The sequence below is a fragment of the Chenopodium album genome, chromosome 19, assembly GCF_948465745.1.
Source record: "Chenopodium album chromosome 19, dcCheAlbu1.1, whole genome shotgun sequence".
NCBI lineage: Eukaryota > Viridiplantae > Streptophyta > Magnoliopsida > Caryophyllales > Amaranthaceae > Chenopodium > Chenopodium album.
Window position 1 is genome coordinate 21,272,625 of NC_137852.1, and position 72,089 is coordinate 21,344,713.

Below are 72,089 nucleotides of genomic sequence, written 5' to 3' on the forward strand. Positions count from 1 at the left end.
AAGAAATTGTCGCCAACATAGATAACTTCAGGGACCCGTACGCCTGTACAGTTGGGGAGACAGCCCTGAAGTTTTTAAAGAAGGATTTTGAGAAATACAAGGAGTCCCTCCATTTGGGGGAGGGATTCGAAATTCAAGTGCCCAGGAAGGCCATTGTTGTGGCTACCTGGGATGAGGAAAAGCCGCGCAAATGGACGTTTTGCGTCTACAGGGCCGCCTTGGATGTGGGGCTCCGCTTCCCTCTTCACCCATTCGTCCGGACTGTCCTGGACGAGTATGACATCGACCTCTTCCAATTGACGCCGAATAGTTGGATGAACATCTTTGGGTACTTAGTGACGTGCATCGCCAAAAAGTTCACGCCAGACTTTGCGGTCTTCTGTGAGATGCACTCACTTACTCGGCTGGAAAAAGACGTGGATGGTTGGCTCATCTTGAGTGAAACTAGGGATTACATGGTCGTGGTCGACCGCGTCAGTAAATGGAGGGACTGGAAGCACCGCTTCTACCGCATCAAAACTCAGGACGCGGAGTTCAACCTCCGCATGAACAAGTGCCGTCCCGAGCCTGTCCAAATTGGACGCGGAGACCACAAGCCTGACAAGCCGCCCATCCACCCAAGCCACGAACACCAGCTCGAGTACTTCAAAGTAAATCGAGTCAAGCGGGGCAACAAAATTGAAGGGGTCCCTAGCCATTGGGTTCCTCTTGCCAATTGGCTTAGGGACCCTATCTTCATGTCTGCGTATGGCCTGTACCAGAACATGCCCCAAGGTGGACACTTAGAAATATAAAACTTCTTGTACGCACGTAGAGTTTTTTAGAAAAATATTCTAACACTTTTGCTTTTTTCTTTTTGCAGCGGAGGCGTACGCAATGCTTGACTCGGCCCAAAAAGGAGAGGTTGAGATGTCTGAGGTGGACTTGGCCATATATAAGGCTCGTTTCAAGATGTACGAGCAACTCAAGGAGGTAAACACTTAGTTTTTTTTTTGAATTTCTCATTCCTTATTGTGTCCGTTCTGCTATATTGGGAGGAACCTACTTCCTGAGTTTGCACGGACGCTTTACGTCCGTTCAGGCATGCTGGAAGGGAGCTCCATGACCAATTTGCGCGGACGCAAGTATTTACTATGATTTGGAAATTTTTTTACTTTGGTTGTATTTTTGCAGACCTCCTCTTCTACTCCGAAGGCCAGGCGGAAGCAGCCGGCCACGTCTACTCCTGATGCGAGCGCATCCAAAAGGAGGAAGACAGTTGCTTCCAAGCCGTCTTCAAAAGCAGCGGCCACGGCAAAGTCGCAGACTGCTACCACGCAGTCTAAAGGAGAACAACCTCGGCTGACACAAAGCGGGGCCTCCAAGCCCATTGGAACCTGTTGCTGATCAGGTCCATGATGAGTCCGTCCCTTCGGACGGTGGGGATAAGTCAACCCCAGAAAAAATGACCGGCCGCTGGATCGGGACGATCGCAGGGGTCGAAATTGTCAACAAATCTGACTGGCTAAATGCCAGTCAGTCGGCCAACGATGCTGATGCTGGTCGTCTAGAAAATGAGGGGGAGGCCCCTTTGCCGCCTCCTCCCACCAATCTTTCTCCTCCAAGCTTCTCCACTGGTTAGCCTTCTTCTTTCTTACTTTTTGTATATCTTTATTTACTTGTGAATTTTAGCTAACTCTTCTTACACGGTCGTCCGCAGATATATCAGAGGAGATGCAGTTGAGGTTGCCCGGCCAGTCACTGACTGGCGCGGACAAGAAGGCCATGCGCGAGGCCATGGTTCGCGCGGTCCCCCAAGCGCAGCGTGACAAGCTGCGGGGGATCAATGAGGGCTTCCTCGGCCCTATGTTAAATTGTAGCGCCGAGGTACATTTCTTTCTCCTTATGCTTTTTCTCGGACGTATTGTCTGTCCGCTTGAAGGTGAATTTGGACTTGGTCACATAGGGTTTCAACAGACCCTTGTCGGCCAACTTATCCAACAGCCTCTTCAAGTTAATACACTCATTCGTGTCATGACCCACATCCTTGTGGTAATGACAATACTTGTTCTTGTTTCTGTACTAGGCCGAGCCTCTCAAAGGCTGAGGCTTCTCAAACTCAAACTTGTCTTTTATCTCCATCAAAATGGAGTAACCATCCTTGTTGAACTCATACTGAGGCTCGTACGTCTTGCTTTTCTTTGAATTGGGTTGCTTGTCATCATTTCTTTTCTTTTTTCCTTCTTTCTTTCGACCGGCCAAGTCTTGCTGAGAAGATTGCTTCTTCTCAGCCCCCTTGGCTGGCTGTTCTGATTTGGTGAGCGAACAGAAGTCCGTGGCCTCAATATAGGCTTCGGCTTCCCGCAATACACCTGCGTATGACCGAATCTTTTTTCTTACCAAATCAAACTTAAAACTATTATGCCTTAATCCCCGGAGAAATTCTGAGTAAGCCATTTCGTCCGGAAGATTATGAACTTGGGCTTTTTCTTGGTTAAACCTTTGGACGTACGAGCGTAGTCCTTCATTCTTTCCTTGGACAATTGTAGCCAAGTTGAGACTTATCTTTCTTGGTGGGATGTTGTATGAGAAGTTTCCCACAAACAACAAAATGAGGGTGGTAAAACAATTGATGCATCCGGCTGGAAGGCTGTTAAACCAATCCTGGGCCACCCCTTTGAGAGTGGCCGGGAAGCATCTACACCATGTAGCATCATCTACACTTTGCAAGTACATCAAATTCCTGTACGAGGTAACATGCTCCTCTGGGTTGCCCGTACCATCATAGGCACCCACTAGTACACTCTTCACTTTTGTTGGTTGAGGGGACGCTAGTATGTCTTGCGAAAACGGAGGCGGCTTATCTCCTAAATTCAACAAACGCATTTGTCAATCAATAGGCTGAGGCTGAGCGGACGTTTCAGCCAAGTAGGGAGTCTGGCCGAACATCTGACCATACGGCCCATATTGCCCAAAGACTTGGGGAGTTGGTTGTATCAACCCATTGAGTACTTGAGGGGGCTAATATTGCAATGGCTGAATTGGACGGGGAGTAATAGTATGACTCTTGCTAGAAGCAGCCGTGTTGGTGTATTGGGAGAAAGATTGGTTGGAGGCCTCATCCGGCATGGTTGGGGTAGAGGCCGTGTCAGAGTATGCGGCCCTTTCCCTTTGCTTGTGCCGAATGTAGTCCCTTGCGTCCTTGAAACGTTGTGACGACTCAGTCTCAACTCTTTTTGGCTGTCTGCCCCTCCCCCAGCCGACTGTGTTTTCGCCAGCAGGCTAGAGAAGTTGGTCCGTGGGACTCGGGGAGACCTTTCGTGCGGACGACGGAATGGGGTGTTACCAGCATCAGTTGCATTGGTCTTGTTGTTGTCTTTCTTAGAGGTGCCTCCTCCCCCCTTTTGCTGGGTAGCCGCCAACTCCTTGCGGAGCTTAGTCAGCTCGACCATTAAAGTAGCTGGGGTAACAGGAGGTTGTTCGGCCTCTTCAAATGAGGCAGTGAAAGGATTGCTTGAGTGTATGGTAGTACGTATGTCTTCTACATATCCATCCTCGCCTGGACGAGGACCAGAATTAGGTGTTTGACCATCTATTGCCATAATGGACGAGTATCCCCACAGACGGCGCCAAATGTTTCGGGGTTTTTTGTGATTCCCTCGGATACTGGTCGCGCTCTGCTGACAATGAGACTCGGACACCTGCAAAATAACGAATATTCCGGTGATCGGAATATTCGCCTCCGACGCTCAAGTTAGTGAACGGAAACGGAAAAGGCTAGAGAGAGAAAGTAGAGAGAAGTTGGAGCTTAGCTTTTAGAGCTATGTATTAATGTCACATCAAAATCCACCCCTCCCATCATAAATGATTGGGGTATATATAGGGGTGGGAACATGTGCCCTCTAGGGTTTATGCCCTAAAATCTCGTGACATGATTAGCTGCGCAATCGGAGGTCGCCACGTGTCGTGGGGGGCGCCGTTTTACGGCTTTTAAGGATTTCTCGGGATTTGGGCCTGAGGTCATCAGGGCCTTTTTCTCTTTCTAATTGTTGCATTAGGGCATTTAGAGATGGCTGACAGGTGTCACCATGACAGATGGACACGTGTCTCACTCTCATAGGGCCACGTGTCGCCTCTTTATTGGGCCACGTGTCACTATGAGATTGGGCCACGTACCTGGGGTATTTTTACCCTAAACATTTGCCCCTCAGAGGGGGTGGCTCGTACACTTACTGGCCGCCTCCTCTGATCTTGCATTCTGGACGTCCTGGTACTCTGTTGGGTTTGCCTCCCATCTGCCCTGGACGTCCATATACTTTTGATTCAAGGCTCTTTTTGCTGCGTGGACGTCATATATTTTTCCTTGGACGTCCTCGTAGTCTGGAATGAGCTTGGCTTCTTGCTTATCTGGACGTCCATACTTTGTACTAGACATTCTCGTACTCTGAGAGAGGCTTAGTCTCTGAATTCATGTGGTCGTCCACTTACTCCGTAAACAATTATCTTTTTCTTCTACTCCGTATATTTTATACAAATGATAATATGAATTGAGGTTTCCACTCTCTATTAATTTATTAATTTATTAGATTTTTCTTAAATTATTTGTACTACGTACATATTACGCACAAATAAGCTAAAAAATATTGTTAAAATCGTGCACCGCTGTAGGGAATATTTCAAGCATTATGATAACCCCAAATTTGAACCCCACTGTGATCATACACTAAAGTACGGTGGCGTTCCAAAGGGAAAGACAAAGAGCAAAAAGAGTCGCCAACAAGTTTTAAGGAACTTGTACCCAAAAGACAATCCAAAAGGACCATCAACTACTCCATAAGGTCTTGAACCAAACAGGGTCCGGGGATGAGGGTACGAATCCAATCTACAAAAGAAAGGACCCGCCCTATAAAATAGGCCTCTACTTTGTTCTGCTCGTATTCATGCGCGCTTTTCGAATAACATACAAACATTATATTAAACCTACCCTGTTTATCTATGTTGGTTGAAATTAATGCACAAATAATACTATTATTGGCGATCACTTGAGTTAAAATCACATTAGCCTAAACCAAATTAATAATTATCTTATTAAGCGTGATTCCAAGTACAAATTCCCTTTAAACCTGCATAAAAGGCGTGATCAAGCAATAACAATAAAAATATATCAAGAAACATGACCATAAATAACAATAACGATGATAATAACATGATAAGGCATAATAAAGCTTGATAATAATAGCAAGATCCTAGGCATGATACTAACAATAAAGATCAAAACTTAACCCTAACATGGTACTAACATGCTATTAGAAAGAATAAGAGGCACCCTAAACATGATACTAGAAAGTAATAAAAACATCCTAACATGATACTAGAAAGCATTAAAAGCATCCTAACATGATACTAGAAAGCATTAAAAGCATCCTAACATGATACTAGGAATTAAAAATAATAAGCATGCAATCTACATTGTGAAAGAAATAGAGAGTAAGCTAATCTACTTACTTTGAAGCCTCGTACCTCTTTCTAATAACAAAATACACAAGTTAGTAAACTTCAATGAAAATAATAAACAACAAAGAATTAAATTGAAATCAAATTGAATAAAGTTTTGACTAGTTTTGGACCAAACCCTCAGAAATTATCAAACCTTTCACGTCTAGGGCGAAGGCAACTTCGAACTTGGCTAAGAGACTCCAAGTCTAATGAATGCGGAATATTGTGTTTGTAAAAAAAGGTAGTTTAGAAAGAGAAGGAAAGAAAATAATTAAGTAATTAAGAAAGAGAATAGAGAGAATTGAGAAAGAGTTGATGATTGTGAATGATTTCTGAAAACAGGAATTCGGACCCTATTTATAAGAAAAATAGTCCGGAAAAACATAGAATTTGATAAGGAATAAAACTCCACGCTGTCGCCAGGACTGGACTCTGTCGCGACGCGACAGTGTCTATCGCGAGGCGACAGGGTTTGTCGCGCGGCGACAGAGTCTGTCGCGCGGCGACAGAGTCTGTCGCGTGGCGACAGACTTGTCGTCTGGCGACAGCCTGTATAAGCGCGTTTTTATCTTTTTACAGAATCCGATCTTTAATCAACTTGATCTACGGAATCCGTACAAAAGATGAAATACATTTTTAGGATAATAAAATAATATTTTATTCAAAATAAAAAAAACCTTTAAAGATAATTAACTATTAATCCTATCAATATTAGAACTAAGAAGAACTTTCTAGAAACCATAATTAATCCTAATAGCTTTAGGAATAGTAATTATCATTGGGCCCTCCTCTAGATCATTGGGCCGCATTAAAATAGAACTCCGGGCCCAGCTTAGTATTTTGGCCATAACTTCCTCAATATTCATCGGAATCGGGCTTATAATATATCGTTGGAAAGGTCTTTTCAAGCCCCATCCAATTACACTATTATTGGACCCTAATCATGGACCAAAATAAACTGAAATGGACGTTTTCATAAAAAAGAGCCATTTTCAAAAATAGAGAGAAGAGAAATTAATTAAAACTAAACCGCGACACTTGACTTTCGAATCACTTTCACCTAATTCGATTATGTTTCGACGTACAAGGCATTCATCACTGGGTTTGGTTTTGGGGAGACACAAATGGGTGTCTACAGAAGCCCCCACTTTGACTGAGTTTGGAGAAACTTATGTTTCGAAAAACGAGAGTCAAAGTATCGATAGGGACGGAGAATGATTCAAAATGTTCTGCAAATCCAAATCATTCTTATAACGCCGATACCTGCAAACTAATCATTAGTTAAAACAGATAAAAGAGTTAAGAAACGCGTATCTTGCACCGTCGAGCACACGTCTCTGAGCGTAACCGTTTTGCTGTTGTATTTGCTGTTTGTGTCAACCTCCACCGTGCCTCGTGAACGCCATCCTTGAAGATAACTATATGTCGCCGTCTTCAATATTCTTGATCCTCCACAGTATTTCGGGAACATCATCGAAAATAACTGTATGTCGTCATCTTCTAGGTGTGGCCATACGTCGCCACAGCAGTATGTCGCCGCTATAGACAATCTCTTCTTTACCTTGAGGGATCGCCGAAGGTGACCTTACTTCGCCATCTCCACTTTTATGACATTACTTCGTCTCGACTGTACTTCGCCGCTAAACAATCTCCCTTTATGTTGAGACATTGCCAAAGAATCACTTTACTTATTGACCCTTAATATCATTATTTATCATTGCTTTTATATTTGTGCCGGTATTTCGGTGCTTTTGCCTTTGTGAACCATTACTTTGGTGCGTTTATTGAACCAATATTTCGGTGCCTTGAACCATTATTTCGGTGCCTTATTATGAGCCAATACTTAGGCGCTTTAAGCTAAAGTGAGACGATCTTTTATCAAGTCGATCACTCAGTGCATTTGATCAAGCTGACTGAATCATGTCAATTACTTAAAGGGGCTAACTGGCGTACCAAGGAACCCAAATTATTAAACTGGACCCAAAAAATCAAGGAAGAGCCCAAGCTTCTGTCGCCGCTCCAGCGCTGGCCAGAAGCACTTGTCGCCGGCATTTGGTTCTGTCGCCACGCGACAGAGTCTGTCGCCTCGCGACAATTCTGTCGTTTGGCGACAGAATCGGGGTTTTAAAACCCGATTCTTCTTCATTTCGCTGCTGCTCTGCTTCTTCATTTTTCGCAAAAAATTCAATTCGCTCGTTCTTGCTCATTTCTCAACCGAATTCGCTCAAATTTGTTGCAAATCGAAGCTTTTCTCACCTATTTTCCCGATCTATGTAAGTTTTGCTCAAACTCTACTCGGTTTTTTATGAATTGGCTGTTCTTGTTTGCGGTTTTTTTTCGAAAATTCGAAACTTATGTTGCTTAATTTGCTTTGTTTGTCGAATTTTATGCCTTGAATTTGTTTAATTATGTTTGTATATTACCTTGGGAGTATTTTGAGACTTGTTTGACTCAATTTGGTGAAGAAACGAGCAATTCACCATTGTTGGACCTCTTAAGGTCGTGAAGAACAATGTGAGTCGTTCTTGGTGTTTTAACTGCTTTTTCTTGTGCAATTTGTCACAAATATTCATTATATGTTTGCAAGAAATTGTTTGTTTGCTCAAAAGATGATTCCATGCTTGTTTGAAATTTTACTCTGTTTTAGTACTACGTACTCTTTTTGCTTGAACATAGTATCATGCGGCTTAGGCGAACTTAGATACTGTAGAAACTTAAGTTTAATTACTTTTACAAACTTTAGCATGGCTAGACGACGTGGTTCGAGTTCCCAGTCGAGGGACACGCGTCGAGAGGACGAGCCCACCAGCGAGGGCGAGGACGTTCCTTCTACTTCTGGGTTGGGCGACATGCCTGACTGGGATGAGCGTACTCTGTTTCACGCGCCCGTACATCACTTGTCGGAGAGGATCCGACGCGGTTTGGCGAGTGGGAGGACTCGTAGCCATGGTTCGGGTAACTCCACTATCGATTCCTTGTACGACAGCTTCATCAGCCGTGACGAGGAGCTTCGTCGTCTTTGGGAGTCATGTGGGTTGACTCCCTTGTTGCAGGCCACCCGGGCCATGTTTTCATACGATGGGGGCAACCTCGTCGTCCGAGCTTTGGTGGAGTTCTTTTGGGACACCACCAACACCTTCCACTTTCCCTGGGGTGAGATGACAGTCACTCCAGCTGACTTTAGCCTCATCACGGGGCTAGATTTCCAGTCCACTCCACTTCCCTTCGACGTTGGCGTTACTGTTTACTCGCCAGAGGTTTTGGAGTTGTTGGGGCCGATCGTCATTCGGGCCCAGGCTGAGGTTCAGTCGGGACAGCTGAGTTCCCGATGTATCCGCCGCTGCACATTGGCTGCAGCCTTTGAGGATGATGCGACCACCCGAGAGCAGCGGGTGCGCATCTTTGTGTTGATTCTGCTGTCAGGGACATTTTCCCCTGATCGAGGTAGTAGAGTCCTACTGTACTACCTGCCTGCCGTCCGCGACCTAGGATTGGTGGGGACGTATGATTGGGCCAGCATGGCCTACGCTGATTTCTTGTTGGGCTTACGGCGTTCTTGTCGCCACAAGGCCCTATCTGGAGAGGTCGCCCTGTCCAGCTTCTGGAGGGTCGTAGAGGTATGCCTCCGTTTTTACCACTTAGGTTTTGCCTTAGATGTTAGGAACATGTTTTCACTAATTTTTGCTTTTGTGTAGATTTGGTTCTACGAGTACTTTCCCTCTATCGCGCCAGCGAGGCCTTCTCCTCGCGTGCTCCCCATTGCTGTCAGTTGGGGAGGCCGCAGGGGTCCGCCGGAGGTGTTACGCCTTCGAGAGATGATCCTTTCGGTGAGATTTTATCTTAACTTTTACTTTGGTTTCATTACTTTTGGCATTAGTGTCTTACTTAGTGATATTTCAGGAGCCTAGTCCGGTGTATCAACCTTGGGCTGGTTTCCCCGTCTCTGCGCTAGCGGCACAATACACAGCTGAGCGTCGCTACTTTCTGGGGACGTACGATGCAGTGGTCTACCTAGGGGAGCGGGTAGCCATCCAGCATTCCTCGGACTCTTTCGTAGTACCAGCTCCTCCACCCAGGCACATGTTCCATGATGCCTCGCGGCGGGACCGTGCTGGTGGTCCTTCGCGAGGTACTCATTGGAGGACCCACATTCTCCTCGAGCAGAGTTATGAGGAGGATCTGCTACCGTTGCTGGCGCCGGCTCCTGTCCCTTCAGAGGAGGCAGCGGTATGTTTTCATTTGTTTAGCTTTATTTGCCTTAGGTAGCCCCCCAAGTATCCTTTTAACCTTCTGTTTTTAGCAGGCTGGTCCCAGGGAGTTCATTCCTCCTAGGATGTCCATACGTTACCAGGGTACGTATGGGCCGATCGAGGAGCTCATTCCGCCTGCTCCGGAGGGGGAGCAGTTTGTGGAGCGGTCTATCCCTCGTCACCAGACTCGAGTAAGTACTTAGACCATTTTATGTGGTCATTGCTCTGGTTTTATGTTTGCTATTCTGACTTGGTCGTTTTTGACAGTTTTCTCGCGAGGTGGTGACAGCTATGGCTAGGTGCATTGACGCCTTTCGCAGCCAGCTTGTGAGGTTGCGGAACCGTGCTACCTGTCGTAGCAACGACGTTGAGGAGGTATTATTTTACTTTCAGTGTTTTTTTTGGTTTTATTTTTGTTATGTTGGCTAACTTTGAGTTTATTTTTGCAGGGACAGCCTATTCCTTCTCCACGCACTCGGTCGAGGCCCGAGCCTAGGAGGGAGACTACTAGGTCCGACTCGAGGCGTCGCCGGACTACCTCTAGTGGACGAGGTGGTCGTTCTGAGGCCGCAGCTGTAGAGGATTTGGCGTCATCGCCGGAGGATGCTCCGATCGAGCCGACCGTTCGAGGTAGGATGGGTGGTGGGACGTACGAGTTTGGCTCGTCATCGCAGCAGCCCCAGCCTCTTTCTGTCGGGTTTCAGGGTGAGGTTAGGTGGCCTGGCCCTGAGCTGCAGTTTGCGCCATCCGGTGGTCCAGGGGATGATGATGGGCATACTCCGCGGAGTAGGGCATTTTTTGATACATTTGGTATCCCTCGCGATCTGCGACCTCCGGCACCGTAGTTGTACCTGTATTCATTTTATTTGACTTTTGTAGGACTTTGTCTTGTGTATTATGCGACTTATGTACTAGACACTTGTATATATGCATTTATTTCATTATTTATTAAACATTTTACTTAGTTTGCATGCATCGTGTGTGGCAAAGTATAATTTTTGCGCGAAATTTTTCCGTCATTTTTAATATTAGTGGAGGGTATACCGACTCTCTCCCCCAAAAAGAAAAAAGGAAAAAATGAGAGCAAGCTTAAAAAAAAAAAAAAAAAAAAAAAAAAAAAAAAAGGATAATGAGGGATAATAATAATAATGATAATAATAATAAGGGATAAAACAGTAAGTCAAGTCAAATTCGAAATCAGATACGTAAAAACACAGTTTCCTACGCGCAATAGGTGTCGCTTTTTAAGGAAAATACTGGCGTCGCGTCATCTAATCTGTCGCCACGCGACAGACTCTGTCGCCTGGCGACAGACTTGTTTTCCTGTTCCCTCAAGGAATGGAAGTCCGTCATACAGGAAAAGTTATAAATAGCCCCCAAGTAGTCCGTTTACTGCATAATTCGAACAGCTTATCAAATAGTTAAATTAATTAGTGATCATGTCTTTAGCTAAGAAAACTTTTTGTGGTTACATGGATGATTGGTGTCGTCGTTTAACTGCTAAAGATAAGAAATCGTTAGAGCTTTCTCATATGGGGGGTATATTTGGGGTTAGGGGAATGATTCTTGATACTGACTTTATTTATTCTGCTATAGATTATTGGAATATTGATACTCATTGTTTTAGATTTTTCCATGATGAAATATGTCCTTTACCGGAGGAATTTGGAGCCATTATAGGTTATTATTCCACTGACCTTGCGGTAATGCCTAGAGTTAATGAGTATTATTATAAAGATTTTGAGCACTTCTTTGATTTAAGGGGAACGGCTTTAAAGAACATAGTGCACGGGAATGTAGTTTATTTGACAGATTTTGCGCATTATTATCATGACAATCCTAATCCCGATTTTCGCACATATAAAAGAAGAGCCTTTCTTTATTGTTTGTTTAATCAACTATTCTTAGTTAGTGGAAAAGATAACGAAGGGCAATCAATAATCGTATCTGTCATAGAACAAGTTGAAAGTGGGAGGAATCCCATGCCATTAATTGTTGGAGAAACTATGCTATGGTTAGATGCATTGAGAAAGAATCCAAAAGCACCTTTTAGGGGTTCTCCAATCTTATTACAGGTATAAAACAATACTACTATTATTTAATCATTAAAGCATATTATTATTTTACACTTGTAACATTAATGTATACAAATATTTTGCAGATATGGCTCATGGAGAGGTTGAAGCTTATTAATCCTCCTGATGATATTCAAACTTATGCTCCGAATTGCATCATCCGTCGGAAGAAGCGATTCTTAAAGATCGGCCGCCGTGAATGGAGCAAGGTGTTTGCCGCTGGTGATTTTACCATAAAGTGGGTTGTTCCTTGGTGGAGGATCGACGCGATGATCGGTTGTAGTAACCAAGCATATTGTCGTCTCCCTAGCTTATCAAGACTAACTTTTTATTTCCCTTGTAGAGTCTTGAGGCAATATGGTCTTGCACAAACCATCCCTACAGGAGATCTTCGCCGTCCTTATGAATTTCCTGTGTCGCAAGAGATTGAGCGCTTTGATAGATACTGGAGTGGTAGGCCTTTGTGGGGGGTGATCGCCTATAAGGAACCGCCTTGTCTGTCAAACAAAGTAAAACAGTGGCTTGATGGAAGATTTTAAAATCCTCAAGAGACCAATGTGAAGGACCGACTGGGTGACAAGAAAATTCCTGCTAAAGAGCGTCTAGGGGCAAGAATTGAATTCAAAACTCCCATTATGCCTAGGAAAAAGAGTTCTAAGAAAAATAAAGGGAAAAGAAAGGTAGATTCTACCGAAAAGGAAGTTTGGGTGGAAAAGAAACACGGGGTCCTAGCAGAGGGAGAGACTATTGATACCAAAATAGAATGTAGATCTTCTAATGGTTGTCTCCTAGCGAAAGTAATGGATCAAGAGGAAGAGAAAGAAGAGACATGCTGGAAAAGGATGAAGAAAGAGAAGAAAGATTAGAACATTGCTTGTCTTTGATTTATTAGACAAATTATGCTTTGATTAATTTGTTTTCAGCTTTTATTTTATCAATAATGTACTTTTCTTTATTAATTAATAAAATTCCAGCTTTTATTATAATTAATTTTTTTTAGTAAAGCAATGAAAACAATTATAACACATATTTTTCGGAAAATAAATTCGAGTACGAGAGTCGAAAAAATTTCCAGAATACATGGAATTTGTCCAGATGTTTGCAGAAGAGTGGCGCCGCCGCCTGGGATACTGTCGCCGACGATTGGACTCTGTCGCCTGGCGACAGTCATTGTCGTCTGGCGACAGAAGCTATCTTCTGGCGCCAGTCTTGAAACTTGGCAGACGTTATTCTTTTGCTTCGGGGATACGGAATGTGAATAAATTAAAGGGGCCGCACCTGATTCAGGTTGCCTACGTATCCTTTATTTAAGGAATCAGGCCGAACGTAGATCTTTTGAGTGTTTACTCAAACATTTATGGGTAGTATTTCTTAAGTTGGTCAAGATTTGTCATATTTGAAAATTCATTTCCATCCGTGTCAGTTAATTTAGCCGCGCCTCCTGACAGGATTGTTTTGACAATGTATGGTCCGGACCAGTTAGGGCGGAATTTGCCCCTTGGGTCTAGAACATTTTTTCTTAAGGCTTTTAATACCAAGTCCCCTACCTTGATATTTCTTGTCTTGACTTTTTTGTTGAAGTGTCTAGCCATACGGGTTTGATAGCATTGCGTATGATGTAAAGCTTCTAGTCGTTTTTCATCGAGTAGGATTAACTCTTCATATCGTGCTCTGGTCCACTCAACCTCATCGAGTTTACTTTCTAACGCAATGCGTAAAGAAGGTATTTCTAATTCTACAGGCTGTACAGCATCCATCCCGTATACCAAATTGAATGGTGTATTTCCTGTTGATGTGCGGATTGACGTGCGATATCCCCACAATGCAAAATGGAGTTTGTCAGGCCAATCTTTATAATTTTCAGTCATTTTCTCGATGATTGTTTTTAAATTCTTATTAGCAGCCTCAACTGCCCCATTTGCTTGAGGTCTATATGGAGACGAATGGTGATGTTGAACGCCATATTTTTGTAGTAATTCTTCACATTCTCCTTGAAAGTGAGTTCCATTGTCACTTATCATCTCATGCGGGACTCCATATCGGCAAATTATGTTTCTTTCGATGAAGAGTGCTACATGTTTGGCGGTGAGTTTAGCATATGATTGTGCTTCCACCCACTTTGTGAAGTAATCTATAGCAACAAGGATGTATTCATGACCTCCTGTTCCTGGGGGTGTAATTTTTCCAATTATGTCTATTCCCCATGTAGAGAAAGGCCATGGTGAAGTATAGGTGTAGAGAAGAGATGGTGGAATATGTTGCAGGTTTGCATAAATTTGACATTTGGGGCATCTTTTTACATACTGATGGCAATCTTTATTCATGGTAGTCCAGTAATATCCTTCTCGCATTATCTTTTGGACTAGCATTTTACCGTTAATATGTGTTCCGCATATGCCTTCATGGATAACTCTCATAGCCCTTTGGGCATCCTTTTTACCTACACATAATAGAGCTCGTCCATTAGGTACCCTTTTGTGTAGCTCATTTCCTATGAGTACAAATTGGGAAGCTAAAAGCCTTAATGCTCTTTTTGCTCTTTTATCAGCATGAGGAGGGTATTCTCCCTTAGTGACATAATTCAATATATCTACGAACCAAGGTTCCTCCTCTGATTCTTCTTCTTGAATTATTTCATCATCCTCTATAGCTTGAATGTATGCAGGTTTGTGCCTTTTCTCTATGGTTAAAGGCATTTGTTCAATTTCTTTAGGTATTCTAACCATTGAGGCTAACCTTGCCAGAGCGTCGGCGAATTGATTTTCTTCTCTAGGTAGATAAGTGTATTCTACCTTTTCCAGTTGATCGGTGAGAGTTTCCCAAGTATGTCTGGTAAGGAGCTAAACTCTCGCTCCTAACTTTCCATCTTTTAGAAATTTGATTGATGATTAAGGATGAATCTCCAAATATCCGGAGCTTTTTTACGCCTAAGGCTAAAGCGGTTTCGAGGCCTACAACGCATGCTTCATATTCAGCTGCGTTGTTAGTGACGTCGAAATCTATCTTGATGGATATAGGAACATGTTCTTCCTTAGGTGATACTAACAAGACTCCTACACCGCACCCTTTTTGATTCGAAGCTCCATCAAAATATAGAGTCCATGTGTCATCTTCTGTCATCATTAAATCTTCGTCCGGGAATTCATTGTCTTCTAAGGGTGTTGAATCTTCTATCGGGAAATCTGCTAGAAAATCCGAAACTACTGACCCTTTGATTGCTTTTTGAGGCATAAATCTTATGTCAAATTGGGCTAAATTTACTATCCACCTTGAGATTCGTCCATTAAGTGTAGATCTTTCGAATAGATATTTTGAGGGATCCATTCGTGAGACTACATAGACTGTGTGCACGAGCATGTAATGTCTTACTTTAGTTGTGGCCCACACCAATGCGAGGCACAACTTCTCCAACGGTGTGTATCGTGTTTCATACTCGAGCATTTTCTTACTTAGATAGTAAATGGCATTTTCTTTGCTTTCTACCTCTTGTGCGAGCATAGCCCCCATTGTTTCCTTTGTGACCGTTAAGTATAGCCTTAAGGGTATTCCGGGGAGCGCTGGAGCTAATACGGGAGGATTTGCAAGATAGGCTTTAATCTTTTCGAAGGCCTTTTGACACTCATCGTCCCATATGACTGGTACATTCTTCTTAAGCTTCTTAAATATTGGTTCACATATTGTGGTCAGCTTAGATATGAACCTACTTATATAATGCAACCGGCCAATAAATCCTCGAATTTGTTTTTCGGTTTTGGGCGGTGGCATGGACATGATTGCTTTTATCTTTGTGGGATCTATTTCTATCCCTCGAGAACTTATGACATAGCCTAAAAGTTTTCCTGACGTAACCCCAAAAGCACATTTAGAAGGGTTTAGCCTCATGTTGTATTTTCTTAGTCTTTCGAAGAATTTTTTTAAGGCTATTGGATGTCCTTGACGGTCTTTTGACTTTACAATCATATCATCTACATAGACTTCCACCTCTTTATGCATCATGTCGTGGAGTAGGGCAGTTGCTGCTCGTTGGTAAGTAGCACCCGCGTTTTTAAGTCCGAATGGCATTACCGTATAGCAATAAGTACCCCACGGTGTTATGAATGTCGTCTTCTCCATATCTTCTTCGGCCATGAGGATTTGATTGTACCCTGCGTACCCATCCATAAACGAGAGAAGTGCATGATTTGCTGTATTATCTACCAAAATATCGATGTGTGGCAAAGGGAAGTCGTCCTTTGGACTTGCCTTGTTTAAATCTCGATAGTCGACACACATTCGAACTCTACCGTCTTTTTTCGGAACTGGGACCACATTAGCGACCCATTCGGGGTATTTGGATGCCTGGATAAAACCTGCAATTATTTGTTTTTGTACTTCTTCTTTTATTTTAAGGGCTACGTCGGGTTTCATTCGACGTAGCTTTTGTTTTACAGGTTTCATTCCTGGAATTAATGGTATAGTGTGTTGAGCTATTTCTCTATTAATGCCTGGCATATCTTCATATGACCAAGCAAATACATCGATAAATTCTTTTAGTAGATTAATTAAATCGGTTCTTTCTTCTTTGTCTAATGTTAATCCGATTTTAACTTCTCTTTTAATGGTTGGATCTTTTGAGATGTCAACCGTTTCTGTATCCTCAATTATTGGTGTTTTGTTTTCAAGTGTTTCCATTGCTTTAATAATTTCTTTGTCATTTTCGTCATTAGCCAAGCAATGTTCGTCATCTTTAGATAAAGAAAAACAAGAGAAATAAGGGGAAGAAGACATATTATTAAACTCGGAAATCATTACATCAAATAAAGAAATATCCGTCGGGATTTGATTGCTAACTATCCTAGGAGTAGGAGAAGAAGAGGAAGATGCTACAACTAAAGAGTTAGGAGACTCGATAGGGGGAGACTCTAATTCAGATTCTGACTCAGACGACTCTTCGAAAATCGGTCCTTGTCCCGTGGTTCCTGAAATTTCGCTTTCACTTGTAGTGATGATTCTCACCGTCTTGCGCCATCCACGCTCTTGATCTTCTACAGGAGTGATAAGCTTGGAAGGATCGAAATTCTCGCTTTGGAGTACTGCTTGGATAAGCGATGAATTATCTTCCATATATTTGGGTTCATTCTTTTCCCTTCCAAAGAGGAGTCCCATGACATTAAAGTCAAAACAAGGAGGTGCTTTTTCTTTATATGTTGGAACTGGGATCTCATCTAGGAAACAACAATCCAGGAAGATTTCGAATCCAGGCTGCCTTATACCATTTACTACAAAGGGTTCGGGAAATTCATGACAAGGATAATCCTCTCCTTCTCTTATAAATTGTCCATTTAAAGTGAGAGGATATTGGTCCATGGGTATTTCTCTTTTTTGTATGCGGGCGCCTCTTCGTGCCTTTAATCTTTTCTGAGCCCGTTTGAAGTTTTCACGAGTTGGTTCGAAACCAAGTCCGAAAGTATCCAATTTAGGAAGGCCAGGAAAAGACATGTATTCGGCTATTCCCTTTTTCTTTCCTAGAGTCATTCCAGGAAAGTGTCCTTGTTTTCTTAGGATAGCATTCGTCACCATGTTTGCGTGGAGGTCATAATGAAGAGGGGTCCTTTCATCTTCCTCTATTAAGGAGACCTCTTCACTAAAGCCCCACAGGTCTTCATCGTTTTCATCATGTTCCACATTAATTAGTGGATTTTCTATCGTTTTGATTCTCATAGATGAAGCATCAATTGTGATTGGAATACCTCCCACTATAGCCTTTACTTGTTGGTGAAGAGATGAAGGGACGGCCTTTAGATCATGAAGCCAAGGGCGTCCTAGTAGCAGGTTGAAGGAAGCTTTGATATCTACTACTTGAAACGTAGTGGCATGTTCAATTGCGCCTGCTGTTATATTCATGGTGATTGTCCCTAATGCCTGTCGTCGTGAATTGTCATAGGCTCTTATCCCTTGGGTTGATGGGGATAAATCCTCATCTCTTATTCCTAGCATCCTGGCGGTTCTAAGAGGGCATACATTAATTGCTGAACCATTATCAACAAGGGTCATAGGGACATTCATTCCCTCGCATATGACCGTGAGATTTAGAGCCTTGTTGTGTTTGTCACCTTCCGGGGGTAGATCTTTATCTGAAAAGGTGACTAAATTAATTGGGCTTGGGAGATCACTCGTGAGGAAGTTTGCGAGTCCCTCAGGAGTGGTGTCCGAGTCAATGCCTACTTTAGCCAAAGCATCCATGACTGCTATTCTATGTTCTCGAGATGTGGCTAAGAGCTTCCATACGTTCATTTCTACCTTAGTCTTTTTTAGCTGTTTGACAACATCGTTGTCTTCTATGATAGGTATGGGAATTTGCTGGATAGAAGGTATGGGTTGTGTTGAAATGGGAGGTTGTACTCTCCCGGATCTAGTGAGGACATCTATAGGTGAATCTTCCTCATCCCAAATGTCACTTACTGGATAAATTGTTGATAGAGGAGTTTCTTCAATGTCTTTAAGGTAAACATCCTCATCATCACTGTCCCATACTCCATTTATCGTGGCATCCTGTGGTAATTGAACTAGCTTTTTCTCGTCAATCAAGCGTTGAACCAAATCTTTAAATCTAAAGCATTGTTCGATTGTATGTCCCCCGGATTGATGATATGCGCAGTAGTACTTGTCTGTTCTCTTCAATGATTCAAATGATTTCGGCTCGAGGGGTTTGACTTTTCCGCTTTCGAAGAGCATTTTAAACACGTTGGTGTATGACATCCCAATTGGAGTGTATTTCTTAGTGCTTTTTTTAGGGGTGTCAATCACTTGGAAAGAAAAGGGTTTCTTTTTCTTAAGCAATTCGTTTTGCTCTTTTATGGCTTCGAAAGTTTGTGATATAAACCTTTTCAATTCCTCGAGTATTAATGTTAATGCCACTACTTCCTGTTTAGACGCGTATTCTTGAACGGAAAATTCGAGAGCGTCTTCGAAGATTTCCTCTTCAATAGTCTCGATAGGCTCTATGAGTCTAGAAGGATCCTCTTGGTTTTCTTCGTCAGAAATAGCTAAGGAATCTGATAATGGTGCAGTATTGATGCTTGGCTTCTTACTTGCAGGGGGTAATGGGAGCTTGTTGCTATCAATCAAGTCTTGAATGGCTTCCTTTAACCTCCAACAATTTTCTGTAGGATGACCTCTACCCTGGTGATATTTGCAATGTGCATTTGGATTCCAGTTAGCGGTTCTCCTTTCGGCGGGTGGATCTTCGAATGGTCCAATGGGAGTTATGAGACCTTTTGCATGTAGGCGGTCAAACGCGGTGTCATAACTCATACCGATAGGAGTATAGTTCTTCCTAAATGGTTTCTTTTGTCCTTGATTGTTGTTCATTGCTAGCACTTCATTAAGAGGAAAAGTGCTAACATTATTTGAGTGAGTAGATTTGGATGAAGAAGGATTGTCGTTCTTCTTATTTTTCCAGCCACTACTTGAGCTATTACTAGCAAGCTTTTGTTTAGTGAGGTCATCCTCAATGTTAATTCCGATGTCATATACCGCTTTGAATGTGTGTAGGTTGCTTTGGTATTTTAAATGTTTGGAATACTTCTCTTGGAGGTTCTTAATGAACATCCTAACAGATTCCTTTTCACTAGGCACTTCAACCATTTTTGCAGTGGTTTCCCTCCATTTATTGAAAAAGGAAGTAAAACCCTCATTTTCTTTTTGTTTCAGCATTTCTAATTCTCTGTGATCGGTTTCAACTTGTATATTGCATTTGTATCTTTCAATGAAAGCGGTCACAATAGATTCCCAACTAGAGGTCTTTTCTTTATCAAGGGAAAAGTACCATTGTTGGCATACAGCTTCTAAGGATAACGAGAATACAGAATGGAAAGCTTTCCTATCTATTCCCTTAATACCCATTACAGTTTCAAAAGCCCTTAAATGAAAGTAAGGATTATCCATAGCCTTAAACTTAGGGATGTCGTTAGGATTGAACTTTCGTGGAAGGAGATCCTTATCCACCGAGACCCCTTGAGAGCTAATCTCTTGAAATCTGAAATCATTGGATAGCTTGCCCAAACTTTCCTGGATTAGGTCCATTTGTTTCTGTTTCTCAAGATTGTTAATTTGCAGTGATAGGCTTTGCAGCATCTCAGCCAAGTTGGCTACCTGTCCCCTAACTTCATTAAGTTCTTCTTGACTAGCCATTGCCTTCTTAGCCTTTCTTTTCCTACCGATTGGTTTGTCGAAAAGTAAGATTTGAACAAAAGTGTTGTCTTTGATTAAACGCCCTTCCTTTCTTGACCACGCGCTGTAATTTAAACCATATTTGTTTTAATATTTGACTCTAATTGACTTGACTTTATGTTTTTTTAAAAAAATGATGGGGTATATATTATGTATAAATTAAGGGAAATTATATTGGAGGATTAATATCCGACTTACCCCCCCAAAAAAAAAATGACGGAAAATACGCATTCGAGACTCTCTAATCATGGTTATAACGTGACAAACATGTTATGTGTGTGCTTTATGTGAATGTGAGTGACATGCATTGACCACTAGTGTGTAACCATGAGACTTTTACATGCCTAAATTCAATTAAAGACTTGAACATGATTTAAATAACCAACAAATTGATTAATTCGATTAGCAGATCCATTAATTAGACTCAATGTGATGACTCGGGTAAGAAAACTGGACTGTCGTCAAAACAACAGAACTGTCGCCACTGTTTAGAGCCTGTCGCCAGACGACAAAGTTGTCGCCAGGCGACAGACACTAGACTGCAGCGCCACAGTCCAAACTTCTGCGCCATTGCTGGAACATCAATCTGGACTGTTTCCAGTAATTTTACTCTAAGTGGACATGCCTAAAGTCGTACTAAGTCGAATTGATTAAATTATTAGTCTTTAATTAATTCAAGATTAATTAATTAGTTAATTAGACAAAGTCCTTTTAGTCATTAGTCAATTTATTAGTTTTGAACACAAGTCAAACAAACGGTTAGCGCACATATAATATATACACGCAAAAAGTACACATAGTTCACATAGTCACAAGATGAGTTTGCAACCTAACCATGGCTCTAGTTCTCTAAAGTTCGAGGATATGGGTTAAGTCAAAAAGGTCCATGGTTAAGAATCCACATGCATTGCACACAAGCCTGCCAAGAGGGTTGGAGCGAATGGACAAGATTCCGCGAGTGCGATAGGAGATCGGACTCGACGCCATGGTTGGATGGATTCACAAAACTTACACGTCCCCAAATCTGAGCTTTGCACAAAATAGTGGAATACTCCATTGGGCAGGCGAAGCAGGAACCCCCAGAGGGTTATATCCATATGTAGAACACATATGGGTTTCAGAAAAGTGAGAAAACGACTCAATCAATAAGCAAAATCGAGCCAACAACACTAGAAAAGGTCAAAGCAAGAAGACAGAACCCTGGCTCGGTATTGGAAGAACTTGGCGCCAGACTACAGGGACTGTCGCCGCAAAAAAGTCCCTGTCGCCAGGCGACAGGAACTTTTTACGGGCGACGAGCCCTGCTTTCTAGACGCTAGTTCCTACATGCCTCGGCAAGTTCCTGTGTTCTTCGAATTTTCCAGTTTTCGTATTACCTTTTCGATTCTAGTCACGAAAGATATTTCCCAAATTTCCTACGTGTAAAATTCCTATGGATTGACTCATGGGGTGCTCCCATGAGGACCTTTTAATGCATATGACAATAATGTTAATCAAATCACGCACATGAAATACTTAGAATTTTTCGAGTCTCATCCGCTCATTCTAAATAATTGCCAAAATTAAATAAATTTCAGGAATATAAATAGAAATCCTCCTCAGTGGAGTCGCCAAAAACTGTAGGGAATATTTCAAGCATTATGATAACCCCAAACTTGAACCCCACTGTGATCATACACTAAAGTACGGTGGCGTTCCAAAGGGAAAGACAAAGAGCAAAAAGAGTCGCCAACAAGTTTTAAGGAACTTGTACCCAAAAGACAATCCAAAAGGACCATCAACTACTCCATAAGGTCTTGAACCAAACAGGGTCCGGGGATGAGGGTACGAATCCAATCTACAAAAGAAAGGACCCGCCCTATAAAATAGGCCTCTACTTTGTTCTGCTCGTATTCATGCGCGCTTTTCGAATAACATACAAACATTATATTAAACCTACCCTGTTTATCTATGTTGGTTGAAATTAATGCACAAATAATACTATTATTGGCGATCACTTGAGTTAAAATCACATTAGCCTAAACCAAATTAATAATTATCTTATTAAGCGTGATTCCAAGTACAAATTCCCTTTAAACCTGCATAAAAGGCGTGATCAAGCAATAACAATAAAAATATATCAAGCAACATGACCATAAATAACAATAACGATGATAATAACATGATAAGGCATAATAAAGCTTGATAATAATAGCAAGATCCTAGGCATGATACTAACAATAAAGATCAAAACTTTAACCCTAACATGGTACTAACATGCTATTAGAAAGAATAAGAGGCACCCTAAACATGATACTAGAAAGCAATAAAAACATCCTAACATGATACTAGAAAGCATTAAAAGCATCCTAACATGATACTAGAAAGCATTAAAAGCATCCTAACATGATACTAGGAATTAAAAATAATAAGCATGCAATCTACATTGTGAAAGAAATAGAGAGTAAGCTAATCTACTTACTTTGAAGCCTCGTACCTCTTTCTAATAACAAAATACACAAATTAGTAAACTTCAATGAAAATAATAAACAACAAAGAATTAAATTGAAATCAAATTGAATAAAGTTTTGACTAGTTTTGGACCAAACCCTCAGAAATTATCAAACCTTTCACGTCTAGGGCGAAGGCAACTTCGAACTTGGCTAAGAGACTCCAAGTCTAATGAATGCGGAATATTGTGTTTGTAAAAAAAGGTAGTTTAGAAAGAGAAGGAAAGAAAAGAATTAAGTAATTAAGAAAGAGAATAGAGAGAATTGAGAAAGAGTTGATGATTGTGAATGATTTCTGAAAACAGGAATTCGGACCCTATTTATAAGAAAAATAGTCCGGAAAAACATAGAATTTGATAAGGAATAAAACTCCACGCTGTCGCCAGGACTGGACTCTGTCGCGAGGCGACAGAGTCTGTCGCGTGGCGACAGACTTGTCGTCTGGCGACAGCCTGTATAAGCGCGTTTTTATCTTTTTACAGAATCCGATCTTTAATCAACTTGATCTACGGAATCCGTACAAAAGATGAAATACATTTTTAGGATAATAAAATAATATTTTATTCAAAATAAAAAAACCTTTAAAGATAATTAACTATTAATCCTATCAATATTAGAACTAAGAAGAACTTTCTAGAAACCATAATTAATCCTAATAGCTTTAGGAATAGTAATTATCGTTGGGCCCTCCTCTAGATCATTGGGCCGCATTAAAATAGAACTCCGGGCCCAGTTTAGTATTTTGGCCATAACTTCCTCAATATTCATCGGAATTGGGCTTATAATATATCGTTGGAAAGGTCTTTTCAAGCCCCATCCAATTACACTATTATTGGACCCTAATCATGGACCAAAATAAACTGAAATGGACGTTTTCATAAAAAAAGAGCCATTTTCAAAAACAGAGAGAAGAGAAATTAATTAAAACTAAACCGCGACACCTGACTTTCGAATCACTTTCACCTAATTCGATTATGTTTCGACGTACAAGGCATTCATCACTGGGTTTGGTTTTGGGGAGACAACCGCACAACTAGTTTTCCACGAAAAGCTACCCAACCACTACATTGCCAAACATTCTTATTTTTTTGTTAAGTAGTGGATTGATTTGATCAAATCACAAAAAACAACCTAAGAGCTACTTAAAAATACTGTCGAACACTCCCTAAGTAGTAAGTAATGGTTGAATAAGTCAAACCACTTAAAGCTAACTAAAAGCTACTAAAAAACTACTCCCTCCGTCCCTAAATTACATTCCTCTTTGGAAATTTACGCGGGAATTTAGGAGAGAAGAATAAGACAAATAACAATAATTAGATAATGCAATGGGAAGTACAAAGATAGAATAGTTATTACTCATGACATGTCATCAATCCTTTGCAAAAAAAAAAAAAGGACCAATCACATGCTCTTAATTGAAAATTTTTAACCAATCATATTTATTGTAATTTGACACAAGGATTATGAGTGAGATTAGGTAAGGATGAGTGAGAAAGCATTAAATATAAAACAAAAAAAGAGAGTTGATTTACTAAAAAAAACTTACCAAAAATAAAAAGGAGGAATGTAATTTTGAAATACCAAAAATAAAAAGGAAGAATGTAAGATGGAGGGAGTAGTTCTGTATGCAAAAAAGATTTAAAAAACATAATAAAATAATCTTATCGCAAATATTGAAATACCCCACTTCGTTTTCCCTAACTTACGTTTTGTTCTATACTTCCATTTCTTTGTCACATCTCACGTTATCCAAAACATTCATACACCACTACTAATATCATCAACAATTCAACAAACAACAACACAAAAATTTATTATTCTAGTACAAAATTAGTTGATCATCTCCACATATATATAGCATTAACTTACAATTTGCATCAATCACAAAATCACTCTTTAAACCTCTCACATCTTAATCAACCACTCACCTCCTTCCACATACCCCTTTTCCCACTTCATGAATATCTCCACCTTCACTCCTTTCATTCTCTTTTGATACACTCCAAATAAAGAAACAAAACAAAACCCTTCGTATCTTCTCAAATCTTCCCCACTCGCACTCCCCTTTCCCACCAACCACACCCCGCCACGTCACACTCTCCAGTGAGTTGTAAAAACCAAACCCGACTCGACCCGATTCAAAACTGACCCGAATTATATCTGATTTAAATTTTAACTCGTGAACACAATAATTTACGTAGTAATACTTTTCGTATAACTCAACTTTATAAATTTAACCTGACCGGACCTTGCGTGCCAAAGCCGACCCAAATAGGGTGAACACCCGAATTGACACCTCAACTGGTAATCAAGTAATCACAGAGCGTGTACGCTTAAAAAGCGCGTGAGTAACCCCTCTCTTGTAGCTCTTCCCCACTACTTTCTCTCTCCTCAAAACTTTCCGCCTCCCACGATATTCACAATTTCACTCACCAAACTTCCGCCCAACCTCCAAAATATCCTCCAATTTCCCAAAATACCCCTGCATTGTGGTTAAATTTTCACTTTCTACTTCTTTCTCAGTGAAGAAGAAAAACAGGAGAGAGAAAAATGGTGGAAATGGTTAGACTAGACTTACGTAACGATGACGCTTCTGACGAACGCTTGCTTAACGATGCTGGCGTCACTAGCTACGACAATGGCGGCGCAACTGGTGACCGGTCATGGCGGTTGAACTTTGATGATTATCAAGTGTCTACTGAGCATAAGGAAAAACCGCCTCGTAAACTTCATGATTGTCTTGGAGTTTCAGGTAATTTCACTGCTTAATTTTTGAAAATTTTGAAAAAGTTTGATTATTTCTGGTAATTTGTAAATTTACTTTTGTTTTTGAAATTGAATTTATAGTGTTTTTTGTTGAATTTAGTTAATTGGAGTGAGTTTTGGTGGAATTTGATGTTATGAATGATTCGTTTACTATTTTGGTTAAAATTCTTTATTTTGATTGTTTTTGAGTATTTTTTTGGGTGAGATTCTTGTATGTTTGGAGTTTCTAATAATGTTATTTAAGTATTGGAATAGATTCTGAGTGTATTATTAGCATGTGAAATTATCTTATATAGTTAGTGATTATGCTTTTTGGTGTCCTTTTGGTTAACAGTTTTGAGTATATTGTGTGCTTGTATATGTAGTATATTGATATAAGTGGTAATTGAATTATGGAATTTCGAGTGGTCGACAGGGAATTCGACTTTTCTGGTTCGATTCCGGTCATGTCTGATTCTGATAATTATATAGCAATATAGCCTTTGTAGGTTAATAATTAGACCTAGGAAGAGGTATTAGATGCTGTTTAATCAGTATAAAAGGTGTAGCATAAGACTGCTTTGTGGTACCTGTTGAAATATTTTGTAGTCTTGGTTTAGCTACTACGAGTATTACTTGTCTGATAACAATCGCGGGCAGCTCAGGTTGTGATGGAGAGGGTAGACTCAGCTCCGAATTATGATAATAGTAAGTTAATTCGGTTGATTATTAGTAATTTTAATTTATTTTTTCAGTGTTGTTGCTTCTTGCTTCTAGTTGGCTACTGTGTAGAGCTTTGTAGTTTATGGTTAAAGGAACTGCGTTTTGAAAGTCGTCAAGTTGAAGCTATACAATTTGATGATGGAAGCAATTCTTTTGCAAGGATAACTTCTTTGGTCATATGTTTTCTGGGTGTTTAATGTTTGTATACTAGAATTTAGCAGTTTGCTTCTCTTATTGGCTAGTATTTTAAAACTTCTTTGCGTTGAAAGTTTAGTAAGTGCCGAATGAGCGTTTTGGTATTTGTTTACCTTGAAGGTTGAATTGTTGTTGAGCTACTCTAGCTGAATTATTCTTATGTAATACGAAGTATGTATTTACTTATATATTACTTATTTCTATTTATGTTGATATTAAGGGCCAGAAGATGATATAGCCGAATACTATCAGCAGCAGGTAGAAATGCTGGAGGGTTTTAGTGAAATGGATGCCTTGGCTGAGCGTGGGTTTGTTCCTGGGATGTCACAGGTGTGTATGCCAACAGTTTGGCTGTCTCTACCTTGGCATGATTTATGCTAGTTTCTGCTCTTTTGAAGTGAAATGTCCTCCAGATTTGTGTCTAAGGTCACTGTTCCCCTACTGCAGGAAGAACGGGAAAGCTTGGCTAGAAGTGAAACATTTGCTATTAGGATATCAAATATCGCCAATATGATTCTTTTCATTGCAAAGGTTTATGCATCTGTTAAAAGTGGTTCTTTAGCAATCATTGCGTCCACGTTGGATTCACTTCTTGATCTTCTATCGGGTTTTATACTGTGGTTCACTGCATTTTCTATGTCAACACCTAATCCATATCAATACCCCATTGGAAAGAAACGTATGCAGCCATTGGTGAGTTCTTGATTTAAATTAATTATCTTATGTGCACCTTTTGTTATTTTTTGCATGTCAAAGTCCCTAGATCCATCTACGTTTAAGGATAGAGTGACTAAGTGAGTATAAAGGTAGTGGAAATGAGTTGCCAAACATTATCTGAAGCTTGATAGACATATCTTCGAGAGTGGAGTCTCTTCCTTCACAAAGGCATTATTAGGATGTTTTTGGCATACATTGGGGCATTTTGGACATTCCTAATTAAATAGGGTCTTAGGTGATAGGAATACTTACTCAATTGTAGAGTATCTTTGATAAGTAACTAAAGGTTTTTATTCCAAAAGCATTAGTTTGTGTTATTTTGTACCTAGTGGGTTAGTAAGGGCTGTGCTTAGAGTGGAAAGCTTTTGATTTACTTTTGACTCTTCCTAAACCCATGTAGGCTGTATAATCTCCTACTGCTGAATGGAGTAATGCAATTTCCCCATATCTTAAAGATTTGACAAGGAATCTTGAGCTTCCTCATGCATTTAAGATGATATTGATTGATAAATAAAGAAATTTCAATGAACAAGGACAGAGGGAGACCAGGGAGTAGTATGTAGTATATTTAAAATTTTGACTTCATTAATGGCCACCCAAAAGATGCTTACTTTTTCCGTCTTTGATTAACTTTGGTCTTAAAAGTTATTACTACAAACTGTAATGGACCCAAGAGCTTGTGGGAACATCAGATTGGTTCTATAACTATTTTGGACATTACTAATCCCAAACATTTTTTTCTTATTGTGGTTGATCAGCCTATAATGTTTTGTGTATTGATGAGATACAATATACTTTATGCTTAGTCTCACTTGGTTGATTAGTTAAGGTAGGAATTCAGGCCCTGATAAACTGAGGATTTAATATCCTCTCCATTGTCCTTGAATGCCCTTCAAAGAATTTTTTTTTTTAATCTTTGTATGCAGAACATGTATAGAAGGTTAGAAGCTGGTTCCTTAGTGTTACTCCATAAAACAATCGCAGTCTTCCTCATATTTTTCCCTTTCCAGTAAGGCCTCCCTCTTGTAATGGACCACCTCATTGAAATGACTTGGTGTATCAAGAATTTATGATACTGCACCTACTGGATGCACATTATGAAGCCTACGATTGTATATTATAATGTGAAACATTAAATTTGTTGGTTAGATTATTAGTGTGGTAATTGTTATGATTTTTTTATTGTTTACATATACTATGAAAAGGTCATGTTAATTTCTGTTGCTAGAAAACTATAAAGGCTAGGTTGAGTGATGTTCAATATGAATCTCTAACTATAAGGCAAAACCAAGTGGGGTTAGGTTTTTTTTTTTAAAAAAAAAAAAAATAAAATAAAATATAAAGATTTTTACATATTGATTACTGCTCATGGTACAGCAAAATAATAAAAATAAATTTGTTGTCCACTGATTTTCATCAAACAGCCATTAACACTTTGTATTTTTTTTTTTTCTCCTTCCAATAGCATCCATAATACACAGAAATGAGTGGATATGAAGTGAGAGATTGGATGTAATGGATAAAAGGTGTAGATATGGAAGGTTTGTAATAGAACCTTAGGAAAAAGGTAAAAAAAATTCTGATTTGATGAATTAATTATTACAGGGACACAGATTTTAGTGGAAAAATAGAGGTAAATTTGGAAAGGAAAAAAAAAGAAGACTAGATTTATGGTATAACTAGAATGATTCCAATTTTTTTTTTTTTTTTTTTTTTTTTTTGGAAGATGAATGATTCCAAATTTTAGCAAAGGGGATTACCCTAATCGGAATGCGTAACAAATTAAATGGACCAGGGGGAGCACCATGCAGTTCTATTGTATTGCCTTTGAAATCTACTTCTAGATAATTTAGCTGGAGATGCATATGAAATATAGTGGAATAAAAGGGGCATAATTATTCCTGCTTGTCCAACTTTGTTTAACAAGAAGCTTTTTTTTCTGTTCTCCAACTATCATAACTGTGTATAACTGTATACTTATCCAACACTAACGATGCTGACTTCATAGCATGCTGGTAATTACATTCGTGCCTGAACTATGGTAATAGTTTGAGCTGCCTGTACTGGCTCATTTTGTTTTCTTCTAATTTGGTAGACTCATTGTCAACTTCTGTGACAGAATCGCTAATATCCAGTATATTGGAAATGTTTTGGGCAGGGAATTCTTGTTTTTGCTTCTGTCATGGCTACGCTAGGATTGCAGATTATCTTGGAGTCTACTCGGCAGCTTTTATCTGATGTAAGTCATATTTTAAGAAGTATTTGACATAAAGTAGATATGTAGGCACTGGTTGGGTTTTTACACATCTGAATCATCATTGATTTTGTTTATTGAATTCTCACAGTTCAATCTGCTTTGGCAAATGATGTACTGTTAAATTGTTTGTTTCAGGAGACTGATTTTAGCTTGAATAAGGAACAAGAAAGCTGGCTTGTGGGCATCATGCTGTCAGTTACTGTTGTTAAACTTTTATTAGTCCTTTACTGCCGCTCTTTCACTAATGAGATAGTCAAAGCTTATGCCCAGGACCACTTCTTTGATGTTATTACAAACATAATTGGTCTTATTGCTGCTCTCCTGGCTAATTATGTTAGTGACTGGATGGATCCTGTTGGAGCTATCATTGTAAGTGCAATCAATAATTTCTTTCTTCCATATTTTGCTTTGCAGTAAGACAGTAATTTAATGCCATAACCAGGCTAGATTTGAGGTTTCTGGTGACTTTAGGCAATGCCACGCTTTGCTTTTTTATATCTCTTCTAAGTAGTTACTTATAGGAAAATCTCATGAAGAGCTGAAAGTGATTATAAAGGGTCAAAAGGTGCTTGCGACTTCATTAGTGCCTCAGTATACTTTGTATTGTTAGTAGTAGTTACTCCCCTTGTCTCACAACAGACACCCCCATTGTTTTGTTCAATACTAGTGAATAAAATACAAACTCCCCCTGTCTCACATCAAACACCCCCATCTCAACTGAAATTAACCGAATATCTGGATCCAATATTCGATTTAAAAATTTTGATACATAAACCAATACGGTTTTCATATTGAGAACCCAATTTTGCTATTAGATACTATTACGAATATTATTTTAATGTAACGGGTACTCGAATACTTGATAATTATTCGATAAGTATTTTCTTTCTTTTTTCTTTTTTTTTTTTTTTTTTTTTTTTTTTTTTATATATTTATGGTCGCATGGTATTTTCCTTGAAAACCATAACTCTCAAATTATCTACTTTTTACATTCTAATTTAAGTACATAGAGTTGTGTTAGTAATCTAGTTTAGATCATGTGGTGACGTTGGTAATAAAAGTTGGAATGATATTATAATAACTAAGGATCATCTAGTCGTCTGTGTTTTTTTTTTTTTTTTTTGAAATAAAATTTGTTATGAAGTAATAACTAATAAGTATTGGGATTAATGAAATTGTTTGTTTCATAACAATCTGTAAGTACTTTTGGTATATTTTCTACCTTCAAAATCAAGTTGTTGACTTACTCTCCCTATGTGTAGTAGTTCTCACACAACTACAAGAGCCTCTATATCCTACATCAAACCAAACAGGTTTTTAAACTAAACAAGGATGAAACTTTTCCTAAAGTGCCTATCATTTTAGAAAAGTAGCTAACCAAATGAACATATAATCTTTCCAACGCTTTAAATTAGTTTTATGGATTGATTCCTCCATTCTATATTGTAGACTGTTGTAGTGGGTTTGCAGTCTTGTTGGCTCAACTTTTGACCATTGTTTATCACTATTATGGCCTTGCTCTTTGATTCATTCCACCTTGAAAGATAGGTTCCAAGAAAGATAATTTTGCACAAGGCATAACCGTGCAAGGGTCAAACTTTAGAAGATAGGGGTCAGTCAGTTTAAACAAGGATCAATAAGATGTAAACTTATAAGGGCCAATGTGTTCAATTTAGAGCTAAAGAGGCAAATAAGTTCACATAATGGGATATAAGGTGGAAAGACAGCCATATATATATATATATTAGCTATGTTTATAAGCTACACTCGTATCAAATCGCCCTTTTTTTTTTCCTGATTATTCTTACAATATCTTGGCAGTGTAATTATACGTGTACATTAATATAGTAGGAGTCAACTTCATAACCTTTATTATCTAAAATATACTGTGAAACAAGTATGTAATATGATAAAACTGCTCGACTTCTCGTCACTTTCTAATGTTGAATACAAACTTTTATGTAAACTATATGCTATACTTCATCTATTACTTTGTTTTCAACTAGTGTTAGGTCTTGGATGGTAGAATGGTCTATATGAATGAAAATTATAGAGATCCTCTTATCATTTTGTTCAAATTAAGGAGTGTGGTTTGCCCAGCTAATGTTTGAGAAGCTGGCATGCCAATGTTTGACAGAGTTGTAAGGATTCTTGTGTGTTGGAATGTTTGCACGACCCCTTGAACATGTATTAGGGCCTTAGGGGTCTCTTGGAGTTTATATATCCTTGGCATTGTGAATATGATGTAGCCATAGGTGAACATGTTCAAAAATCGCATGATACTTGATCTTGGTATTGGGGTTAGGGTGTTTGTTTCTTCGGACATAAACTCAAACTTCCTTTTTCTTATTAACCATAAATGATTAGTATTACTGTCAGCAAGCTCATGTTACATTGTTACCTAGTTCTTTGTCAAAAAGATTCCATTTTGGTATTAAGTTGTTACAACTCTCTTAATTTAGAGCTTAATTCAGTATATTTTGCAATTTTGATAATGAATACATTCTTATTTTCCTCCCCCTAAAGTCCTAAACTCATTATTTCTTATTGAATATTCTTGAATGCTCATGGACATTTTCTCTTCTTGTAGCTTGCTCTGTACACAATACGTACTTGGTCAATGACAGTGTTGGAAAATGTCAACTCATTGGTTGGAAAATCTGCTACACCAGACTTCCTGCAGAAATTAACATACCTGTGTTGGAACCACCACAAGGCAATCCGGCACATTGATACAGTTCGAGCATACACGTTTGGATCCCACTACTTTGTCGAGGTTGACATAGTACTGCCTGCAAGCATGCCTCTGCAAGAAGCGCATGACATTGGGGAAACTTTGCAAGAGAAACTTGAACTCTTACCTGAGATTGAACGTGCTTTTGTTCACCTGGATTATGAATACACTCACAAACCTGAGCATGCTCAAGCTCATCTATGAACGTCCACAGGTAAAGGAATCATTTCCTGCTGGATTCTTTCTTTATTTATGCTGGATATGCTTGATGACGGAAGTCCAAATGTGATATTTGGATAGTAATTTGTCTGACTATTGAAAGGAAGAATTGACTGAAGAGAGCCGTATATGATATTTTGAAATGGGAATCGGGTGTTATGCGTTCCACAATACCAGAACCATTATGATACGATCTTTATTCTATCATCATCTGAACTTCGGAAGTAATGAGTAGACTGAGTTGAACTCTAAGCTGTGAAGCTGTGGAATTTCTAAATGCATAGGGAGTCAAGGTTGATATTTATAGGGAAGTATATGCTCTGTAACCCTTCAAAATTGTTGTATTGAGCTTCTTATCCGGCTATGATCATTTTGGTTCGATGTGTATATGCACTACCCAAATTATATGTATCATGAGTCATGACTTTGTTCTCTCAATGTATATGATTAACTCGCATTGCATCAAACTGTTTGACCGATGATGATTAGTGTAGGCGTCGTTTGAAGTGCGTCTACGTTAAAGCATGTGTGAATATGCTTGGCACTCATAGGACGTGGGAATTGGCATATACGATTAGGGACAAGAAAAGTAGGGAGCCGCCAACAAGTTTTTAAGGAACTTGTAAATCGTTCACAGATCATAAAAGTCAACCACGAAAAGGGACAATGAAAGACAACAAGGATTGACCCGTGAAGGTTATACCCCATTCATAATCCATGAGATTACTAACTTCATATGGTTCGGAACCACGAAAGGAGGATCGGGGATGATGGTACGAAGTGAGTCATGGAGTCATATTTGCCCGTATTGGCCTCTATTCGATTCTTATAGTGAAAAGCATTCATGTGATCTTAAAGGCATGCAAACAAAGATTCAATTTGCTCCAAACTATTACTAAGCTAAATTGGTGAATATTAATGCAACATATAATTCTAAAATATTTGTGATCACTTGATTAAACAACAAGATTAAAAAGGAACCTAAACCGGTCCAAATTATCTTATTAGGCGTGATTTTCAATTACATATTCCCTTAAAACATGCAATATGGTGATCATAATAATAATAGAATATACATTAAATATTGGAAGCAATTCAACAATAAATCCAACAATATAAAATCGTTAGAAAAATAATAGAAATAAAAGGAACATGATTCTTTACTTTGATTTTGTATGCTTGCAACTATAAAAACAATAAACGCGTTAGTAACTTCAAGGAAAATTAAAAAAAAACAATAATTAAAATGAAATTAAATTAAATTAAATAGAATTGATTTGGGGCTAAAAACTCAAATAGTTCTACCTTTCACACCGTGGTTTAAGGACAGAACCTCAGGTAAAGTACGGACTCCTGTGAGTGCTTAAGGAAGGTATTTTGAGAGAATAGGATAGGCTAGAGTTTAGACTAGAGCATAGAAGAGAGAATGAGAGAGTTGACTGATGCCCCGTACATTAGAAATGAGGGGGTATTTATAGAAAAAATGTGTTGAGGGAACACACAGAACCCTAAAAAGATAAAAACCCTGAAAATATGCACCGCGACACGGTAGAGGGCACCGTGTCACGGGGAATCCCACCGTCAGATGGTACAGGATATCGTGACATGGTGGACAACTGTGTGACGCGGCAAATATTTAGGGTACGGGGAAGAAAACGCGTGAAGGGTTTACGTGGAAAGGACACAGAATTGCCCCGTGTCACAGCAGAGGCACCGTGTCACGGGGAATTTCACCGTCAGACAGGGCACATTCCCATGACACGGTGGATAGCTCCCGTGACGTGGGAGCCTGTAGTCCGCTTTTCCGTCTAAATTCACTTTTTAACCCTAATTTCGATCAGCATTTTTAGTGCCGATTGATAATTTCGGGCCATTTCTGATTAATTGGGCTAAAATAATAAATGAAATCCCTACCTTATAAAAAGTAGAAAACTACTCTTATGAATAGTGTAATGTCAATTATACCCTTCAAAATGTACATTTACATACATATCCTCATTAATATGTACATGCTATTTTTAATAAATAGTCTTTAGACAACTATACCCTCTAAAATATTTATGAACTTTAATGCTTTCATTAATATTAGTTGTCTTGAACATTTATACCACCTAAATATAGTTGTTTACATATTTTCTCTTATTGTAAATTTAACTAAATTTGTGACTTAAAAGCCAAACAAAAAAAAAAAAAAAAAACCTTCTAGATATGGTTAGCTATGACGCGCGCATCGCGCGCGTTAGCTGCCCTGTAAATAAAATAAAAAGGTTTGGGCCAAAATAAAAAGAAACTATGCTTTGACTAAACATTAAGACTGATCCGTGGGTTATTTTACGAACTGAATTCGATTGAACATGAATTTTAAGTACTCCCGGAATTAAATACTCAACCCGATCAACTAATGGCGGTGAAAGGTTGTTCATCATCGGGTTTGGTTTTGAGGAGACATTTTTGAATGTCTACAACTAGGTATTGTTTTTAGAACAACTATCGTACAACTCTCCTACATGCTATATCTTGCTAGTTACAACGAGCAAATGGAAGCTCTTTGCGTGTGAAATATCATCGAGTAGTGACAATGTGCTAATTAGAGGTGTCAATTCGGATAACCGGATGGAGTTTGGGTCGGGTCTGTTCGGGTCGGGTCTACTCGGTTCGGATATGTTCGGATCAAAATTATCCTTTTAACTCGGGTCGGGTCGGATCGGGTCAAATTCGGGTCGGGTCAAATTCGGGTCATGGTCTATCGAGTCTGGGTCGGATATGGGTCGGGTCAACTAAAACCCATCGGTTCACTTTCGGTTCACTTTCGGTTCGGATAAATTTGGATCGGGTTTAAAACGGGTTTAACCGGATAACTTCGGGTCAGATGAATTTGGGTCGGGTTGATTTCGGTTCGGATGATTTCGGTTCGGTCAAGTTCGGTTTGATTAAGATAAGGTTGATCCGTTGATTCATTAAATGGTCAGTTTCGATTTAATTCCTTTTTGTGTTTGGCTGGATTTTGGTCGAGCTGACCAAATTCATATCCAAATAATGTTATTTTTAATCTAGAGATATTATTGAGTTTTTACCTTATTATTGGTTCAATATAATTATTAATTATGAAGCACGAAGTTTTAGTTTTCTCATTTGATCAAGTTATGTATAATTTTTATCTTAAAGGAAAATTGAGATTGAATAATTATCGATAACTTATCATACCTATATAAGTGAGACCGAGCTAGTGATATATTGATGAGTAATAATAGTTACATATGGTGATATATACAAAATAGAATATCAATTTTTTAAGGTTATTACAAGGTTACAACTCTTCATCAATTGTACAATCTTGCGAGGTTATGAATTCTGTACTATTAATTTAGTTTATTACTAATTCAATTTGTATAAGATATTTGTTAGAGTTGTTAGAATTACTTTATTACTAATTCAATTTTTATATTAAAAACTTGACATTATACATAGTGATAGTTAATTGTTACTATGTACATTCTTTTTATTTGAGCATAAATTATTGCATATGTACGTAGTGTGTGTACAACCGTACGATGTATAATGCCTATAATTCTAGGATAATGCATAGTTGTAGAGGAAGTAGTAATGAAGGAATGTTATGTATTTGTAAATACATAACAACGATTAAAATATTCTAAAAACACATGGTAGAGAGAGAAAAAAAGGAGAGAGATAGGAAGAGAGAGCTCTTTATATGAACCCCATCTACTTTTTAGTCAGATTGTCTCACGTGATGGGTTTGTAGTAAACTTAAGACTCCAGACTATTTCTTTGTAGTAAAAAAGTTAACTTATTAATAATTAGTAAATATATAGTATAAGAACTTGAATAAAAAGGTCAATAATCAATTATGGTCGGGTTAAATTCGGATCGGGTAAAAATCAAATCGAGTTTAAATCGGGTCGGGTTAATATCAGTTCGGGTCAAAACGGATCGGATCTGATCGGTTATTTGTCGGGTCAATTTCGGATCGGGTTGAGCTTGAGTCGGGTCAAATCGGTTCGGTTTGAGTTCAGGTCGGGTCAAATCGGATTCGGGTTGAGTTCAGGTCGGATCAAATCGGTGCCGGATTAAGTTCAGATCGGGTCAAGTTCGGATTCGGGTTGAGTTCAGTTCAGTTACAGATCGGGTTTGGGTCTTGAATTTCTCGGATCAAATCGGATCGGTTACAGTTCGAAACGGATAATTTTTTTCGGGTCGGTTCGGGTTTGACACCTCTAGTGCTAATAAAGCTGATGGCATATCTTGCCGTATTTATTCAGCATATTTGCTGAACTGTTTTCTAGTTTGTCGCGTCTAGAGTTGAATAGAAATTCCTTGCAGGGAGTAGAAGTGTGTCAGGATGCCCTGGACTATTTCATTTCCTATAAATATATTTTAGGAAATTTTAAATTTTAGCACCACACAAAAACCCGAAAATGGTTTTAAACATCCTATAAAAAAATGGGTTTTTCTACGTGGTACCCCTGAGTTGTTACCACTTCTACGTTGTACCCTTCTAAATAAAATATTCTATACGGTGCCCATGAGTTCAATCATATTTGTAAATTGTACCCTTAATTTCAACATTAGAAATATAAGCTAAAGCATGGTTAAATATTAACCACACTCTCTATAATAAATTAGAATTGAAGTTGCAGTGGGCAACACTCTTAGCAACAATGTGAAAATGAATCAGATTTCGCAATTACGAGACAATAACATTTCTCATAAATGATGCAGTAAGAAATTCCATTTTGTCCAAAACCTGAAAAAGAGTATGCAGTTCATACTACTATAAGATTTGGTTTCCTTTGCATTTGGATCATAATTTGTTTGCATTGCAAAAACTAATTACTGCAGAAAGTGGGAGAGAACCTAAATCTATGAAATAAGGGACAAATTCATGGAATGTGTAAGAAGTGAGCTTATAAAGTTGAGCCATCAAAGTTCACCAGTGCTGAAATTGGTATTGGATACGGCTTTAATTAATACGAGTAATGAGTATTATTATGTTGATGAGTTGTTGGAATTAATTCTGCAAACTAAGGTTGATGAGCGAGCTGTATTATAGGGAGTGTGGTTAATATTTAAGCATGCTTTTAACTTATGTTTCTAAATTGTTAAAATTAAGGGTACAGTTTACAAATATGACTAAACTCATGGGCACTGTATAGAATTTCTGATTTAGAAGGGCACAACGTAAAATTAGCAAGAACTCAGGGGTACCAAGTAGAAAAACCCATAAAAAAAAATGATTTTAACAACAAACAAACTTACTAAAAATGGGTATTACCACCACTTAACAGTTTTCATCCAAAAATTTTGTTTAGTGTGGTCCACAGTGACACGTGTTATCATTTTATTTGTTTTAAAAAAATTTAAAATAAAAATAAAAAACCTAAACCTTCCCAACTCACCACTACCCTCCCCCCAACTCACCACTGCCCTCCCCAAACCCACCACCGGCGTCGCACTAGCAGCCCCAACCCATCTGAACCCACAACCATAAGCTTACAATCTAACATGTTAACCACTAAGCTATTAGCTTACTACTTGTCATTCCATCAAAATTAATTATTAATAAGGATTTCTATTATGAAAATATGAAATAATGCAATAACTCGAGGCATCACTCGGGCCTAAAAACTAGTTATTAATTAAATGGATGGTGTAATTTAACACCAAAATTAAATGCTTTTGATCAAAGATTATAGTGACTACAAAAGTTATTGTAGCTATTGTACTGTGTAAAATTATCTCAAATATTTAATTAAGCGATTAAAATATAATTACGAAAAAAGTACTACGTATAAGAAGTACGAAGTATATCATTTGACATTTTGAACAATGAAAAGGATTAACATTTTATTTTGATTGTTCAACCTTTCATTTATATGTTAATTTATTAATATACGAGTAAGCCCTATCTATTTTATAATCTAGATAAATAAATTATGTTTATCAAATTCGGTATTTGCAGGAAAAGGGATCCCCACCCTCAAAGTGTCTCTAGTGGGGATTGAACCCCCATCCTCAACGTTGAAAGATATCAATCTTACCACTAGACCAAGCTTAGCTTGAGGTTGAAAGATATCAATATTACCACTAGACCAAGCTTAGCTTGGTGTAAAATGATAAAGATTGTTATATATATATACAACCCGGCCTGAATATTGTATACTTATAAGAAAATAGTAATGGAAGGATATAACTATGAATTAACTATGGCGTTTCATACGTGTTTTACACAAATTCTTAATATTTGGTACTGTACCATTTTAGAAAATGTATTAAGATTAAGGAAAACATCCTAACCCTAAAACAACTTCCTATACAAATTTTACACAGTACTTGTTAATCGATTAAATTTTTTTCAAAAAGATAATATTATAGACTCATATCTATTAAAGTTATGAAGAATGATCATCAATTCAAAACAATTCCAAAATACTTTTTATTACTTCATCTATGGTACACAACATTCAGTCCATGAGATTACTTGAAATACTTTTTTTAAAAAAAAACTTGTAATTGTATTGATTGATTTAATTTTTTAGAATTTCCATATATTATTTTGGGAAGAAATAGTACAAATGATAATTAACATGTTCGAATATCATGTGAGGCTGATATTATACGATTTTCATAAATCCAAAGTCAATCATTATGCTGGAATGAAAAAATTAAAATTGCAATGAAGACAAGAGGCATGTCCAGATTCAGCCAGCTATGGCTACTCAGGTTAGGCAGACATCTTTGCATGGCTTATAAGACGTGCACATTTGGGGTGATAATGACATCCAAGATTTCCCTTTTCCCATATTTCCGTCTTAATTCGTCTTTGTAAACCCTTACCTGTCTTTCTATTTTCGAAAAATTATTTATATATGATGAGATTGATGACTTTGTATTAAACATTTATCTAAATTAAGGTTCTTCTAATTTACTCTGTATATTACTTCGTATTTAAACTTATAGAATGAAATTACTTGTATATTACTATACGCTATTGGAATTTATTTAAATTAGAATTACTTTGTTTGTATAAAATAGGAAGTAATTTTTTATAGAGTATAAAACATATTTTTGGGCCTCAACCATCAGCTTAAGCTTTTAGTTGAGTTGGTCCTCTAACATGGTATCAAGAGCTAGCGTGACACAAAGATCACGGGTTCGCTTTTAGTTGAGTTGGTTCTCTAACATTTTTATTTATTAGTCTAGCATTATGTGTTCGGCAATAGTTTTGTGTGAGGTTTTTGTGTAGCTTTTAGTGGATTAACAAATTAAGGGCCTGTTCACATTTACTTAATTTCAGTTTAGTTCAGTTCAATTCAGCTCTAATCAGTTCAGTTTAGCTCCTAATTTCCCAATCTCATAAAATATTCATTTCAGCTCATTTCAGTTTAGTTCAGCTCCAATCAGTTTAGTTCAGTTCAGATCAGCTCAGTTTAGTATATGTGAACAGGCCCAGAGTCAAACTACTACGAGTACTTGATAATTGGAAATATATATATATATATATATATATATATATATATATATATATATATATATATATATATATATATATATATATATATATATATATATATATATATATATATATATATATATATATATATATATATATATATATATATATATATATATATATATATTTATATATTTGTTATGTAGTGGTTGGAGTAGTGCTTAATGGTGGAGGTAGCTTTTATCAAAAACTAGTTTTGAAGATTAGATGTAGTTGTTGAAAATTCAATCTATAGTTTTAGGAAAAAAATATATTCCCTACGTCCCTAAATGATCATAGTCCCTTATGGCCTATTTTTAGTCCCAAATTGATAGTCCTATTTGCTTTTTTCAAGTAACATTAATATCAATTTTTTTTTTTTAATCAAAGCTCCCTCCAATTGCAACAACATTTGTGCAAATTTAACTTTCTCATGTAAAGTTTGTTTTTCAATGTACTTTTATTACTTTCTCTATATACTATTTTACATACCCAATGTAAATTTATCTAATTTTCAATGTAATTTTACTACTTTTATTTAAGTTTCTTAATTCCCGTGATTTTTGCCCATAAAGGACTATCATTTGGGGACGGAGGGAGTATTGATTTTTAACACAAGTCATAAGCTATTTTATCGAACACTCATACCTTGATTATCTAGTTTCACAACTAACAAGAGTAACACTTGTTATCATATAACAGTTAATTGCACAACTAACACTTAGGCCCTGTTCTTTTGAGCTTCTGGGCAGAGCAGAGCTGAGTAGGGGTCAGCAGAGCAGAGCAGATTAAATTTCAATAGAGCAGAGCAAAGCAGATTTCAGGATAGCTGAGCAGAGCCGAGCCGAGTCGAGTTATTATTATTATTATTATTATTATTATTATTATTATTATTATTATTATTATTATTATTATTATTATTATTATTATTATCATTATTATTATTGTTGTTGTTGTTGTTATTATTAAGTGCATATACCATTGATTTAAGTGAGTGAAAACATAAATATATGTGTACCATGCATATTTAACATATATATCTTAATAGTAGAAAGAAAAAAGACAATGGTTTACTTATATTTATTTCACAAAAATTTTAAAATAAAATGATTTAATGAGTAATAATAATTTTATTTATAAATTTGTCTTAATCATATATTTTTAAAACTAAAAATAATAATGATATACAAAGTACTACTTGAAAACAACCTCTTTTTTTTTTTTTTAATTCCTAAATTGTATGAAAAGATTTGAAAAATAATTCAACTCAATGAACTAACCATCGTTACCCACATAAAATGTTTCTACACATTGTGATTCTAATATCAAGTATTTATAAAAGAAATTGCTATTAATTGTTATTATTATTATTTATTTATTTTGAAAGAATTGTTATAATTATTAGAAATTATTAAATAATAATATTATTAAATATTAATTCTTAATAGTTTGAATTATTAAATATTATTATTGATAATTATTATCATTAATTATTATTATGATTAATAAATATTAATTATTATTAAAATTATTTTTAATATTAATAATTATTATAATTATTCAGAATAATAAATTATTATCATCAATACAATATTAATTATTATTATTGAATATTAATTATTAATATTGTTATTATTAATTATTATTTAAAAGTAGAGCAGAGCAGCTTTCTTTTGAAAAGAGCAGATTTGGTTTGAGTAGAGCAGGGCAAGACTCGGCTCAGCAGAGCAGAGTAGCTCTAAAGAACGGGGCCTTACTTTCACAGTTATATTTTGCCAAACATGAAGAATTGAAGGGGTGAGGCTAGGTATTTGTGCACGCACCTTAACACCTAAACTAAAGTACCCTTAATTAACTTTTACTTACTCTTTAAAAATGGTTTGTGTATACGAGTAGGGAATACAAATTTAATTTGTAACATAAAGCACTCGTGTGCTGGGCTTGAGATCTAGTACTCATATAAGCCAACTCATTAAAATTTTTGCGTCAACTTACGTTATCTTAAAACACTCGTTATGCTTGAACCCATCCTTTAATTAAAGTTTTATATCTTTTGCTAAGTTTAATTTACAATAATATAATAATTCCCTAGGCTTCACAAAAAAAAAAAAAAAAACAAAAAAAAACAAAAAAAAAAAAAAAAAAAAAAAAAAAGAAGAAGAAAAAGAAAAAGAAAAAGAAAAAAAAAACCCTACTTTCACGTAAATAAATTTGCTTGAATTATTTTGATTTGTATTCAGATTGCAGCTAATGAATTTTTCCAATCCTAGAAAATCAGAAAGGAATAGGGTTGACATACAATTATGCATTCCAAACCATATGATGTACCATTTATTTGAGTTTCACTATGGCCCATTTGCCTGCATTTTCTCTGATTTTTGTAGTTTCTTACAGGAAGTTTCAGTTTGTACATACTAATATCAGTCGTTTTATCTGACTTTTATTTTTTATTTTGAAAGCTTCCAACACAATAAACAAACTTGTGGTGCAATAATATTTTGTTATGAACTCTAAAATAAATAAATACATGAGATAGCAATTTATAATATTTTTTCATGATTTTTAGTGGCTAATAGATGTAGTTATTTGAGACCCCAAATATTATTTCTTAAAACAAATATTATATTCGTGCTATGACTTGCTATCTTTTTGTCTAAATACATACGAGTATTATTTCAACACCTTATAATTAATTTAACTAGTGAGTAGCCCGGACATTGCCCCGAGTTGCTACTGTTGTAGACGTGCAATCGATAAATTTTTTAAAAGACTTTTAAAACTTGTATAATAATTATTATTGTCAAACTAAAATTGAGTTTTTTTTTTATTAGTATATTTTATTTTAATTGATTTGTGGTTTGCACTCATATATATATTTTTTTTACATATTGATAATATACTTGATAAGTGGCTTAGATGGTGAAATGGTTATTTTTGTTGTAAGAGATTGAGGGTTCGATCCCCCTTAGTTTTATGTTTTTATATTCAATAATGTTGATTGCTTGGGTGATGTGGCACTGTTTGAGGGATGATGTGGCATCATGAGACATTGGGAAGATGACGTGGCGCAACAAAAAAGGGAGTGCGTGGCACATCGACGTTCTTAGAAACGCCTTTTAATATATAGTATAGATTTGACTATTTCTTAGGAAATACCTTATATTTTTATTACTACCTAATCTTTAATTTGTATGTAATAAATCATAAACTATTACTATCTAATCTATTAGCCATCGGTGAAAAAAACAAATTTAATTTTTTTTAAATAAAATTACCGATGGAAGAAAGCCATCGGAAAAATTTTACCGATGGCCTGACCATCGGTGATTCTGAAAATACCGATGGCTTGAAAATACCATCGGAAAATTATTTTTTTACCGATGGATATTATTGGCCATCGGTATTTCCCATCGGTAAATGAGCTTATTCTAGTAGTATATTGTATTTGAGGGCTATTTTCCATAGAAATACTTAGCAAGTTAGCAATCTAGACGATAGCTTAGCTTATTTTATGTAATACTCCCTCCGTCCCAAAAAGAACGACCCATTTGGCCAAAACTTTGTCCCAAAAAGAATGACTCATTTGCATTAATTAGAACACCCACCAATTTGCTACAATATTTGTGCAAAATTAGCTTCCCCATATAAAAATTTGATTTTCCATGTTATTTGATTACTTTCTCTCTCTATTTTTTTACAAACTCCATGTAAATTTATCTTTCCAATAAACTTTTACTTCTTTTTACTTAACTTCCTTAATACCCGCGTAATCAACCCAAATGGGTCGTTCTTTTTGGGACGGAGGGAGTAAGTATTTTGTTAGAATTCCTCTTGATATTAGTTTCAAGTTTCCACGTTATTGTTGGCGTTGACAAACTGGCATTTAATTCACGGAATACATTTTACTATGGCTAATTGGCTAGTGTAGACAGGAGAAGAGGATGCAAAAAATGAAAATTCTATGAGTTGGAAATTTTATTTGACCTAATGGGATGACTATGAGTAATTTTGAAAAACGGGCTTGGGCCACACCCGTCACAACTGTCCACTTTACACAACAAAGGAGGATTCACCTCAAAACCATATGGCAATGAGGGGAGTAATTCCTTAGCCTTATAAAGTGGACACGACTTTCTTCTTTCTTCATTGTGGGATACACATCCCAATATTTCTCTTTTAATGTGGGACAACACTTTCACTGACATGTGGGTTTGATCATGGGGTCAACAAATTTACATATATATGAGCTGTGGTTATGTTTGACATTTTGTTTGGACATAAGGAAATGGATCATAGATAAAAAAAAAAGGGAGGAAGGTTTTGAGAGTAAAATTAGCTATGTATGGCTCGGATAGTGTCTTAAGTCATTACTTATTATTCTATATTATTTTTTTTTTTTTGAAACAATATTATTCTATATTATTAGTTACATATGACTTAAGATCAAAATTTTAAGAAGCACTAAATTATTAGAAAAAATTATAAGAAATAAAGGACCTTTTGTATGATCCATTTTGTGAGAGGATTTATTTATTTATATATATATATAGACCAACTACTAAATGCTTGAGAGTGGCAACACTTAGAAGCATTTTTGAATTGTTCCCTTTGACGGCAACATTTTTCATTTGTTGTCTTTGTAAAAGTGTTGCCTTATGTATCATTTTACCTTGGCTTTTGAAATTGTTGCCTTTGAATAAAAATGTGTTGCCTTAGGAATAGACAACGGGGGCATATACTATGCCTTATATGTGTTGCCTTAGCTATAAGGCAACACTTTTTTTGTATTTGGTAATGGTTTTGCACCGTTACCTTTGCTTTATTTTGTTGTAGTGCAATGTATGATCAATTTGCAAGCCGAAAAATAATCAATTAAGATTTTAATGTTTTTTTTTAGTCAGTCATTTCTCATCACAATATAAACATAAAAGGTACGTTATGAGAAATAATTTAGGTTCAATGTATATTAGGCGAAAATAACTACTAATGAACGTCAATCATTGTTACTAATTTAAACTTCTATTTTTAACAAATTCGCCAGTATAATACTAGTACTCTTTCCTAAAAATAAAACAAATAAATAAATAAATAAATAAATAAAAACCTAGAACTCTTGGCGAAAAGAACATAAGTACATAACCTTAACAAATGCATCATACAAGTACTTTCAAGTTTCAATTATTATTACACGTACTAGATGTAAAATCAGCTTTTATTTCCTTCCATGATCCGACTTTCTAGTACTAATAAAAGCTTGTTTATTACGTAAGCAATACTCCGTAATATAATAAGATGGAAGAAATCTATAAACCTGGGACTACTAGTTGCATCTTGAAATTATAGGCACCGTACCATCGTTTTCTCTCATCCAACTAACTATATGAATATATGATATATGAAGCAATCAAGTCAATTACCTCATCCTGTTGTTTAATTAGGGATCGATCCAAATTAGATCGCTGTTGGTTGTTGCTAAAACGTACTTAGACTTGGTCGCACCTACCATATATGAGGAGAGGAGTTCGCAAGCTTCACAAGATTAAGTAGGTTCCACCTTAATATTGTACGGTAATAATGTTACTATATGTGTAAAAAGGATAACTCATTAGTTAGCTTTATAAATTGTCTCTTCTTTTATCAGTATGCAAAACGTATGTACATGAAACCCCTCTTTCATGTGATTTCTTTTTTAAAAACATAGATGTATTTGATAATGGTTGAGGTCCAGGAATATGTTTTATACTCTATTACGCCCCCTCACATGAGAGCCCGTTGGGCTAGAAGTGTGGATGTAGCATGGGCCCTCCTTATACCCTGCGCTTAATATTCCACTTGAAAGTGGGGGGTGGATGAGATTCGAACCCGTGACCTCTATGTCACGCTGGCTCTGATACCATGTTAAACGGCGGGTCTGGGCCGCACCCGCAAACCAAAAGAGAGAGTCCACTTCATAAGATCAAAGGAGGTTCCATCCCAAAACCATATGGCAATAAGAGGAGTAGCCCCTTAGCCTTATAAAGTGATTAACTCTCTCATCTTAAACCAATGTGGGACTCTTACATGTGTTACTTGGTGGGATATACTTCAACACCCCCCCTCACATGTAAGGTCCATTTAACTCAATTAATAGTTTAGACCACCTTAATTACTACCTTAAAACCTTACATACAATGTTAATGTGAGACATTTGGAGAGATGGTTTTAATAATTTAACTTTAACTAGCATTTTGGACCGTTCAACGAACGGGTTGAAGCTCATTTTATTTTTCTTGAAATGTGTTACTTATTTGTGTTGTATGTGTCGGTAATTTTTTATAATAATTTGCTTAATTTTCTTACTTATAATTTGCAAGTTAGGAATACATAAAGATTTTAGGAAAATTTGTTAGAAACAACCTTTTAAAGTGTTCACTTTATTAAAAACAACCTTTTAAATATTTTTTTACAAATTCAGACCACATTATATTTTTTTTTTATCAAAGACAACCTAATGCTAGTTTTCGACATTGACTCTATTTTTCCGATGTTGACAACGAGTGTATGAGGCATGTGACCTCATATATTGCTGATTGCACCCCTTTCCCTTCAATTCACTCGTACTAAATCCCCTCCTCTCTCAAAGTAATTTGTCACTTTGAAGGGTTTTAATATGAGTTAATTGGAGGGGAAAGGGGTATAATTAGCAATATATGAAGTCACGTGCCTCACACACTCGTGGTCAACATCAGAAAAATAGAGTCAACGCCGAAAACTAGCATTAGGTTGTCTTTGGTAAAAAAAAATTTTAATGTGGTCTGAAGTTGCAAAAAAATAATTTAAAAGGTTGTTTTTGATAAAATAGACATTTTAAAAGGTTGTTTTTGACAAATTTTCCAAGATTTTAACATTAAATAATGTGTTTATTTAACTTTTACATTAAAAGGGTATAAAGAGGAGTACAACTTTTTTTTATAGTGAAAATGAAACACTAATGGAACACTCCATTTCTTACTCAAATTTGCAAGTTAAGAATGCATAAAGAGTTTAGCATTCAATAACATTTTATTTTATCTTTTACTTTAAAAGGGAGTATAAAGTGGAAATATTAATTGTTGTGTTATGTGGCATATGGGTGAATTACGATGACATGTGTCATATAGGAGATTGTGGTTACGATGACATGTGTCATATAGGAGATTGTGATTTCGCTTTTTAAATACTAAGTATAGATATAGATATAGATGTATTCTATATAATATAGTTTTGCATGGAACTTCAACAATTTCAATTCTATGGTTGTTTTGTTGCACATAGGTTTATTATTTATTTATATATTTATCTATTTATTTTCACATAGGAAGTTACATTACTTATATTGATGCAATTAATATTTTGTGAATTTTACTTCCACTTGTAGAGGGCAATTCAAGTAGGTAGGCAATAATTAGCCCATTTTTGTCAAATATATATCATCCCCATTTTCGTTTAATTATTATAACATTTAATATGAGCACAAATATTGAAATAAATTAGGGACAAATTGTTAATGTGATAAGAAGGTGGCTAAAGTAACAGGAAGTTGAGTGGAAGAATAGAAGATGTAATTGTGTACAAATTTGTTGAGGTAAGAGGCGTAAGGTAGTGAAAAACAAGTTTACCAATAATGATTGAAATAAAGTGAAAGTTTAAAATTTTATAGAAACATACCAAAATGTAAATTGTTAAAATAAAACTTTTCGAAAACTTAGGTCTCGTTCTTTTCACCTTAATTTTGCTAGACTGAAATTATATTTACTGAACTGAAATTATTTTTGCAGAACTTAAATTATTTTTACAGAACTTAAATTAATATTACTGAACTGAACTAATACCTGACCGATATAATCTATTATCAAACAAAATAAATCTAATACCTGACCATACTAACATGTTATCTAAAAAAAGAAATCTAATACCTGACTAATATAACCTATTATGAAACAAAAGAAATCTAATACAAGGCCAATAATATGACCTGCTATCAAACAAAAGAAATCTAATATTTGACCATTATTATCTAATTTTTGACACTTATATAATCTAATATATGATATCTGTCAGATAATATAAACTCCTTGATTAGAGTGATTTCCATTGATCAATATTTATAGGGTTACAATGAGAAACCTAATCATATTAGGTAACTATAAGATATGTACAGATATCAAAGATAATCTTATACAAAATATATCCTAAACCTAAGATGAGAATATTCTATGGATATTCTCTATCACACCCCCGCAGTCAGAGCGGGAGAAAATCGGATGCTCAGACTGGATCTGAATCACGCATCGGACGGTAAGGATAGTATGATAACCCATGATCAAAAGAGAAGTAGTAGACATGTGCCGGTGATGACAATGATGGGAAGCAACAGCCACGACCTACGTAGAGTAGAGATAAGCATTGCTAAGCCGGAGGAGAAGGAGAGGAGCCGCACAGACTTGGGCTAAGTTGCAGATCCAAAAAAGAAGAAGCTAAGGGATCAAACCATCATCGGGTAGAAGACACTAAACTACTTACGGAAAATCACAGTTGAAGAAAAAAACAAATAAGATAGCCTAAATTCTACACCACTTAATCACTAGGAACTGTTTACCTCTAAAAAAAAAAAAAAATTGACCCTCACAACAAGATAAATTCCACCAAATTAAAACAAGCTAAGTAGTGGCTGGATTTAGGGAATAAGAAATTCCACCGCATGTACTTGTGATAATTAAAATTGACAATAAATTGAAAAGGTAAGAAAAAGTGTTGTTAGTACCAAAAATCCAACACTCCCTTTAAGTTATTATAGTGTAGTTGTACAAGGCTCCAGCCAAGTAGAAGACCTCCGTTGGGAAGGGGTCAGGAACAAGACTACAACGTAACTAAGGTGGTGGAGGCCAACAACGACATTGAGAAAAAGAAGACTATCAAAGGGGTGGTTTGTCTCGCGGGTCTGGCTCATCCAAGACTACTATATCAGTCATTGAATACACTATGCAAGATTGCAATTCACTCACAGATTAGTCTAAAGAAGGAGAACTATGAGTGATCTAGATGGTGTATTAGGTGGAGAACCAAGAGGTAGAAGTAGATCATAAAGCTCCTGTGTGTGGTGGAAAGTTGGAGCACAAAAGGGGGTTCCCGGTGATGGTCAACCATCATACTCTATAATTAAAAGGCGGAAGCAAAATAAAACTATGTTTTGTATAATTGTTTGTGAATCCCGCCGGTGGGTTTAATTTTCTAACCCACCGGCAGGGGAAGAGAAAACTTTAGATCTAAACAATCCCAAGATCTAACCTAAGCTGTGATACCATGTCAGATAATATAAACTCCTTGATTAGAGTGATTTCCATTGATCAATATTTATAGGGTTACAATGAGAAACCTAATCATATTAGGTAACTATAAGATATGTACAGATATCAAAGATAATCTTATACAAAATATATCCTAAACCTAGGATGAGAATATTCTATGGATATTCTCTATCAATATCTATAATCTAATATCTGACCATTATTATCTAATTTCTGCAATTAAAATTTGTATTTCTTTTTTGTTTGTATGATTGGACTCATGTGAGTCCTTTCTACACAATACTTTTCTAAAAGGTATACACTATATATATATATATATATATATATATATATATATATATATATATATATATATATATATATATATATATACTCAGGCCTTATTTTCCACAGCTAAAGATAAAAAAAAAAATTAACTTCATAATTATTAATTTATGTTTAGTAAAAATAAATTTTAACCATATATTTAGTAGTAATTCTAAGTAATTTAAGTTTTGTATGTACTTCCTCCATTCTCCTAATATTTCAACATAGAGGGATAGAAAGACATAGAAATAGAGACTTATGTGATGATGAGAGAGATAGAAAGAAATCATGCACATATAATAAAATATTGCAATATTTGTAGAACTTCTTAAAATAGTAATTATAGCAATATAAGGCAAAGTACAATTTGATCTCAATATTAATAATTTAAGTTCAGCAAAACTAACATAATTTCAGTATATATTAGATGAATAAAATAAAGTCTTAGAATGTTAATATAATAATTTTTTTTTTCACTGTTAGGCTATGATGTTTTAAAATCTGAACTTATTTTTTTTATATGGACTTATTTTTTAATCTAATTTGTCATGTTGTATGCTTTGACTAAACTCTGACCGTATTTGCTTAATAATCTATAAGTATTAAGTATGTCAAGCGGTGTCTGAACTTGTTAGATTCGTAATAATGTATTCTCCCTTTGATTTGTAAATAGTGTCAAAAATCAAAGCGTGTCAACTAATTAAAGATGGAGGAAACATCGATCTTTTACTAGTCCGTTTACGTTTCAATGCATAGTTTATTTCTAATTTTGTAAACTCTATTTTTTTTTCTTTTTACTTTATTTTTATGATATTTTGTTTTGATTTAAAGAGCTTTATTACTTACTTGAGAATGGAGTAAATGTCCAACTAGTACAAGAAAAAAAAAAAAAAAAGTCAATTAAACATTTTAAAATCAACAATCAAGTCATGTACTTTAATCCTAGTAAAAAAATCTAGCATGAAAATTACTCTAAAACATTAAACCCAATAATTTTCAATCACCCCAAATCCAATCCAATCCAATCCAATCAAAACTAAAATCTACTTGTATATATAAAATAAATTAATAAATAAATAAATAAAATAATTAAATAAAAAAATAAATTCCTCACATTTCAGATTTCGTAGCACCTATAAATAACCTCAACTCTCAACCATTCCCTCTTCTCTCTCTTTCCTCAAGAGGGACCCACACCAAAACCCCCCAAAACTCCTCTATCCCGCGCCACCCATCCTATCAACCCCTACACGGTGGTCGCGCCTAAAATACGCCGGGGTCAAAATGGACAAATCCTACGCATCACCAAGCTCCAACGACTTACCCGGGTTAACCCGAACATACAGTAACCGACCCGTAAAAGTAATCCCATTACAACACCCAGAAACGACGTCGTCGTCACCTGGATTCTCCCTAACGACGTCGTCTAGCTCGATGATTGCTAAGTGGAGGTTGAAGATGAAGGATATGAGTATTACTGAATGGATCTCGGTGTTTCTTCCTTGTTATCGTTGGATGAGATCGTATAATGTCCATGAATATCTTCAGTCTGATCTTATGGCTGGTATCACCGTTGGTGTTATGGTCGTTCCTCAGGTTATTGTTCTTGTTCATTCTCCTCGTTTTTTTTCAATTAATTGCTATTTTTTTTGTTTATTTTTTCTAATTTGGAATTTGTAGAATTTTTTTTTTTTTTTTTTTTTTTTTTTTTTTTTTTTTTTTTTTTTGTTGTCACGTAAAATGATGCAATGTTTTTAAAGCTCAATTATTAAATTTACCATTTATTTTTCTTACAATGTTAATTTTTCAGTTTTTTATTTTTGGAAATAATAATTATACTTTCTCTGTCTTGTATTAATCGCCTCGAGTTTTGTAAGATTTTTTTTTTTTTTTTTTTTTTTTTTTTTTTTTTTTTTTTGGGAAAGGGTTTAATTGACTTTTTAATCGTGTCTTCAATTTTATTTAATTTATTAACATTGGATTAAAATGTACCCGTGTTCGGATACTAAGGAGGTAAACTTGTATGGTCGTATACTCGTATTAGTTTTTATAAAAAAACAAATTGTATTTTTTTTTTTTTTTTTTGAGGTATTATATTAGAGTTTTGAGATTTTGAAAGGTTAAGGTGAAAAGGAAAATAATTTTCTTATTATAATTTTTTTTTTATATTTTTTTGAAAAGAAGTTTTCCGCGTAAAAAATTGACCAAAATTGCATAAACAGTAATACGCTTATTTTTATTTTTATTTATTATTTATTATTTATTATTTATTATTTTTTTTATTTGTGTGTAGTAACTAAACTAGGTTAAGTCCCGTGCCATGCACGGTAATTTTTAAAACTTAATACTTATCATTAATTTAGCATTATTATTTAATTATAAAAAATTAAACCTAATAACAAAATAGGATAAAAGTTTTGTAATTACAAAAAAAATTTTAAAAAAATTGACCACACTATAGAAAATAGAGAGAATGTGAGTGAGGGATAGCTCAAGTGGTTAGAGCTTCCTCCAGGTTCCAGGAGATCTTGGGATCGATTCTTACCCCCCGCCCTTTTGGCTCTCTTAACACACACAAGAAAAAAATAAAAAAAATAAAAAGTAAAAAATAAAACAGAACGAATAATATATACACAAATAACTATGAATTACATCATTAAGTTATAGATAAAAAACAATTATTGCATAATATTGTATAAATTTTTTTTTTTTATATATATATATATATATATATATATATATATATATATATCTTTGTTTGATTGTGTACAAATGAAATATACTTATAAAATAGGAAGTGAAATATTATTGAATAGTTTGTATTAAAAACTTCTCTAAGAAGCTTTGACAAAAAAAAAACAGAAAAAAAAAATTACTTTTGGAGGGAAAATTTTTAACCAGGAGATGACATGTGTCATTCCTGGTTTCGCCTTTAGTATAAAGTTATAGATTGTGTAAATAGAGTTATCTGATGCTGAAGCTTAATATACCTGAAAATGATGATTAGATTCATTTTTATTAAGATTTATGCCAAATGCTGACAAAATGATGACTGTATACTTTTGTTTTACTGCATGGTTAGGTTCTCTTTGTAAATTTTTTATTTATATGAAGTAATCATATTTGCTATTTCCCCGGAAAAAAGATTAATTTCTTTAGTTGATTTTGATTTCTTTTTCAGTTTCACTTTCAATTGTCTTTGTTTTCGTAAGTGACACGGAGTAGACGAGATTCGATATCAAGCCTTTCAAGTCCTTAATATGAATAGTACCTACAATAACTTGGGATTTAAAAGGGTGGATTTGACAAATATAATTGGCTTGTATAATTTTTCAAAATTTTTATTTCTTGTACTTTGGATATTTTCAAAATATTATTCTTGTTCGAATTGTGCTGTGTTGGCATGAGTGGTGGGAGCTTGGCCTGTGTAAAAATGGAAATTAGTGGTTGAAATACATTAAAATAATAATGGGGTGGGGCCAATTTTGAGATTTTCTCTTTTTAAAGAACTTGGTCTTGTTTTTGGCCATTGTGCTTAGCTAGTGGTGTATAATTCAAGAAATATCAACTAGATTCCAACTCTAAGAATATGTCAATTATTGTCATTGTCATCAATTGCCACATTTTTTTTGTTGAATAATTTTGTTTAATATTTGTCATGATCTATAATTGAAACAAAACCATTTTGTGTTTTTGGTCTTTAAAATTTATGGTTAAACTCGCTTTTATGTAGACAGTTTTTCTTTTGGTGTGAGCGACCCAATGGACAATTGCAAGTCTTGATACCCCATGAATTTAACAAACTATATTCATTGACATCCACTTGTTTTAGGTAGAATGTGGATGGAACTGCATTGGCTTAAAATTTCTAATGTATCATAGATCAATCAAAGAAATTAATGGTGATAATTTACTGGTAAAAATGTGACAATCTATGTTTCTTGGACTTGAGTGCTAGTGTCGAACATGAGTGTGTATCCAATAGTATTAGCGCTGGCAACATTTATGAAATATAATCAGGATCTTGGTTAGACAAGCAGTACCATTTTAAAGCTTCACAAGCAGATTTTACTTGCTTATTCAAGACACACTTTTGGCTGATGCTGATTACTAAGGTCCTAAGGAGTGGATGTTATTGTTTTTTTGATCCCTAGTACTACCATCCCAATATGTTATAGTGTAACAGTGTTACACTTCATTCCCTAACTAGCAATATATGCTGTGGTGTGAAAAACAAATCAACAATTCTGTTAGATCCTTCCCTTTAGTCACATCTTCTGGCTCAAAAAAGGAATTTTTTCTGAGTTTACATTTGCATTTTAATGTGTGGCACATATTATTCCTGGATGTTACCTTTTCACTTATAGAAAAAGAGAATATGTATACCTAAGTACTTGGTTAGAAAAAAGATGATCTTTTAAGCATCAACTCTCTGAACCTGAATTGACTGGTGGTTTTATTGATCAGGCAATGTCGTATGCGAAGTTAGCTGGGCTTGCACCAATTTATGGACTCTGTAAGTACACTATCACTGTATTTCTGGGAGTCTGGGACTATCTACTTTAATGTAGTGTTTCTGCATTTAGCTGTGTCTAATTATGGTATGATATTGATGTTTATTGTATTTTGCATATCCATTGGTGGGTCTATAAGCAGATGTTGAATAATCTTCTTTCTGGCTATACTAGAAAAATTGACAAATAGTCCGAGATTTTTACTGTCTTTACATTAATCCCAACTTTGATGTTAATTCTTAATATTTCTCAATTTGGTGGCCGGACTCACAAAAACTATTAAAGTGATATTTAATCTCTCATAATTGTATAAAAAATGCAAACCTTTAGTTACATTGAGCTATATGATGAGAAGGCACCCCCAAACTTAAGATTAATCTTAGTTAACTCCAAAATACATAATAAAATGATTAGGACTTTGTATAATCCATTATAACTTTGTATGCATAATTTTTTAATGGCTGATTTCAAGTACTGTATAGTTATAGCTGTCTGAATTATTGTACACTTAATTTGTACATAAGATGAATACTGATCCTTATTGGGATTTCAGGCTGCTGGAACAAAGTTGATCCAGCAGATAACACAGCATAGACACATGTTTATAGGAGCTATCTTAACATGACATTTAGTTACATTTCATTAGTTTGATGATCATCCTCTCTTTTTTTTTTTTTTTTTTTTTTTTTTTTTTTTTTTTAATTTTTTTTTTAATTTTTTTTTTTTTTACTATAACTGTTCTGATGTGAAAATAATTAGGCTCTCTCCCTGCATTTCTACGCACCACCAATTACTAATTGTTTCAGAAGCTTGCTCATGGTCTCTTGATCTGAATTTGAATCACAATGTTTGTAAACTACTGCTCTGTGATTGTAATTCTGACTGCGATTCTGGTTTTTTCTGAACAGATTCTGGCTGTCTACCTGTATTTATATATGCCATTTTTGGCTCCTCAAGGCAGCTTGCAGTTGGTCCAGTTGCATTGACATCTCTCTTGGTGTCTAATGTATTAAGTAAGATTGCTAGTCCATCTGATGAACTGTACACAGAACTTGCAATAACATTGGCACTTATGGTTGGCATATTGGAGTGCTTGATGGGCCTTTTGAGGTAATTATTGTTCACATTATTTTATTATTTTTGATAATTTCTAAAAGGACTCTATAAAAATTACTACTCTCCCCATTCTGAAATTTTGTGGAAAATTGATTTGCATGTGTGGCTCCTAGTTTTCTAAAATATTGGCTGGTTTTTTCTCTCTTTTCTCTTTTAAGAAAGAGATTACTAGTTTATATTTCCATAAGTACTATATTTTTGCAAATATGAACTTACACTCAAATTTATGCTATAAAGTAATGTCTCCTTGGGTAACCCATAATTGAAACCTTGTGCTACTTGGCATTAGGTATCTGTGTAGAACAGAGCTATGTGTCCAGGTGTTCCACTTGACTTTATAGTTTTTGGTCCAAAGTAAGGTGACAGTTGTAGTGTACATATATCAAGGTTTTCAGTACCCATCTAGTCATCTACCCGATTCTGGAACTATGGGTGAAGAGCCTTAGTAACATAGCCAAAGGCCTTAACAAGAGATGAGATGTTTTACTCCAATACTTTCAAACAGTCTAGTGTATGATTGTCATAGACATAAAGCACTGTAATAAAATGTTCTTTTTGCAATAGACTAGGCGTGAACTACCATGTACTTGTGCTAACTATTAAGGTAGTGTAAGTTTGTTCGGCTTTTTGAGACACTCAATACTTTTCTTTTCTCCCCAGGCTTGGATGGATTATTCGTTTTATCAGCCATGCTGTGATTTCTGGCTTCACTACTGCATCAGCTATAGTGATAGCCTTGTCTCAAGCAAAATACTTTCTGGGGTATGATATAGTTCGAAGCAGTGAAATTATCCCTCTTGCTGAAAGCATTATATCTGGTATAAGTAAGGTACGCTTTAGATCACCAGATAATGGGATGTTATTCTTTATGATAGTCTAAAATTATTAAAATTTTCTATATCTGATAGTCCTGAATATATCTTATTGGTATTATGGATGATTTCTCAATACAACAAAAATGTCAAAGCCAATAGGATGCGTTGGTTGCATGAACCCAAATATAAATTCTGGTGGTTGTCAATAAATATAATCTTCCTCTATTCATTTCTATTTAATGTTTTAGAACTCCTTCAAACCCAATATTTTCATATCATTCTTAACACCTTCAATCTTAGTCATCTTTTGCCTTCCTCAACTTCTTATAAAATCCCGATTATCCCAAAAATGTTCTAACTAAACTCTTACCTGCCCATGACAAAATAATCTATTTTCACTTATCCTCAATATCTGCAGCTCCAACCTTCTTCCAAATATCTTGAAATACAAATCTTTGATATTCCCATCTTTCCAATGTGTTCCTTCCTAAATTACTATCTTATGTTATGCTTTGGTAAAAACATCTCTTATGATCAGTTGTTGGGTTTGTTGCATTCAAGTATAAAAATCTGGTTAGATTATTAATAAATTTTTCATCCTGTTATCACGCATAATCTAAGCTTCAAAATTTGCTGAAAGATCTTATGAGAAACCACCTAGGTTAATTAATATTGGTGCATTATATCATTGTATGTGAAAGCTTATTGTTATGGTATAATCTAGTGCCAAGTATTGCTGCTATGAGAACTGAGAGACAACCTTGCAAAATTATGTCAAACTTGGAATATCTCACATATAAAGTAAGATTGCAGGCTCTAGGGTGAAAATATGCCTAACTCTAAGGGAAGTCATTGAAAAGATTTATTATAAAATGTCTTAAGCAGTAGAATCATTCATGGTCAATCGTTGATCATGCATTCAAGCAAATATCATATAATTTCATATGTTAGAAAATCCCTTGGGCCAGAATTTGTGCAGATTTATCTGATATGGTTTTCTTTTCCCTTCTTTTCATATACATCATTATTTGAATACTGTGCTAGGTGATGCTCTAAAATAGATTTTCCCTGAAATGAAATGATATTAAGTAGACTTCCTTATCTGTAAAAGCAGAGCACTCCTGATTTCCAAAATGTGTCTCTCAGTAGTTAGATTTCTTTCCAAACTATTGAGCCAATCTGAATACCTTTCCTTATGCACCACTTTCTGTGTTGTTCAACACACACTCTTGATTTTTTTTTTCAAGTTTTAGCATGCTTCTTTTCTTTCTTTGGCTCTTAAAAAATGAATCAAATATTTTTAACAGTGTGTATTCCTTGTGCAGTTTCAATGGCCACCGTTTGTGTTAGGGTCTTCGATTCTTGCTGTGATGTTGATAATGAAGCACCTGGTAAGGAGCTCAACAAAAAACTCTGTTTTTCCCCTGGATGTTACGTAACCTAAATCATATAGGACTTGAGTGGTTATTTGGTATTTTATTATGCAGGGGAAAACAAGAAAGTACCTGAGATTTCTCAGAGCAGCAGGCCCATTGACAGGGATTGTTTTTGGTACTGCTATTGTCAAAATATTTCATCCATCTGCCATCAGTGTGGTGAGATACCATGAACCTAGCCTTTGTTATTTGAAGTTCTGGGTGGCTTTTCATTTTGGGAAAATTTGCAGTTTTGATATTAAACATATAGGTTACTAATGAGATACAGTCCTATTATTCTATATATGGACTGTCTAAGCCTATATGTTAATATACATGGATAAGGGAGTGCTTATAAATAGTTCCTTTTATGTGAGTCTTTCTTAATTGAATTTCAAGATGCCATGCACCTTCTTGACTGCTTCATCTCACAACTGTTTTTTGGCAAAACTAATGCATTAGGAGGACAATCTTATGTGTCTGAAATGGAATCATCCATCTACTAAGTCTTAACTTCATTCTTTATTGGTCATGTCTCTTGCAAACATCTTAAGCTCTAAAACATCTCAAGCTCTAAAATGAAATTACTTGTTGAATGAAGCCTACATTGGAAGTGGAGCTTAGCTTATAATAAGTGGTTGACAATGAAAGTAATATTTATCAACCTCAATTGAATCAAACAGTCCTTCATAGCTTTGTATCGTTTCTAATAAGGCCTTTAGGGTAATAGCTATATGGACGTGGTTAAAAAATTAAACCTGGGTTCTTGCTGCTGAATGCTGAAGTACTTTATTCAAGTAGTTATAGGCCTAATGCTGACAGAAAGCAGCCACAAATTTGTAGCTGTAAATACATACCATTGGTGAAGGGCATTGGTAGTTCTTCACTATATGATGTTTGTGTGGCATAGTACTGCGATGCTTATGTGTTTAACTTTCAAGTAGTATCTCATGGTTTGTTATTGTTATGCAATTTACTCACTATTGCTGGTATAGGTTGGGGAAATACCTCAGGGGCTTCCAGAGTTTTCAGTTCCTAAAGCCTTTGCTCAGTTCAAGTCCTTGATTCCAACTGCATTTCTTATAACTGGTGTAGCTATATTGGTAAGGACAAGAGAAGTTTTCTTCTTTCTAGTGATAGCTTTCTACTGGAGCTCCGAATTCGTATTTAATTGTCTAAATTGTTGGACTTCAGGAATCTGTGGGAATTGCCAAAGCACTGGCAGCAAAGAATGGTTATGATTTAGATTCTAATCAAGAGGTATGGTTTAAGAGCATTGGATGTGTGTCTTACCTACTGAATAGACATCCGTAGTCTCTTACAGATAAAGTAAACCTATCCTCAAATTTTTAAAAGAAAAAGAGACAAGAAATGAAGGGAAAAAAAAATGAGGCAGACCACAGTGTGCTCACTATTATTGTTATTCTGTTTTCTTCCCTTTAACAGAAAATTTGAAAGTAATATATTTGGCAGCATAGTGTTTGCTAACTAAATTCTATTTAACAGCTCTTTGGTCTCGGTGTAGCCAACATTGCTGGATCGTTTTTTTCTGCATATCCCAGTACAGGTGAGATTGTTGTTTGTTGATTTTGCATATTTGTTGATCCTTTTCAATTCTTACTGCATAAACTTCCGATTTCAAATGCAAAAGAAGTTTGAAAGTTTCATTTATTTTTTTAATAAAACTTCTGATAGTTCTTACTGAATGGGAAGCTTTGATATTTTTGATGGCGCAGGCTCATTTTCTAGATCTGCGGTGAATCATGAAAGTGGAGCAAAAACTGGATTCGCTGGAATACTCACTGGAATCATAATGAGCTGCGCTCTCCTGTTTCTAACTCCATTATTTGAAAGCATACCACAGGTGTGATGCTTGTTCTAAAACTTGTGCATTTCTGTCTTGTAAAAGTTGAAATCTTAATGACTTATGCTAAAGAGTAACTGTAAATACATTTTTTTTTTTTTTTTTTTTTTTTTTTTTTGGAGCTTGTTAGTCATTGATGCTCACTAGAACTTTAACCATTTTACAGTGCGCACTGGCTGCAATTGTAACCTCTGCTGTGATGGGTCTGGTGAGTATACTAAATTTATGGACCTTATTATGGTTTGATTATGAATATGTAACTTACCCTGAAGTTCTAAATCAATTCAGCACTTGCTTGAATTATTTTAAATGCTGCTGCCTGCTAGTCGACTCGCAGCAACTATGCCTGTTTGCAGTCTTATGGCCAACTTACCCTTGATATTCTGCATGATTTATGTTGTCAGAACAGCATAAAAGATAGATTGCTTGTAGCAATAGTAACTGGTTACAAGGGCTAAAAAGTTAGATTTGTTTCTCAATCAATGATCTGTGTATTGCTGATTGCTGAAACTCAGAGTGATGCATAAACTACAAAATGAATTACTTGTGTCATTTGAATTCGCAATTCATGGTGGATCCTCAAGTAGGTTTTCAATAAATTTTTTTAAATTCTTGTGTTGGCAGGTGGATTATGAGGAGGCTATGCTTCTATGGCGCATAGATAAGAAAGATTTTTGCCTTTGGACAATCACTTTTGGTGCAACACTATTTCTTGGAATTGAGATTGGAGTCCTAGTTGGGGTGAGTTACTTCACTGTTGCATATGCATTAATACTTATACATCCACATACATAGAAGTACCATTATAGATATCTAGAATGATACATAGAAGTAGTAACGTGACTTGTTGCATCCTAAAGTAGAACGAGACATTCCTTTAGTTTTCTTCTGGGGCGGGTGGGGGAGGAGTAAGGGAATATGCTAGGTGAAACCGTGAAAGTCCAACATATGTTGCACATCCATGGGCTTTAAAGGATGGGGTGAATATCTAGCATAAAGTGGCCCCGCGCCAAGATGGCAGGATCACAAAGCTACCTGCTACATCAATATTTTGGACAGAATTAGCTCATGCTTTAAATTATATTCATTGCCTGTATTGTTATAGAGTTCATGTTTGTCCTTGTTTATGCTTTTTTTAGGTTGAGATTTTACTATATTATTAAAATCCATTTACTAATTTTGACTTTATGCTTGAGTATGATCGATGGGTTTAATATTTAACAACATTTTTCTCCCTTGTAGGTTGGTGTTTCTCTTGCTTTTGTAATCCATGAATCAGCAAATCCACATATTGGTGAGTGCAAAAACTATAGTTTTCACTAAATCTTATACTAAGGCTGGATCATTTTTTTATGCAATAAAACCCTCAAATAGGATGAAAAAAGATATTCAGAAGTCTGTTAGCCAGTATGATCTAATTGCCATGAGCCAGTGTGCTGTTTAATTGAAGATTTAATTTCTTGCTTTGACTGCTGCAGCTGTACTTGGTCGTCTTCCCGGCACAACAATTTATAGGAATGTTCAACAATATCCAGAAGCATATACATACCATGGTATAGTGATTGTTCGCGTGGATGCACCAATATACTTTGCAAATACTAGTTACATAAAAGATAGGTAAGTCTGTTCATGCAATTTTCAATATGTTAGACATGTTTTGGTAGCTGCATTTCTGCTGAGATGAAGTATCTGCAAGCTCTTAAAATTATAATTAAATTTTTTAATATCCTATGATTTCACTTGTAGGTTGCGGGAATATGAATCTACTGTTGACAAATCTATAAGACGTGGGCCAGAAGTAGACCGAGTTTATTTTGTAATTCTTGAGTTATCACGTGAGTATCTGAAATTTCCTTATCAATTGTTTTTTCCCCTTTCCTGTTTCAATGAGTCATGAGTGTTTGATTGGACTTGATTTTATGGCACAGACTTGATGCAAAATCTCTTAGCTAAGTGCTATAAGTTAGCAGGTTTAAGTTATAATGACGTAGCAACCAAGTTCATGTTAGTCCCATTTAAATCAAAGGTGTAACTTCAAGTAGCAGGGCACGAATTTAACATCTTCGCCCCTTTAATTCTGCCATAGGCAGGACCATAGGAGCCTCATGAGATGATTGAGAATTTGAGAGAGACTAAATCATGCTATAATAGGTAGTGGGCTAATAGAATAATAGATGGAGTTTTCTCTTGAACTATTAACTTATGCTAATCTATAGGTATCATATTGACATCAAATGTGACATTTAGTTTCTCTAAGGAAGCTGGCAACTCTCAGAAATATTTTCTTCTTATGAACCAAAGTTTTCCTATTTATAACTATAGAGTACTTCTTGATTCATTATATTATGAATCTCAACATATATTGATATCTTGTACGTTTTTTCTTTGCAGCTGTGACATATGTTGATTCAAGTGCTGTCCAGGCTCTAAAAGACTTGTATCATGAATACAAATCTCGGGGCATCCAGGTTTATGCTTGTTCTTTGAATTTTTTTAAAAATCCTTTAAGTTTTATTTATTTATTTATTTATTTGTATTTTTATTTTTAATTGATGGACAATTAACAGTTTTTGCTTCTCCTCTGTCGATTTTGGACGCTTAACAGTTTTTGCTTCTCTTTCTGTTGATTTTCAGATTGTAATTTCCAATCCTAATCAAGAAGTTCTGATGACTTTCACGAGAGCTGGCCTTGTTGAACTGATTGGGAAGGAATGGTACTTTGTGAGAGTGCATGATGCTGCTCAAGTTTGTTTTCAGCAAGTACAAGAAAATGAAACACCAAGGACACCAGATTCCCTCAAAGACAGCAAGCGAAGTCTCTTCCAAAGACTTGGCCAAAAGGAAAATTTGCCAACTCTAGATTTGGAATCCAATGATCAAATGTCGATGGTTTCAAGCAGTTCTGATCAACAATTACAAGAACCGCTGTTGCCCAAAAGGTCTTAGTGCCACATTCCCTGCTTCAGTATCTAAAACCATTAATGCCATTCTTTGGAGTTCTTTTGTATATAAATCTCATTTTTTGCTGATATACCACAGGACGTGGTTTGTATTTCTGTAATTAGCCCTTTGTTGTAATTGTTGTAAGGTGATTTTTTGTAAGATGCCTTGTAATTGGATGTATACTGTAATATATGGTGTATACTGTATAATATCGTATATTCACCATTGCAGCCCTTTTGGGATGGTCAATAAATTATAGAAACAAGTTTGTTGTGTTCATCGCAATTATGTTCCTGTTGCTGAGTATATTTTGCAGCACAAATTTCTGGAAACTAGTGAAGAATCATTAATGTGATCCATTCTCATGATCAAGATCACTATAATTGTATGAATCTGTAAACAACAATCTGAAAACAAAAGATGGAACTAACAAAAAATGACAATCAATAACAAAAACAGATTAATGGCTTGTTTGGTAAATAATTTCACCACCCCAAATTATATCTGCTACTCCCTGCCTTCCATTGCCCATCTGAAGTCGAATGACAGATTTTATAATACGGTCAGATCTGCAGCGCTTAATGATTCATTCAATCACAGCTGATATGCATGAAGTGAAGTTAGCTTTCTTTTCTAACTCTCACACCGGTTATTCAACGGCAGATAGGCTCAGTCTACAAGAATTTTCATCACTGTCCCTTACCAGTAGAGGTTGTATTGCTGTATCTGGTGTTGATTAACATTTATAATGTAAAGTACGAGTTTGGAGATGATATTACGCTAATTATAGATATTAGGATGTTAGTCATGTTAGGTTGCTTTTCAGACCAAAATTCATATCCAAAGCTTAATTAGAAGTGCTACTGATCATTCTATCATGCCAGTTGTTGTGTTAATTGCATTATTCAACTAATTCTCTGTTACCAAAGTGGAAGAGAGAAATGCAATAGAGGAAACGACATAATTGAATTCTTGTGAAAGCATGCGTTTAATTAATTAATAAATTCTCTGTTTTTATTGTATTGTTTATTGATCATACGCAATTTGCATGCACCAGTATTTGATGGCCGACTCTTTTATTTTGACAACTATATTTGAGCTTTAAATTTTGCTAGAATAACTAATTTGATGGGCCAGGAGGCCTAGGATATATGGGTATCACATAGAAGGATTGATCCTCCAATGTGGTATGTTTAATTTATAGGATTACTTCCTCCGTTTCTTTTTTTTTTTGAAATGTTTAACAGTAGATGAACCTCTTCTACTTTTAGTAATGTTTAATGTGCGAAATTATTATCTTGTTCTCAAATAAGTAGGGGCCTTCTTTCCTGTTTTACTTTACACTCTAATTAAAGCTTATCACATGTGTAAATTTGTAGTGTTTAATTCACGTTGAAAAAAAAAAACCCTATAATGAAAACATAACCAAAATCAATCAACAATGTGAGGTGTAATTCCCAAATAAATTCGATTTAATTCTATCAGATTATTATATTCCTCATCTAATTATAAAGCCTACATGTACACATATGACATATTACACAAACAAGTTAGACCAACGAAGGGTCAACAAGAAAAAAATGACACTTTCGGAATATAAAGCCCACAATATGCATTATAATGTGCCAAATTAAATTGACAGCACAAAGCATGCATGAGCATGCATATAGTTGTTAACTTGTTGTATAAGTGCCAAGACAAACATCAAACAAATTCGAATATTATTGTTGTTTTTGAGCTTCCTGAATGCACCAGCTGAGTTCTACCCCACGCGTTGTCAATTCATTTTTTTGTTTGATTTTGCATGCTTTATTATTTTATTATATTTTATTATTGAGCTTTCTGCATGCAAATTATTGGCAACTACTAATTTTAAATTAAAATTAAATGATGTGATCATCCCATGACATGGATCACTATACTCTCTCCCTCTCTTGTTCTCCAAATAAGAGTCTCATCTACCTTTAAATTATTTGTACAAATTTTTAGAAAAGTGTTATTACAAAGTATAATAATCTAATGAGAATAAATGAAACAAAATAATGAATTGGATTTGGTTAAATAAAGATGAATTAAAAAAAAAAAAAAGAACAGAAGGACAAAACTATTAGGGTTTAGTGTATTACTCCGTAGTATAGAGTTGAAGAATTGAAAAAAATAGATCGATATATATTAAATGTACCTTTAATTTATGCACAAGAGCTTAGGGTGTAATAAGACTTTATTTATTAGGGACAAATTATTTATTTATTTTATGTTTACAAAAAATTTTATGATGTTAGGTAATCTATACTAATCTATTAAAAGGCGTTCCTAAAAACGTCTATGTGTCACGTAAACCCTCCTCACTACGCCACGTCACCTACTCAACCATTCATTACGCCACGTGGCTCCCCTTCCATTTGTTTTTCATTCCATGTCATGCACTCATCAAAATTAAAAAAATGGTTCTCCACAAGAATTGAACCCACAACCTCCAATTTTAGAACTCGGTATCTTACCACCAAGCTAAGTGATTTTTTATGTAATGTTTTGAATACAAAATATTAATATGTAACAAATGAGAATATAAACAACAAATTTAGTTACAAGAATACTAATACATTACAATGTATATTAGTGTTCAATCTCATGTAATCATCCGGGGCATCGCCCGGGCACAAAAACTAGTTATATTTATTAATCCCCAACAAATATATACTCCCTTCGTCTCTTTATTAATGTCCACTTTCTATCATTTATTACTCACATAATAGAGAGAAAGTGTACATTAATAAAGAGACGGAGGGAGTAGTTCATAAGATGATATATTGTGGGGTGTTTAAACTTTATTCGCGTACAAACTTAAAATACTTTGTACGTATAATAACTATGTCTTCTTATAATTTATAATCACGGTCATATTCATCTTTGATTCCTTGCTATGATCAGAAAACTATCCTTTTCTTGTCTTGTCAGGCTAAGATATTTATCCTAAGAAAATATCTTCTCTAATAGTAAGATTAAGTTTCTTATGATGCTCATCATTCATTATGACTAACTTGATATTAACATAACACATAGTTTATATACATGCAAGTAAAAAACATATCCAAATTTTTATCTTCTTTGTAATACCTCTATATGTCTTTTTGTTGAAATTCTTGTAGTCTTGTACGTTGATTATTCGCGGTGTGTGGCCGGAAGCTAAGGGTGATCATCAATGGATCATAAACTGATTTGATTGCGAGGCGAGCAAGAAGAGAAGGCTAGTTTGTTAGAGATAAGATCTCTTATCATCATCAAATTCTCCCATGATCATCATCTTTATAGAAGTGGTTGTAGACAAAAGTTTGTACAACAACAATGTGTTCTTCTGGATAACCTTTCTGATCTTATTTGTGTGGCAAATAATAAACTCTTTTTTGTAATCATCACTTTCTTAACTTTACAGGGAAAATTACTCATCTGAGATACATACAGAATATGTATAATAGATTCTCTCAAAAAAAAAAAAAAAAAAAATGTATAATAGATTGATTATTATGCTTCATGATTAACAGTATAAAATCAGAAAAATTCCACGTAGCATGCAGATTTGCTATCTTCTGGAAATAGTGCATTAGTGCATTCAGATAACAGATCAAGAATTAATAGTGTCTTGATTTTTTTGGATGGTTTCTAGTTTTTTACTATGTAATGACGAAGAAGGTCTAGACATTGTACATGTTAGTGGTTCGAATTGGGTTCAGTTTGTGTCATATTTGAGTGATGAGTCATTCTGTACAACTTTTTGCTAACTACTTTATTTTTTCTTGGTTCTTCAAAATCAGTGTTTTATAAGTAAAAAAATATGACTCTTCCCCACCCTTTCCCTATAATCATTGCAGATTAATGTTCATGGGTGTGGGGTATTTTTAATTTTATTTTTTTTTACAAGTTTAGGTTTATTTTATTTTTATTTTTTATTTTTTTTTTTGTAAAAAATTTAAAAAAAAAAAAAAAAAAATCTTATAATCAGTAATGAAGCGTGACCGTTTTAACCTTTAACAAAATTGATTATTGTTCTTATGAAAAAATAGTTTAAATAATTAATAATTAATTAACCATGAGTTTACAACATATACTTAATTGATTGTAATTTATTCGAATGTTTTATATTTGTCAAGTATTTTTTCACAAAATTGCACGTTTACAATCAATATTTGTCAAGTATTTGTCAAGTAAACGTGTAATTGATTGTAATTTATTCGAATGTTTTCCTCCGTTCACTTTTAAATGCAATACATTTTTTGACATGATTTTAAAGAGTTGATTAGAGTTAGTAAACGTGCGATTTCATCTATCAAAATATATTGGACACGAAGATTAGAGAATGGTTAGGTTCTACGTGTACGTTCTACGTGTACGTATATATTATAGTATAGATTATTTTGATAAGTTTGTTTGTTTACATTACTTAATCTCTTTCCCAAAGTGTGTGCCAAAAAGGTGTGTTGCATTTAAAAAAAAAGTAATGCTATATGTAGCCATAAGGGCTATATATAAGCATTAAATACACTCTTGAAAAATGTATAAAATTAGGAATTCATTACAAAAATACGCGTAAAGCAGTGTAATTAGTGTTTATATTTTCATGATTTCCTAACTTTTTTACGATTTTTTTAATGTAAATTTAATGTTTATATGTAGCCCTAAGGGCTATGTATATCAGTTTTCTTAAGAGAAGGGTAATGCTATATGTAGCACTAAGGGCTATATATAAGCATTAAATACACTCTTGAATATAATTTAAAAAATATTTATTTGCCTTGAATAATATATTTATAGAAAATATTTAATATATTATTCAAGGCAAATAATAATTAATATTCAAGGCAAATAATAAATAATATTAAATATTTCTATGAATATATTATTTTGCTATTATTAAATATTATTATTTTCAATAAATATTTAATATTTATTTGCCTTGAATTATATATTTAATAAATATTATTATTTTCTATGAATATTATTATTCAAGAGTGTATTTAATTACACTCTTGAATATAATTTAGTAGAGAGGTGGTGGGCTGTTTTTTTTTTTTTTAAATAAGTATTATTTCTAAAATAATTTAAATATTAAAAAAATGAAAAAACTAACCATGGTTAACTATTTTAATAATAAAAACCACTATTTTATCAAAAACTACCATTTAAATAACCATCTTTTAGCAAATACCTGTCTAATTTATTTTATTTAATTTTTTGAAAAACTTACCATAAAAATACAAAAGTTTAAGTATCACTATCACTTTTAGTTTTTCAACAAGAATCTTCGATTAGTGTGGTTCACTTTATACAATTTCAAGCAATTACGGTAAAGACAACAACGGAATTCAGTGCCTGAACACAATTATAGGTAAATTATCTTTTATTTCAATCGTATTATAGATTATGTAATTAATCAGTTAAATATATTAGGGTTTATGTTAAAAAAATTGAATTTAGGGTTTTACAAAATTGGGGGATTTGGTGCATTTGAATGTAATAACCAATTTAGGGTTAATGTTATAGTTAATTTTCTTAGTTCAAAATTTCGAATGGGTTTTTTCGATTTTTCTTTTATATAAATTAGATCTCGTTAACCGGATATTCTTGTTGGAAAACCAAAAGTGATAATGCTACTCAACTTTTTGTGTTTTCAAAAGTGGATAGTTACATGGTAATTTTTAACAAAATTTATCTTTGGTAAAAAATTATTCAATGTTACTAAGATAATAGATCTTTTTAAAATTTACTAAAGTGGAAAAATAAAAAGTATAATGTTATCAAAGAGAATTTTACTGATTGAAAAAATAACACAAAATTAAACACAATTTGTTAATACACTACAACCATAAATATGTCTTAAACCTCCAGCAAAATAGTCATAAATTTAACTAGAATAAAACTAACTAAAAACATCAATTGATTAACAAAAGAGTCTAACATAGTTGTCTTATTACCCAAATATTAACAAACAAATCATATTCATCATCAAAGTTAACATCATTCCAACAACTTCTCCCTTAGTGTCAAACACGTAAGCACGTGTTGCACCAAACTTTTTCTTCAAGAATGATCTCACAGTGTACAACTGGAATCATAACATGCAACTTTTTCTTTTAATTATTTGATGTCATCTTGTTGGATATGAAATAAGCTTGATTACAAAAATGACCCAAATTTAGATATGGTATATTTTTATTGATTGCATTAAAAAGATATTCAGAACAAGCATTCGAACACTTATTGACTCGAAAATTAAAATTTTTCAACACAAGCGTAAGCCGCACAAGCTAATCCAAATGAATTTTTGAAGTTGTCAGGGTACATAATGACAAGGTTTACACATTCACAACCTACGAGTTAATTTATTTTTAACGGATACAAATTTTATTTTGCACGTATATTTCTTATAGAAGGTAACTTTACATCTTAATTTGAATCTAACTTTCGAACATATACCATAATTAATCTATCCCTTCACCCTTATAATGTATGTAGTAGATTAGCAGTTTTTGTATAGATTTAATATACAATTATTACGAAATAGTTGATGATGAAGCTTATTAACACGTATTAACAAATTAAATCGCTGATGAAAAATTAATTAAAACGCATGTTGAAAACTAACTACGTAATAAGATTATAAGTATATGAGTTAACTAAGTGTAATACAACATACAATTAGTTTAATATAATTTGTTAATTTATAAATAATTTAATGGAATTTGTTAATTTAATATAAACCATTTTAAAAGAGTTTTTAGAGCGCTACAAAATCAAAGTACTATTTAATTTCGATTAATAGAGAAAAAAATTTATTTAGAATTAAAAAAAAAAATTCAATTTTCTATTAAACAAAATTTACAAAATTTTTTGTCAAAAAAAATTATAAAATTAATTTGATGTTTTTTAATAAATGAAATAAGAACGGGAAAACTCATTAATGAAATTTGATGATTAAATTAAATAAATATAAAATATTATTTTTTGTCAAATTTACAATATAATTTATAATAAAAATCAAATAAGAAGCTAGGAATTAAATCAAAAAATTATTCTTAAAAAAACAATCTTAAATTTTATGTGCATCACATGAGATGTATATATAGTAATATATTAATAAATATATTATAATTTTAATTGAGAATTTTTTTTATATGATAGATTATGATTTAATGCTTAAAATGTTTTTAATATTAAAGTTTTCTAATTTAAATATAACACAAAAAGTCACATGTAATTTAAATTATTTGTTTGTTTTGATTTAAATTAATTAATATAAAAATGATGGTTAGAAAATATACGAAATAAACTGACAGGCTAAAGTCGTATCACCTAATCAAAAATAATTACCTAAGTCCACTAGCTTATGCAGATAGGGAAGTAGGGTCGAATCCACAGGGAAACAAGTCTTTTTATTCCTAATTAATTAATTATAATCTAAATTATTAAGTAACCAAATTGTTGTTTGAGATTATAAACTATACTACGAAGATTATGAGTAAGGAGAATTAATAAGGGAAGAAATCAATAATAATAAAGTCTAGGGTATAGGTTCACTAATAAACAATATTCCAAGGTAAACACGATAATCAATCATCAATGCATTAATTAATCAGATCGTAAAGGGCTTTCGCTACGTATTACAATCACATAATTAATTTACCGGTATTAAATCTCATCTCTCGAATCTCGACCTAACCATTTATAAATTAATCCGCTTATTGAAACTAAGCCTAAACATCAATTCTCATCTCTCGAATCTCGAATCAATATTGCTAAACTCATACAATCAAATCTGGCCAAATCTAATTGCATAGCATGTAAACAATCAATAAGAAATCAATTAAGCATTAACAATTAACGATCATACAATTAACCCCTTCATATTATTTATTAGATCCCCTTTAACCCTAGAAGGAAACTACTCAGACATGATCAAAACTAAACTAAACATAATAATTAAACAAGACATAATAGAAATCGGAAAGAATAAAATACTGAGATTAATTAAAGAAGAAATCGTACCAAGACGGCGGAATTACAAGAGAGTTGAGGAACAAGAAAGAAAATAAAATCTAGAGAGAGAAAGTTAAGTAGAGAGAAGGAAGAGAAAGAAAACTAAAACTAGAGTAATAATAATGATAAGAGATAGTCTAATCTTGCCTAATAATCACGTATTAATACTAAGCAAGTATTATTCGTTAATAACAAAACAAAACGGAAAACTAAACCCACGAAACAACACGCGCCCGGTCGGGCAAGGGGCCGCCCGACCGGGCCCGCTCTTCGTCTTCAAAATCCTTCTCGCGCCCGTCCGGGCGCGTGCTCCGGGCGGAGACTCCTTTGGCCCGCCCGGCCGGGCGCGCCTCCGGGCGGAGAGGATGGCCTTGGGCGAGGCTTCTGGGCCTCGAAACTTCCTCCCTTGGGCCTCCGAACTTGGCCCAAGTCCTCGAATCTTCATAACCGAGCCCTTAGTCACCGATTTGATACCTCCAATCGGCCTTGGGCTATCGAATTGGGTCGCGGTCTCCCAATACTTGTAGATGCTCCTCGAAAAAGCCCGGGAAATTGCTCCAAGTACGCAAATTCCTACAAAACTCAAGCAAAACTACCAAAGCACTGGAAAACACAAATTAGTAATAAAAGTGGCTCGTAGGAGCCAAAAACACTACTAATTACGACCAAGGGACGGGGATAAATATATATATAAAATGAACACATCAAACTCCCCCAAGCCAAACCTTTGCTTGTCCCTAAGCAAAGGGCTCCTCAATGAACAAATAAAACATGCCTCACCCCAATATAAAAAATCAAGCACAAACGATTCAAGGCAAATCAAGTGAACATGCTTCAAAATCAACCAATCTTATCCATCTAATCACCCTTCATCCCCAACAATTGTCAAATAGAGCAAACCACAAGAGCATATAGAATTCAAGACTAGTGCTCACACACTCAACTCTCATTTATGTGGCGAGTAAAAGATGTACTCGATCGCTCTCCATCCCAACCCCTTTAATGTGAACAATGCCCTCCCAAACTCACAACACTCGTGTGTTTAAAAAGACATACACTCAACCTAATAGTCGACTCGGAATATGTCAAATCATAACTTGCATTGATAAGCAACACTTTCATATTTACACAACTCTATGCACAAAGTCAAAAGGTCTTTTAAAGCTTGTAATGTAAGGCTAGGGAAAAGGGTAGGATAAATTTGGGAATATGTGAGAGAAAAGCTATGCATAAAGGGAGCCATATCCTAAATAAACCCATGACCAAAAATAATAATCATACACATCTCCAACATAACCAACTCCAACACAAATCCACCAAATATAATCCAATCAATATAAATCGATCCCAAAACTTACAAAATTCACTCATAAAAATATAATAATAAGGAACAAGAGTGAATAGACAAACTTTGAACTCAACTCAACTATTTCACAATGAAACTCAACTTTTTCCCTTCTTTTCGATAAACCTTCACTTAGACAATTTGAACATCAAACTTATTTTTCTTTTTGCTCTTTTTTTCTTTTTTTTCTTTTCTAGAAGTTCACTTTCTTTTTTTTCACTTTTTTTTTATTTGAACTTCTCTTTTTTTTTCTTTTTTTTCTATCACACTTTTATTTTTCAAATATATACACAATAAAACTCATCAAACAAAAATATGATCAAGAACAAATAACTTCTCAAACCCACCCAATTGTGCAAATAATGTGCACACTACAAACTCCCTCACCTCACTCACTAATAGCTCCCCCAAGCCAAGCTTGGGACTAGTAACCAATGGGGCAAAATAGGCTTGTAATGTGGCAAATAAACAACAAAAAGTCAAGGCAACAACATGGGTAGCAAGAAGGGAACAAATGTATCTAAATAAATCTGAAGGCCACCTAAAAGAACAAATGCCTTTGTCCTCCACATGTGCATAATATTGAGTCATGAAACACTACTCATAGTTGCAAACCAATACTCAAATTCATTGACATACCAGGAACTAATCACACATTCCTAACCAAATCAACTAGTCAAGCACTATATTCACAAGTAGTTGGACAAAATTGACGCATGTTTAGGAATCCAAATAATTAAACTTCAAGTCATGATCAACTAATCCACAATGCTCACAATCAAATACCCAGAATCAAAACAATTTTTCTCAAGTA

At 35.1% G+C, this 72,089-nt stretch overlaps 2 protein-coding genes across 3 annotated transcripts; both read left to right on the forward strand.

Annotated features, from left to right (window-relative positions):
• The first annotated feature begins 24,708 nt into the window (after positions 1-24,708).
• Positions 24,709-32,557, forward strand: LOC145593539 (metal tolerance protein 11-like). Its single transcript, XM_081649792.1, has 6 exons — positions 24,709-25,252; positions 26,384-26,493; positions 26,611-26,856; positions 29,039-29,119; positions 29,273-29,506; positions 31,728-32,557. The coding sequence occupies exons 1-6, from the start codon at positions 25,051-25,053 to the stop codon at positions 32,073-32,075; spliced, it is 1,221 nt and encodes a 406-aa protein (XP_081505918.1). The 5' UTR covers positions 24,709-25,050; the 3' UTR covers positions 32,076-32,557.
• Positions 32,558-50,418: 17,861 nt separating this feature from the next.
• LOC145593540 (putative sulfate transporter 4.2) lies at positions 50,419-62,184 on the forward strand. 2 transcript variants are annotated; one of them, XM_081649793.1, is made up of 17 exons: positions 50,419-50,828; positions 53,700-53,748; positions 54,655-54,856; positions 55,523-55,691; positions 57,003-57,068; positions 57,165-57,272; positions 58,088-58,195; positions 58,287-58,352; positions 58,599-58,659; positions 58,829-58,956; positions 59,123-59,164; positions 59,581-59,697; positions 60,199-60,250; positions 60,435-60,573; positions 60,703-60,791; positions 61,348-61,424; positions 61,591-62,184. In XM_081649793.1, the coding sequence occupies exons 1-17, from the start codon at positions 50,517-50,519 to the stop codon at positions 61,900-61,902; spliced, it is 2,097 nt and encodes a 698-aa protein (XP_081505919.1). In that variant the 5' UTR covers positions 50,419-50,516; the 3' UTR covers positions 61,903-62,184. The 2 variants fall into 2 exon arrangements, with proteins under 2 accessions (XP_081505919.1, XP_081505920.1); XM_081649794.1 differs by lacking the exons at positions 58,599-58,659; positions 58,829-58,956; positions 59,123-59,164.
• Positions 62,185-72,089: the final 9,905 nt, after the last annotated feature.

Excerpts from the sequence above, each read along its gene's own strand:
- LOC145593539 (XM_081649792.1), top strand. The coding sequence starts at position 25,051 with ATGGTGGAAATGGTTAGACTAGACTTACGTAACGATGACGCTTCTGAC. Across the intron at positions 25,253-26,383 it reads TGATTGTCTTGGAGTTTCAG|GGCCAGAAGATGATATAGCC; the intron begins GTAATTTCACTG and ends GTTGATATTAAG. Across the intron at positions 29,120-29,272 it reads CTCGGCAGCTTTTATCTGAT|GAGACTGATTTTAGCTTGAA; the intron begins GTAAGTCATATT and ends TGTTTGTTTCAG.
- LOC145593540 (XM_081649793.1), top strand. The coding sequence starts at position 50,517 with ATGGACAAATCCTACGCATCACCAAGCTCCAACGACTTACCCGGGTTA. Across the intron at positions 54,857-55,522 it reads TGCTTGATGGGCCTTTTGAG|GCTTGGATGGATTATTCGTT; the intron begins GTAATTATTGTT and ends TTTTCTCCCCAG. Across the intron at positions 61,425-61,590 it reads ACAAATCTCGGGGCATCCAG|ATTGTAATTTCCAATCCTAA; the intron begins GTTTATGCTTGT and ends GTTGATTTTCAG.